At 39.7% G+C, this 71,712-nt stretch overlaps 2 protein-coding genes, 1 long non-coding RNA gene and 1 pseudogene across 8 annotated transcripts; 3 read left to right on the top strand and 1 right to left on the bottom strand.

Moving 5' to 3' along the window:
• The first annotated feature begins 7,119 nt into the window (after window positions 1–7,119).
• On the top strand, window positions 7,120–40,596 carry LOC125408263 (uncharacterized). 6 transcript variants are annotated; one of them, XR_015737748.1, is made up of 11 exons: window positions 7,120–7,391; window positions 7,646–7,723; window positions 21,624–21,759; window positions 22,733–22,824; window positions 23,401–23,494; window positions 25,662–25,747; window positions 26,289–26,415; window positions 27,464–27,547; window positions 28,082–28,161; window positions 28,981–35,821; window positions 36,895–40,596. XR_015737748.1 is itself a non-coding variant. In XM_048446386.3 (10 exons), exons 3-10 carry the CDS (start codon window positions 21,735–21,737, stop codon window positions 31,225–31,227), a joined length of 2,835 nt encoding a protein of 944 aa, XP_048302343.2. In that variant the 5' UTR covers window positions 7,120–7,391; window positions 7,646–7,765; window positions 21,624–21,734; the 3' UTR covers window positions 31,228–40,596. The 6 variants fall into 6 exon arrangements, 4 of the variants coding, with proteins under 4 accessions (XP_048302343.2, XP_048302341.2, XP_048302342.2 ...); XR_015737749.1 differs by having other exon boundaries at window positions 28,981–35,231; XM_048446386.3 differs by having other exon boundaries at window positions 7,646–7,765; window positions 28,981–40,596.
• On the top strand, window positions 8,046–10,747 carry LOC125408257 (anaphase-promoting complex subunit 10 pseudogene; annotated as a pseudogene).
• A 256-nt stretch (window positions 40,597–40,852) lies between the features above and the next one.
• LOC146894738 (uncharacterized) lies at window positions 40,853–41,867 on the bottom strand. Its single transcript, XR_015001907.2, has 2 exons — window positions 41,764–41,867; window positions 40,853–41,494 (listed from the first exon to the last, which is right to left on the bottom strand). It is a non-coding gene; the product is annotated as an uncharacterized LOC146894738 (long non-coding RNA).
• A 72-nt stretch (window positions 41,868–41,939) lies between these two features.
• On the top strand, window positions 41,940–51,839 carry LOC125408265 (uncharacterized). Its single transcript, XM_048446393.3, has 6 exons — window positions 41,940–42,123; window positions 44,435–44,520; window positions 44,956–45,045; window positions 46,112–46,238; window positions 49,191–49,288; window positions 49,505–51,839. The coding sequence occupies exons 3-6, from the start codon at window positions 44,989–44,991 to the stop codon at window positions 50,897–50,899; spliced, it is 1,677 nt and encodes a 558-aa protein (XP_048302350.3). The 5' UTR covers window positions 41,940–42,123; window positions 44,435–44,520; window positions 44,956–44,988; the 3' UTR covers window positions 50,900–51,839.
• Window positions 51,840–71,712: the final 19,873 nt, after the last annotated feature.

The raw sequence follows: 71,712 nt of genomic DNA on the forward strand, positions 1-71,712 counted from the left end.
TGAAAAATACCCCCAGAAATAGATTACATAATACTTTATTAACCTTGAATTTTCTTAACGCTAATGAGAAAGGAACAACAGCAGCAGAGAGACATTGGATAACAGAAAAATCTCCTGAATTAAATCAGCTGGTGTATTTCAAGGATGTGTTGATCTCAGAATGAAAACCATGAGATGTGTTATGTTGGGGAAGGGGTTTCACTCTTGTTTCCACAGGAGAAGAAAAGTTATGAATATCATCAAAATTAAAAAAGGTTTGATCTGAAAAAGAGAAACCTCTTGAGAAAGAGAAATGACGGCTCATTCACAGAGGTGACAACCATACAGGTGGTAAGAAAACCTCATGAGGGTTGGGGCAGGGTTCTGTTCTTGTCTTTGCAGGAAAATACTCATCTTCAAAAAGTCAAGAGTCCCTGGATATCTAGATGCCTAAAGAGGAAAAGATAATTATCTAGATAGGATCACCAACCAAACAGAATTATGACTATTGAGGACAGGTTATTTGAGGGTAAGAATCACTGAATATATATATATATATATATATATATATATATATATATATATATATATATGTGTGTGTGTGTGTGTGTGTGTGTGTGTGTATACATTCTACCTACTATAATAATTGTCATGACTCACTTAAAAATCAAAGCTGATTTTGGAGTTGGACAACGGCTCTGTCCTTCTCTAAATATAAGCATGTTATTAAAAGAAAAATTAAGAGTTTCTGTCTCATGTCAGAAGCTGTTTGGTATAGAACAGAAAAAAGAAATATTTTTTAAAATTTATTTTTTTCATACTTATTTTTGTCTCTATCTTACCTTTCATTGAATATACGTCAGTATAAATAATGTTTAAGTTTTCCACAATGAACAATAATTTTTCCTTCAGTAATATTTGAAGTTTCCAGAAAGAAGATGGGGCCCCACAACAATGCTCCCTTAGGGGGCCTGAGCAAGGCAGAGCAGAATAGAAGAACCTTGCTAGGAAGCTCCTTAAGGGGGGGCTGAGCAGGTCTGAGTAGAAAAATTAAAACCTTTTGCCAGAGCCAGAGGAGATTGCTGCATTTCTGCAGGGGCTTTCCCTTTAGCAGAGTTCTAGCAATAAAAGTAACATCTTGGAGCCAGACAAGAAGCTGATAGCTCTGCTAGGATGTTCCCTTAAGGGAACAGTGTAAAACTCAGCTGTAGTGGCTTGCCAGGAGAAGAGTAGGATTCCTAAATCCTGAGGGAAGATCATCCCCACTGCACCTCAGCTCCAGGTAGCCTGGCTTTCTGATAGTCAGGATACTTTTTCTCCTAGGCTGAGCTTGCCTATTGTGGCTCCAGTCTCCAGAGCTGTTTGATTGTGGCTCTACCCCTTCAGACCTGTCCTATTGTGGCTCTACCCCTCCAGAGCTCTCCTTTTGTGTCTGCATACCTGCAGAGCTGTCCTAATGTGGCTCTAAGTATAACCTGACTTCCCAATACATCAGGATATCTCTGCAATTCCACAGTTGTAACACACTCCCCTATACAAATACTTCAGAGAGCTACAGAATATGGCATTTAAGATGTTTTAATAACATAAGCTCTTTTTTTTAAAAATGACAATGAGACATGTTTGCTCCTGGCAGCACCACTCCACTTCAGAGAAGATAATGGGCATTGAAGATACTTCACATAGAGTTTACTTTCTTTGTAGCAAAAGTAAGTCACTGGGAAAGAAAATGCCCTTGCCTGAACTGCTGACAGTATGCTGTCCTAATTGGACAAGCAGTACACAAAGTGACTGCCAAACATTGTCAAGACAAGGAGGGGCAACCATTCAGAATATCCTGCTTCACAGAAAAGTCTGTTGGATATGCTAGGCCTGTAGGCCAAAGATGGAAGCTCCAATGTTGCAGAGAAACTCTGGGTGACTATCCAGGCAGTCAACTGTTTCTGTCAATTCTCACATTTTTTGGAAGTTGTTTACTTAAAGTTTCTCGTTACACAGTTAATATTATTTCTTTCTTGGGTCTCTGAGGGGGTTTAAGATTAGATAGTTATAGTTAAAAGAGCCAGTGGCTGACTACTTTGCTTTTCTGATCTTCAGGTTGAACCCCAATGTCTGTCTCTGGGCTTTTATTATTCATGTTATAGTGTTACATGTAGTAGGGACACCCCTTGTTTGTTCTTGGCTGCCCAGACTACCGAAATAACCACACAAAACTGTATTAATTAAATCACTGCTTGGCCCATTAGTTCTAGTTTCTTATTTTCTAACTCTTATATCTTACTTTAACCCATCTCCATTAATCTGTGCATCATCATGAGGTTGTGGCCTACCAGCCAAGTTTCAGTGTGTCTGTCTCTGGTGGTAGTTCCATGGCTTCTCTCTGACTCTGCCCTTCTTTCTCCCAGCATTCAGTTTAGTTTTCCCTTCCTAACTCTGTTCTGCCTTGCTCTGCTATGAACTCAAAGCAGTTTCTTTATTAACCAATGGTATTCACAGCATGCAGAAGGGAATCCCACATCAGTTATGCAAAGTAACATGTGAATGAAGTGAAAGTAATTTAGCAAGATGGTTTCTTTTGGCAAAACTGGTGTGCCAGAACTCATACTAGGCTAGTGTGCACACTTGGCCAAAATGGCCTGTTTTTATCTCTGACACCGGGTGACTGCATCTCATTCTATTGCTGGGAGCTGGACTTCACAACATGATAAAATTGGCTAATCGGTGCAAAGAGGAAGAGGGAGATTGAGGAAATTCGAGCTTTTGGTGTGGGACAATGGTCCGTATTCTGTCAATTATATTTTAAATAAACACTGATTGGCCAGTAGTCAGACAGGAAGTATAGGTGGGGCAACCAGACAGGAAGTAGAGGTGGGTCAATGAGAACAGGGAATTCTGGGAAGAAGGAAGTCCTAGTCTGCAGTCGTGACCCAGTCACAGAAGAAGCAAGATGTGACTGCCTCACCAAAAAATGTACTGAGCCATGTGGCTAACATAGACAAGAGTAATGGGCTAATATAAGTTGTAAGAGTTAATAAGACATCTGAGCTACTAGGCCAATCAGTTTATAACTAATATAGACCTCTGTGTGATTTCTTTGGGACTTAACAATTGTGGCAACCAGGCAGGACAGAAACCCTGACAACACTTTTGGGTTGACTAACTTTTATAAAAAAAAATGTGTCTTACAAATCCCAACTCTTTGTCATACAATGTTAAAAACTCACCCTGTCAAGAAAAAGTCATCCTAACTGCTATTATGGAGTATAGGCAAAGACTTAACTGATTTTTTTCCAGTCTGATAGATGAGGTCACCAGGCATGGCAGGGTACCCCTCCAGTAGGCCTATCTAAAAGACCCCAAAAATGCCTCCTAGTTTCATTTGTATAACAGCCAGGTGCATGAAGATAAGGAGGCTCTTGACTGATACTTGGAAAAAGATGTGAGGGAGGAATGAGGGCAAGAGGGATAGTGTATCCTAAGCAGAGAATCTGGAGATGGCACAGAGGATATTTTTTAAATGCTCCAATCAAAGTTCATGAAAATATATGAGAGGCTCACTCTTCATTCGTCTTTGGCCTCTAAGGCTGTTTTCTGGAGTGCTGGACCCAGGATCTGCTTTCAGGTCCTCTAATAACTGTGGAGTGGTGAGAAGCAGTATGAGTTCCCTCCCAGATGGCGTCTAGAGAGGGAAAGAAGAGGAGGCCATCATTTAACTTTTAGGTTAAAAAGCAGTCTTGCCTCTCTTGGCTGCAGTGACATGTATAACGTCTTGTATCCAGGCAGCATTTTTCTTATCAAGAAGAAAATCACTAGTGATAGTAATATCCCATATTAACTTAAGGCTAATGTCTAGGAGTATGAATCCTTAGACCAGGAGTTTTCAAACTGTGTGTTGTAACCCTTCTGGGGGATCAAATGGTCTTTTCATAAGGGTTGACTAAGACCATCTGAAAACAGATATTTACATTATGATTCATAATGGTAGCAAAATTACAGTTAGGAAGTAGCAATAAAAATAATTTCATGGTTGGGGTCACCACAACATCAGGAACTGTACTAAAATATTCAAACCATTCAAAAGGTTGAGAGCCACTGCCTTAGATCATAAGAAAACATAATGATAGTTTTAGTCTTTGTTTACACTTTCCTTTTGGGTTTTAAACTATGTGGGTGGCCAAAAATTAATCATGTACTTTTTACTGTCAAGGCCAGTTGAAAATCTAGTCCTTAGGGGCCACTGAGGCTTGAAAGGAACCTCTCTCTACCTTTCCTTCTATCAGTCGTGTTGTTTTGTGAGGATCCCAAAGGTCTTGCTTGACCATGGCTTTGCTTAGAGGTATGGAGAACATTTTTCTTTGTGTTGAGCTCCTTGTAGACTGATATGGTTAGAGTTCACTAGGTGGGGCCTCCATGGCTTCTATGAGCAAGAAAACAGATGAATCTCCACAGTTACTGGGCATTTGGAGAGATGCCCCATAGTTCCCTGGGGCCTAGTTGGCTTTGAAGGGCAAGGAGTGGTTAAGAATACTTGCTGCTCTTGCAGAGGAACTAGGTTTGGTTCCCAGCACCACATGGTTGTTCAGAAACATTTATAACTTTAGATCCAGGAAATATAACCCCCTCTTCTGACCTTCCAGGACACGAGGCATGCAAATCGCACACAAAATACATGCAGACATAAATACATAAAAATATCAAACTTTAAAATCTATGGCACTAGGGCTGGAGAGATGGCTCAGTGGTTAAGAGCACTAACTGCTCTTCCATGTTGGAGGAGGAGCTGCTTGTTCGTCCCAGTCCCCCAGAACCGAAATAATCACATAGAAACCATATTATTTGAATCACTGCTTGGCCCATTAGCTCTAGCTTCTTATTGGCTAACTCTTACATCTTAATTTAACCCATTTCTATTAATCTGTATATCACCACGAGGTTGTGGCCTACCAGCAAAATTTCAGCATGTCTATCTCCAGTGGAGGCTCCATAGCATCTCTCTCACTCTGCCCTCTTTCTCCCAGTGTTCAGTTTAGTTCTCCCCACCTACCTAAATTCTGCCCTATCAACAGGCCAAGGCAATTTGTTTATTCATTAATGGTAATCACAGCACACAGAGGGGACTCCCACATCACTTCCAGAGAATCCCGGTTCAATTCTTATCACCCACATGGCAACACATAACTGTCTGTAATTCTAAGATCTGACACTCTCACACAAGCATACATGTAGGCAGGACACCAAAATATAAAAATATAAATAAATAATTATAAAAAACTATGGTGTTAGAGTTGACAGAACTCAGAGAGGGAATGCATCAACCTGTTCCTTTCCCTTACCATGTTAAGCGTAACTGGAAAGAAAGCAAAAAGCAAGTACTCAAGTGGGACAGAAACAGAAGCATAGAGCAGACAAGGAGTGTTGAGAAGGGAAAGCATACTTCACTCAGAGAAAAGCAGGACTGGAAATGCCAGGCAATAAGAGCAGGCATTAAGACCCACCATAGCCCATGTCTCAAGGCTGATTTCTTTTTGCTCTGAGCCACTGTAGCTGCCCCTTGGCGGCAGCCTGTCTAGTACCTGGCAATCTATGTTTGAGTACTGTATGAGATCTGTACTTTTCCAAGTTGTCCCTGGGCAGCCGCACATTCACATGGACTTTACAAGTCGGCCGTTTCAAAGTGTCAGCTCCCTCCGATCATGTTGAGAGCACATGACTGTAAAAACTCTTTTCCCTGAAATCGGGAAGTGTATCATGTAAAATAATGTGTCAAAATCAAAACAAACCAAACCAAATCTACTATGGAGGTTTGGTGTTAACTTCTTACGGTGATATAAAAATGCATTGACCTTGTCACTCAGCAATACAGTCTGTTATGCCCAAATTCGCCCCATGTTGGAGTCTTCTGTGGGTCTCCCATTTCCTGGACCCCAGGAGGCAACAACAAAACAACAACAAAAACTGAAAGAAGAGGACTGGGACATGTGACCGAACACCGTTAGTGTAGGAGATCTAGGGGTGTTCCAGACCAGCCTGGTCACACAGAGAATTACAGGCCAACCAGGACTACATAGTGAGACCCATCTAAAAAAAAAAAAAATTAAAAAAACTTCAGAGGGGTTGGAGAGAAAAGAGGGAGGGGATGAAATACTGTATTTTAGTAAAATTTTAAAAATTAAGGAAGCTCCACAGATTGCTGATAGTGGCAGATTAGATGTGTCCCTCACAACTGACATTTGGACAGAAAGTTCTGTAGGAAAAAAGACAGTACACAATCCCCAAACACAGGTGTGGGCTTTTGCAGGGCATCTCATTTAGGTGTGTCTTCAATGTATATAGATATATCAGTGCATATATGAATTATCTGTGACTTTCTAAGTTCTATTTTGCAAAGGATGTGATTTATAATAAGGTTTAAAGATTAAACAAAGCTTAAAATTTAAATAACATTTTAAAAATTAAGTACACTATATGAACTGGTTTACTTATTCTTAATGAATTTTCATTTTCAAATGAAATTGTTCAATGGTTTTATGAGGTGCATTGTTCACATTTAGGGTTGAGAGGAGTGCTAATACGGTGAAATTCAAGATTGTAGGCATTTTGGCTCTAAGTATGCAAAATTTCTTTGTTGCAGTATTATGTAGCCCCCCCCCCCCTCCCCGACTAGCCTGGAACTTGCTATGTAGATCATGCTGACCTCAAACTCTGGGAGTGCCTGCCTCTGTCGCCGGGTGCTGTGATTGCAGGGGTGCACTGCCATTCCCGGCTCTGATATTTTGTTTTTAAATTTGTCTTTAACATATCAGTTTGAGAAGTCTTTACGAAAACACACTTTTTTCTCTGTAAGCAAAGTTTTGGCTGTATCACTTGTGTTTACATTTTAATTTTTTCATCAGGAAGTCTCAGGGAGAGGGGTTTCTTCCTTTTTCATGTCCTCTTCATTTTCTCTGTCTTTCTAGCGCCTCTCACCACCAAAGGTTAGAATTTAGCGGGGTGTCCTCAATAAAAGCCTCAAGACTGTTGTGGTTCAGTGGTGGCGAGAGGCCGCGGGTTCACAGATCTGGTTTATCAACAAGGGAAGAACAGGACCCAAGAGGAGGAAAGGTTTATGAGCCTCCTGAGACCCCGTAGTTCCCGGGCTGTGTTTTTAACTTCGCCGTGGTTTTGGTCATCCGGAAAGGCTGGCCTCGCCCAGAAATCTTGCTTTAACTTTAGTCTCCTCCTTTGGCCCGGTTTTTCAACCTCCGCTTCGCGATCAATCCGAACCCAAGTCTCAGGAACCGAAATTCCTATTCCGGAGGGATTCCGACTCGGCAAGCGGAAGTGAGCCGCAGCTCGTCTCCGTCTTTTCCGGTGTGGCTTAGCGCGGCCCGTTCTCTTTTCTCCCCGGTGGTGGGCTGGCTAGACGGGCTCTGGTGAGACGGGTGAGGGGATGGGCGGTGGCCGAGGTGGGGAGTCAGGCCTGATGGTGGCCTTCGTGGGGACCCCGCTCGTCCCGGGCCGCGCGTCTCGCCCGGTCGCCCCTCAGAGGCTCGGGCCCAACGGTCCTCCTGCTCCGGCCGGGGGCCATCTCGCTTAAAGTGTGCGTTGCTCACCCTGTGTCTTCGAATATAGTTCTTGCTGCCTCGAACGCCTTTAAGGTGATCTTATAAAAATTTTGTTTTTCCAGAAGGAAAAAGATTTCCGCCGTTGGAGCCCGGCTTGGCGCCCCATCGCCCCACGGACCTGGCCATCTTGGCACTTACTGGTGAGCAGTGGGTGGAATTTGATGGACAGGAAAAATCTCTGGGTGAGGGGCTTTTTTTTTTTTTTCCATATCCACTTTTCACTGTCTTTCTAGCCCGTGTCAATGTCAGCGATTAGATTTTTAGCATTCTTCCGTTTTGGAAACAGATACATTCCACGAGTTCGGTTTCGTTGTTGTTTTTTATCTTCTACGCACCATTTTGACAAAAAGAGAAAAATTTAAATGCTCGGGGTGTGCAGACCACAAGTCATCCCTTCCCCTTCTTTTCATCTCAACTATAAAGTGGTCACAAGTGAAAAACAGGCAGCTTGGCACTGAAAGGATGGCTTACAAAAAACTGGAATTTGGAACTCGAGAGGTGGCTTGGTTGTTAAGAGCTCACGTGGCGCTTCCAGAGGACCTGAATATGGTTCGCAGCACTCGTATTAGTGGTTTCTAACACTGTAACTCTAGCTATGAGGGGATGGGGAGACCAGGCACTTACACTCGTGGGACTCATTAGTACATACACATGATTGAATAAGTGGAATTCTAATAACGAGTGGATGAGGCTTAATTTTTCTAAAGTATTATATTTGAACTTAATTATTTTCTCTGTGGGGGAGCATGTGTCAAGAAAACTTAGAATCTTTGTGTTAAATTGCAGGAAAACAATAGGTTTCATTACGTGTTTATACATTTACACTGTGCATTTTGATTTTACAATCTCTTGCGTCTTCCCACTCTCTCTTTTGTCAAATAGACCCTCATGTAGGCTTTGCTTTAAAAACAAAGTTTATTGGGGCTGGAGAGATGGCTGTTTTAGAGCATTTGTTACTCTTGCAGATGACCAGGGTTCGGTTCCCAGCACCCACGAGGTGGCTCACAACCATTTGTAATTCCAGCTCCAGAGGATTTGGCCTGGAGGGTCACTAGTCACTCAGGTGGTACACATATCTACACGCAGGCAAAACATTAAAAAGAAATCTTTAAAAAGAGGTGTGTGTACCTTTGTATATATGTATGCCTTTCTGTAGAGGCTGAGTTATTGATCACCTGAAGCTGGACTTAGAGGTAGGTGTGAGCCACCTGTTGTTGCTGCTAGAAACACCTGTTCCTCTGAAAGAGCATCACTCAACCACTCTGCCATCTCTCTTCTACTTTATTAAATATTATTATGTTTTAAACAAACTTTCACTTTTTATATGTATAAGTATTTTGTCTGAGTGTAGATCCGTGCTCCCTGTGAGTGGACTTTCCGTGGAGGATATCAGATCACTGTAGCTGGAGTCACAGGTTGGTGCTGGGAATTGAATCCTGGCCCTTTGAAAGAGCAGCCAGTATTCTTAATTTCTGAGCCATCTCTTTAGTTCCATTATGATTTTTATTTTATTTACTCATTTTGAGACAAGGTAGTCCAGGCTAGCCTGACACTCAGTGTAACCCAGTGCAGTCCTACTTCAGCCTCTCTAGTGTTTGGATTACAGACATGCATGGACCACTGTGCCTGGCCTTTAAAAATTTTTTTTTTTATCATTTTTTTTATCTAGATTTCATTAGAGAAACATAATATTTGTTGGTATATTTGCTTTAATGCGATCTCTTTATATCCATGTACTGTTGTAAGACAACCATTTGTTAATCTATTTGAATTTTAAGGTCTACTTCCTTTGGATTTATCCTATTAAAGTTGCAGCAGTAACTTAGCTGATGAGAGTTGATGGCTTAGTCTTACCTGCTGAGATTGAGGAAGAGATTGCTTGAGCCTGTGAGATCTGGACTAACTGTGACAACAGAATGAGATGTTCCCAACAAGAAAAGTTGTCAAAGTATGATTAGTGGAAACAAGAATGTTAATGTACAGCTGAGGAAGCCTAGATTCACTGAGTCACAGTGCGAGTGGGCAGATCTGCTATAGGCCCTGAGAACCAGACTTTTGGTAGCCCAGAATAATTTAAAAATGTCCACGCTGGCCAGGCGTGGTGGTGCATGTCTTTAATCCCATCACGTTGGAGGTAGAGGCAGGCAGAAATCCGAGTTTGAGGCCAGCCTGATCTACAAAGTGAGTTCCAGAATAGGCAGAGCTACACAGAGAGAAAACAAAAACAAACTAACAATAAAAGCCTACACTGAATAAGACATTTCCTGGTCCTGGTATTGATCTAATTAGTGGAAAGGACAGTAAGGGAAATTTGCTCTTAAGCCGTTTGGTCACTGTCATTGTGCAAGCCAGGTTTGGAGTGAATTGGCAAGATGACAATCTAGAAACTTAATCCGATGGCTATCAACCTCATTTAGTGAACATCTAATTCAGGAAAATAATAGTGGAGATGTATGTCTTAATGCAGACCACAAATCTGTCGAAAGCTACACTTCAAGTAAAATCTCAAGTAGGAAATGATTTTTACAACTTTGAAGAAATTTGACAACTTCAGTGATTGGGTTCACATTCCTTTAACTGACAGTTATAATAAGCTAACTTAAACATTCATGGTACAGATTGCTGTTCTACCCAATCAACAAAAAGAAGAGACTCCCACATGAGACACAGTATATGTACCAGTGGAAGAGAGCTCCTTTGGGAAATTCCGTAGATACATAACCGTCAGTTTCATGATGTATCATTCAATGTGGTGACTTTAAAAATAGGACAAAAGTGATTGATTACATACATCAAATATCTCCAGTGAAAAAGGCATGTTATCTTGCAATTTTATATACATTTTAAAGTATTTTAATTTTGATAAATTATTTCTGGGTTAAAAAATAGCAATGTAAAAAACCAGATTTCCATGTGGCTTCATAACTCGCCTTTGGTCAGCTGACTCAAATATCCTTAACTTTATTATCATTACTAATATTACTGAGACAGAGTTTCTCTATGTAACAGTGATTGGCCTAAAACTCACTATTACACCAGATTTCCCTTGTAATCACAGTGATCCACCTGACTTTTGCTTCCTGGGCCTCCATACCCAGGCCTGTTTAGTGTGTGTGTGTGTGTGTGTGTGTGTGTGTGAGAGAGAGAGAGAGAGAGAGGGAGAGAGGGAGGTATCTATTACCATGGTCTATAGTTTCTCAAAACTTAGAGCTGCTTTTAAGTCACATTTTTTTTTAAGATAAAAATCCTGTTTCTGTGTGTGCACATGTGCATGCACTCATGTTTGTGTGTGTGCACGCGCGTGCGCATATTTATTTACTATGGTTAAGGTTATTTAATTTTTGATATTTCAAGACAGGGTTTCTCTGTGTAACAATCCTAGCTGACTTGGAACTCACTCTGTAGCCAGGCTGGCCTTGAATTACAGAGATTTGTCTGTCTCTGCCTCCTGAGTGTTGGAATTAAAGACATGTGCCATCACTGCCCAGTGTGTACTGCCACCGCCTGGTGTGGCATGTATATATATATGTATATTTTGAGACAGATCTTAACTGTGTATGCCTGACTGCCCTGGAATTCTCTGTGTAGATCAGGCTGGCCTCAAACTTAGATATCTGTCTTCTTCCTCCCAAGTTCTAGGATTAAAGGCATGCACTACTATGCCTTGCTAAAGATGAAATCTTGGTGGCGGGGTGGGGCTGTGTGTGGGTGGGGAGGATGGTAACAAAGGGCTAGTGCTTTTAGGTACTTGTTCCCTTCTGGGATAACATACATCAAAATTAAATCAATTTATTGATGCTGTTTTTAAGATATTTTAGATTTTTTTTTCATGTAAAATCTTAAGAATGACTTCAATTAATAGGTGGCTAAAGTGTCTTTTTCATTTGATTTTCTACCTGACAAGGTCCTGGTAGTCTGCATGGCCCCATAAGGGGCTAGATATTGAGCCTATTGGTAGAGCATTTGCTTAGTGTATAGAAGGTCTTGGGCTTCACCTCCAGCACTACAAAGAAAACAAGATTGATTCTTGCAAACCCAATGAATTTTGAGGACATTCAAAGACAAACATTTTGGTTTAACCCGTTGACATTATTTTGTGATAAAACTGACAACCAGAAGACATGTTATTTAGCCATTTAAAAAAGGGGGGGCACTGTAAACTAAACCTCATTTATGTTGTCTTGATAGAGAAATAAAAATGTTTATATTTTATTTTTTTAAAGATTTATTTTATGTATATAATACTCTATGTTCATGTTTGCCTGCATGCCAGAAGAGGGCACCAGATCCAACTAGAGTTGGTTGTGAGCCATAGGTGTGGTATCTTAAAGGCTATTGGCTGAAGGATTCCCCACATTAAGCTACCATGTGGTTCCTGGGAATTGAACTCAGGACCTCTGAAAGAGCTGCCAATGCTCTTAGCCACTGAGCCATCTCTCCAGCCCCAGATTTTACAAATCTTTAACCAGTTTAGTAAGTTTATTGGGTACAAACCTTGAGGTACAGAAAGTTTACATAATAGTCTTCCAGATCTTGGGATAAGAGTCATGCTGTAGCAAAAGTTTTAGGGTTAAAACCAAAAAGTGTATGAAATGAGTAGCAACAGTCACCATTGGGAATAGTCTATTCTTTTGTCGTGGTTTGCCCTCTTTTCTCTGTCATGCAGTCTGGTGGCCTGTCTAGCGGGGGACAGAGATTTTAGAGCAAACCTTTAAACACATGCTTGGGTCTGGAGGAGGGGGAGCTATCCCAACTCCAGAGTCAGCTTTTCATTGAAGTAGAACAGGCATAAAACACATTTTAATATTATCTATACCAAAAAGACACCTGAATTCCTGTAAAACTGAATCCAGTGGCCAAGGGGAGGCACAAGAGTAAGTTGAGAAGAAAGAGGGCTTAGATATAAGAACTTCTTGAGCCCTGGCTTTTGACAGAATGCTGCAGGAGGGAGGTGAGAGACACTGGGTACCAACCAGCGAGGAGTGTATGCTGAATGTGTGCATGCCACAGCTGGCCTGCTCACTCACTCTTTCCTTATCTAGAACTAGAACATACCCTTCAAGAGAGATCGAGGAAATAATATTAGGAGATAACAAATTTTAACAAACCTGACTCTTGGCTTCCACATTTGTAACAAATTACAAAAACACAGATCTGTCAAATAACTTAAAATGAACATCCCCACAGTCGGGAGTAGGGTGGGGGTGAGGGGTGGGAGGGACGGACCAGATAATGTAAATATTTGGTAGCTGTCCCACGCTATCGTCTCGCCAGCAAGAACCACGCGGGATACAGGATCCTTCTGCAGAAAAGCTTTAATGCCCCTTGGGAGAGAGAGCATTAGCTAACATGGCCGGGGACCCAGATATGAAGGAACCCATCCCTTATATAGGAAACAGTCCTTGCTTCGGACGTGTCACTCTTGGATTGGTCCTCTGCCCATAATCCCAGATGATGCCTCGGGAGTAGGCGGGGACAGCAGTGGAAAGTTACCTAGCACATGTGCGTTCACCTGGCGGTGAAACCGGATGTCAGTGCCATCTTGTAATGGGGCAAGTGGATGCGGCCCTTCACAGGTAGCTACTTTCATTCATACATCCAACAGTCGATTTTCATCTTAACTTTTCCAACAAAGGCCAGCGGTGTCCCAGTGGCCCCCATGGCTCAGGAATTAACCCTGTGTCAAGCTTTTCTACAAGTGCCAAAAATGGGTGCTACAGAACAAACAGGATCCTTACCTACACCTCCAGAGGTTTTCTGATTACACTTTTCTCACAGTCTAAACGTTGAGAACCTGCAGGTGTCTTTCTCCAAATGCTGGGCCCATCTGATTTCTTTTCTCCCAGTATGCTGGGACCCTCCAGGATCCCAAGGCTGATCAGAAAAAGGTAGACTGCCCAAATAAAAGATGAGGTCCCAAGTGGTTTGGGTCATTTAGAGGTTAATGTTTGATAATTAATACATTTTAACAAAGAAGAGGCTTTTATTCACATAACTGGTATCAGGTCTGTTGTAATTAAAAAAAACCGCACGAGAGAGAAACACCATGCTCTGGATTCACATGGAGTTTTTTTTTTTTTTTTTTTTTTTTTAATTGGGGGAAAGGGAATGGGAAAAGGTGCGGGAAGGTTGAATTTGGCCTCTGGGGACAGGAGCAGCAGGAGAGAGGCAAGGTGGGGTGACAGATAGGGAGGGAGAGAGGGGGGAGAGGGAGAGAGAGAGAGGGAGAGAGAAAGGAGAGAGAGGGAGAGAGAAAGAAGGAGAGAGAGGGAGAGAGAAAGAAGGAGAGAGAGGGAGAGAGGGAGGGAGGGAGGGAGAGATAGGCAAAGCCCACCCTTTAAAAGGGAATGTAGTGAATGTGCACAGGAGCTGCCTTTCGTGGTTGCAGCTGAGGACATAGCCTGTCAGGACCACAAGGGCAGGCCAATGTAGATGCCGAATACTAAGATTCCTCCTTTTTATTATAAAAAGGTGAGGAGTTAGAAGGAGTATCAGGTGAGGCAGGGATAAGATTGCTGTGTTCTTGCAGCTACTTTCTGCTTATGGGGAGGTGTTGTTCATCTTTGAGGAACCTGAGAAAGCTAGGGTGCTGGCCATGTCCCGGAGTCGCTGGCTGTTTCATTTCACTGTTCTGGCTCTGTGGAATTGTTAGGCACCACTTGGACCTGGCAAAATGCTGTTTTAGGTGGATCCAAGTCTACTTAAAGCACCTGATCCTTTCTCATCACCACAGCCTTACCTGGACATTCTCCTACCCAATCTACCAGGAAACACGTGGTTAATTACTGAGGGTAGTCATTGTAGAGTTAGTATCTCTAGGCGCTGCTGGTCATCACCACCTGGACCTGTTTGGTAGTCTTGTGCTCCAGTTCTGTGGTCAACCACTGGTGGTCCTGCAATAATAGCTGATTAGGGTCTCCAGAAAACATCCCAGTGAGAACAAGGAGGTATAAACGGTTCCCATGAGTGAGGCAGAGAAGTGAGACCCAAGGGTTTGCAATTTCCTAGCGTCCCAGGAATCAGAGAGGGTTGATTTTGCTGCTCAGTGATTCATTAAATGCAGAACAGGGACCAAGAGCTCTGAGTCCGAAAGCGACACAGTCGCTTGGTACCAGGACTTTGAGAAAAGCCAGAGGCAAGAAAAGGATTGTGCTCGAGAAAGTAAGCCTCACATCCAGGGGGTCAGAGGTGGATAACCCCCCCCCCCCCGAGACCCAGTTGTTGGTATTGAATAGAAGGAAAATCTGTCAGCAGATGAGAAATCAGATTTGTTGCAGATGGAAGAGAGTGGATCTGATAAGGGTGGGCAGGTGGGTAACTCTGCCATCGAGCAAACATGCCACACCCAACAAAGTTAATGTAAGAGGTTTATTGGTGGAGGGGGAAAGAGAAAGGGGTAAAAATAAAACACTGCAGGTCACCGAGTGGCAGCAGTGGGCAGCGGGCCATGAGGAGCAGCAAGTCCAAGGCAGGGTCTCTCACATGGCAGGTGAGAGACCGAGAGGGATAGGCATGCTGTGTATAGAGTGAGGTTGGATATTTATTTAGTGGGTTATGGAGGGGAAAGGGAAAGGGGGTAAGAGGAGAAGGGAGAAGAGCAGAGACAGAGAAAAAAACAGGAGGACGGGGAGAAGTGGGGAGAAGGGAGAGTGGCAGAAGCTGCCTCTTCTGGAGAGAGATGGAAAGGGAAAAGCTCAGGCTTGAAGCAGAAGGAAGATCTGCTTGCCTTGGAGGGGGAGTGGGTGGGGTTTGTTTCTTAAAGGGACAGAACAGATTGTTTCATTGGTTGCTTGGTACTAGGGGTTGATGAGGTCAAAAGGTGAGAAACCATGCACGAGAGATGAGTTCCCACTTGTGGAAAATGACCAGAGGTAGAGAAGAGGGTGCTCCCTAATTGTGCCTGTGTTAGATGGGTTGCAGGGTCCTGGCATGCCTCAAACTGCCAGTGGGCAGGAGGAAGCCCCAGGAGTGCCTGTCCTGGTTAGGGAACCAGTGTTATAATTTAAAGAATGGTGCAAGTTCATGCGACAGGACTCATATGGAGGGGGAAAGGGAATGGGGGAAAAGGGGAAAGAGAGTGTCCTTTGTGGGGATATTAGCAGCAGGAAAGAAGAGAGCGGCAGGTAGAGAAGCAGAAAGAGACAGAGATGGGAGATGGGCAAGGCCCACTCTTTAAAGAGACAGGAGGTTGCCCCTGAGGACCCCAAGGGCATACAGACGCCTGAATATCAGCAAGGTCTGCACCAGGGACTCCCCGAGCACCTAGCCCTTTCAGTCGTGCTCCTTTCAGTCGGATTTATAAAGGCAACGAATACAAAGTTACAGTTTTTCTTCTTCTTCCCCCCCAAACAAGCTTGTTTACAGAAGCATAAAAACAGTAAAAAAATTAACCCTTAACAGACCTTAAATTTTCTTAATAGTTCTCTTAATCACAGAGATTTTAAAGTTTTTTCTTTCATTTTGAGACAGGGTTTTTTTGTGAGCCCTGGCTGTTGAGGAACTTATGCTGTAGACTAGGGTGGGTCTCAAAGTCAGAGATCCACCTGCCTCTGCCTCCCAAGTGCTGGTATTAAAGGCTTGCACTGCTACCTCCCTGTGAGATTTTAAACTTTTAAACATAAAGTTAGCTATCACATTGATTAGGTGTGTTTCATGGAGACAACAAATAGTTTCTTACCCAGTCATGATACACTTTTTGGTGAGTTGAAACCGTTTATATTTTCTTGAGGCTGATACTGAGAGGGTTAAGTATTGTTGATTGTTGTTCTGGCAGTCCCCCACTCCCACCCTATTTGTCTTAGGAGTTTACTGTTTTGGATATGATGAATTTCTTCCTGGTCCTCCTTTGTTCATTTATGTGCTTATCCAGGCACTGTCTCCTTTCTTGTGCTCTTGTGGAAGACCCTGTCTGTCTTTTGCTGTGTAGTCCTTATTTTCTGCATTGTAGGCTTGGTTTTGATGATTTGTCTTCATTTGCGCTTGTTTCAAAATGTGGATTGGGGTGAAAGGCTGAGGAATTTCTTGGCAGACAGAAAATAAAGTCAGAATAAGGTGGTGGCACCTTAGTCATTTCATAGTCAAGGATACTAGTGGTCTTTATTCATAGTGTTCTGGGTCTGGCTTTGGTAGCATAGTGATGAATTTGAAAATATTTCTTTTCTAATTTTTGGAAGGACACAAGGTTTCTTGAGTTATTTAGGTACTTTGTACATTGCAGTTGTGAAGACACTTTCCCAGATGTTTCCTAGATAGGAGAATTTTTAAGTGACTGAGTCTTCAGTAGTGTTACTGAAAGGGTCCTTGAAGTTTGCACAAGGCATTGAGGCCAAATTCTCAGCACAAAGGAGACTTCTTTTTTTTTTTCTTTTCTTTCTTTCTTATTTTTTTTTTTTTTTTTGTGCCTCAGCTGGACAAAGGTCACGGAATAAGAGACCTCTGGAGATTGAGGACAGGAAGGGGGAAAGGGACAAAGGAACTGCCTCTAGATAGAGGAGACAGAAGTGGCTCAAAGGCGGATGGCATTTTATAAAGGGAAAAGGAAACTGTGTTTGCATGGGGTGTTTAATTTTTACCTCAAAAGGGGGTTTTTGATTGTTGGACTTAAGTACTTTGTTAGTTGAACCTTGATGGTTAACCTTTGGGAAGAAGTGGCCAAATAAGGGAATGAACCTTTGTGACTAACTCTAGGAATGTGATCTAATGGTTTTTTAGCAAGGAAGGAAAAGGGCAAGGCCTGCCAGAGCCATGTTTGCTATGCTTGGGTCTGCAAGAGCCCAAGTTAGATTGTGTGTACGTGCATGTGTGTGTGTGTGTGTGTGTGTGTGTGTGTGTGTGTGTGTTTCTTTTTCTTTTTTCTTTTTTTGGTTTGTTTTGGTTTTTCGAGACAGGGTTTCTCTGGGTAGCCTCAGTTGTCCTGGAAGTTCCTCTGTAGACCAGGCTGGCCTCGAACTCATAGAGATCCTCCTGCTTTTGCCTCCTGAGTGCTGGGATTAAAGGCATGTGCCACCACTGTCTAGAAGTGATTCTTTTTTTTTTTTTAAAGATTATTATTATTATTTTATCATAAGGGCAATTATGAACATAAGGGCAATTAGAACAAGATGCAAAAATACGCAATATCAGCATCTTGTTAGAAAAATGATTTCAGAAGCAAATTTTCTCTCCATTTGTACTTTATTTTTCTTTTTTTAAAAAATATTTTACTTTATTTTTTTAAACTTCTATTTTATGAACATTGGTGTTTTGTCTGAATGTATGTCCTTATGAGGGTGTCAGGTCCCCTGAAGGTGTGAGCTGCCATGTGGTGCTGGGAATTGAATCCAGGTTGTGGAAGAGCAGCCAGTGCTCTCAACCGCTGAGCCCTCCAGCCCCTGTTTGTACTTTCTTTGACTAGGAAGTTGCTGTGTTAGCAGCTTCACTAACCAGGTAGGGAAATATCAAGTATAATTACGAATACAGTCAGTACATATCATTACAAGATGAAATTGTGAAACTGCTAAAGAAAAATCCAATGTGAAATGAAACAGCTGTTTAACAAGAAAGGAGAAAAAACCAGAAAGATTTATAGACATGTCCTCCCATGATATGAGGGTTCTCATGCATCTAGCAATAAATTGATTTCTGCCATTCAAAAAGAGGAAACATCTTAGAGATCTTTTAGTTATCAGGAGAGGTGCTTGTTAGAGGCCTGGAGAAGTCCCAGAAAAGACCGCCATCATTTATTATCTTGAGATTAGAAGTACCAGCATGCTGGGGTCATACATCCAACACAAAGGCAAAGGTGGCGAATGGTGACCTCCAAGAAGAGTTTGCAGTCTTTTTTATACATCTAAAGGAATTCTAAAAGTAGTGTGATCATTCTGTCTAGGATTGACTTATGCAAGTGACAGTCATCAATACGTTTCTAATTGGTTAGGGCTAATAGGTTCGCTAAGGCTATACCTTTTAAATTCTTGGACAAGTCTGGATGAGTCCCAGGCTATGTCTTTATTTTGTTATGCCTTAAGGTAATGGTGGGTGTTAGCCCAGGTTTAGTACCTGCAGTTCTTCAAGTTCTCACTGTCAGGAGCCTTGGCAATTGGTTGCCCTTTGTTTGTGTCTCCCTCAGAAATTGTGTTTAGTTTCAAGAGGCAGGAACTGAGTTAACTTAACTAGTTAAGGGGGCCTGTCTTGATATTTGTCTGGCCCTCTCAGAACTGAAAAACTGTTGAACGAAGTTAGCGGAGGATAACAGTTACATGTTGGGTCCCCTGGAGCTGAATTTGGAGGTGTGAGCTGTCTTGTGTGGGTGCTGGGAACTGAGCTCAGGTCTGCTGTAGCAGCAGGGCTTGCTCTCAACATCTGAGCTGTCTCTCCAGTCCTTTGTTTTTTGTTTTTTTGGAAATGCTTATTCCCATAAAATTTCCAAGTAAGATCTGGGTTTCTTTTTAAAATTCAAAGTGCATTGTTCAAGTTGTATTGTTAATTCTTATATATGTGTGAACTTTCTAATTTTTTTTTTTGCTATAGATTTTTAGTTTGAACCAGTTAAGTGTGAAAAGATACTTGAATACTGTTATGCCCAGGTCATGGATTCCTCCAAAACCAACCAGGAGACTGAGCCCTGTATGGAAAATCAAAGATCCTTTATTCTTACACAAGTTTGCAAACTTCTCTGTGTGTTCAATGTATTGGAGTGATCAGAGAGCCCCAGCTCATTTGGGGGTGGGGTTTTATAGTAGCAAAGGTTAGGGTGAGGGATTTCTAAGGTTAAGGACCCCTGATTGACTGACATTTGTCTAGGGGTGTGCTGGTGAAAAGCGGTGGGTGTGTGCTGGCAGGTGATCCTATCTATAATGGTTGGAACATTAGGAATTTCCTTTGGATGGTCTGTTCCTGGGTGGTGCCTGGTCTGTGGTCTTTCTTAGAATCAGGTATTGCCTCAGGGTAAACTACTGAGACTCAGGCCTCTTGTCATGGCTGGGTCCTACAGATACTTTTCAGTCTTTTTACATTTGTTAGACTGTTTGTTAAGACTTATCTTGGAGAGTATGTCCTATCCATTGTGAAAAATGTATTTTTTTGTTGTTGGATGTCCTATCTTTAGGTTCTTTTGGTATAACATGTCTTCCTCATCCAGTGTTTCCATGGCTTTGTGTTTGTTTAGTCAGGATCTGTTATCACGTTACTTTTTTGATATACAATATTGTATAGCAGGCAGGAAATATGTTCATACTTACTTGTTTCAGGTACTTAGACATGCAAGTATATGGTGTGATTTGTCTGCAGTTCTAGCTGATGAATGGATCCCCGAATCTTTATAATGGTGTTTTGTGTGCTCCTTTTTTTCTACCTGAGTAGCAGGCAGGAATCGAATACCTAATCTTCCTACGGTCAGTCTTGAGTGAGGCTAAATTGTAGTTGATGCTAGCTCTTGTGTGTCTGTAAGACAAGGAGATTCTGGTCACAATGCCTTAGAGTCAAGTAGAATGTAGGAAATAGATTTGTTTTATGTATATGAATGTGTCCTGGTATTTATTTATTTGTTTGCTTGCTTGTTGTTGTTAGCTTGACACAAGCTAGGTTTATCTGGGAAGAGTCATTTACTCTAGAAAATAATCTCCATGAGGTTGACCTATAGGCAAACCTGTGGGCATATTATTGATTGATGATTGATATGAAGTGGTCTGGCCTACTGTGGATGGTTCTGTCCCTGGGCAGATGGTCTTGGGGTATATAAAAAAGTAGGTTGACAGCCTGAGAGACGGCTCATGGGGTAGAGTGCCTGACCGCTCCACCCAAGGACCCCAGTTCGATTCCTGACCCAGCACAAGTAGTTCCGTACTGTAAGTCCCTCCCCCCACCTGCAGAATGACCCACACACACGCTTCCACTGTCCACCGTAGATCTGCGTAGAGTAGTAGGCAAAAAAAAAAAAAAAAAGTAGGTTGAGCAAGTGAGGAAAAGGAAGCCAGATGTTAATAATTAACAGCATTCTTCCATGACCTCTGTCTTAGTTACTGCTTCTAGGTTCCTGCCTTGACTTTTCTCAGTGATAGACTATTAATTGGAAGTGTAATATGAATAAACCATTTCCTCAGCAAGTTGCTTTTGATCATGGTGTTTCATCACTATAGTAGTAACTAAGTTAGTGCTTTGTCTACATATCATGTATTTGCCAATGCCCAAGGATGCCCACAAAGGGTGTTAGATCCACTGGGACTGGAGTTATACATGGTTTTGAGGGTGATCTTAACCTCTGAGCCACTGCTCCAGCACAGAATGTTGTATTTTAATTAACTTAATGTGTTTACTTTCCTGAGCCCTTTATATGTGCTTATTGTGGGGTCTGATAATCATGCAAAATGATATTTTAGGGACATACCCAGATTAATGGCCCTGTTCTCCCTTTCTCACTACTTTGGACTTGAATAGTCATTTATTTTCAGAGTATAGATTGCTTTGTTATATAGTGATTATGATACCTGCTGTCAAGGAGTGTTCAAATAATTCATTAAGTGGAATTATTATTTTTGGTTAGCATTTTTTATATATGCATACACACATAAATACATTTAGGTTTTAGTGTATCTTAGAATATTGTATTAGTTACTTTCATGTTCCTGTGATAAGAAACTGAAACCACTTAAGAAAGAAAGGATTTATTTTAGCCTGTGGTTTCAGAGGGAGAGGTGGGGAAGGTGTGACATGGTTGCCTGAAGTATGATCACATTTTTATCTGCACACAGATGGGAGACTAGAAATAGGATGATGAGTCTTATAGAGCCTTGAGGCCACCTTGAGCGAGGTATAGTCTTAAGCAAGGATCCACCTCCTACGGGTTCCATAATCTTTCTAAACAGGACTGCCAGCTGAGGACCAGTGTTCAAATACATGAGCCCATGGACCATCTTTCTTATTATACAACAAATATAGACAATTCCTCAGTCAGTGCAGGTGCTGTTAATGAATCCATATTATAAGGTGTAATTTTTAGTGGTTTTCATTATCTCACCTGTAGAGAGCTTGATGTCTCTAAGTGTTGCTTTTTGATTGATGCAGATTAAAGAGAAATGAATGTCATCATTTTCCACTTTGATACTTGAGTTTCCCTGGCGTGTCCTTGGAGTCACAGAAGAGTTTGATTACACATTTTACCATTAGACTCAGAGGATGGACATTACCAGTTTGTCCTGTGGTGAGTCCTGTTGTTATTTTTGAGAGAATCTGTTGTAGGTCCTTCCCTCCTACATAGTGTAGAGCCAGAGGTCTACCAGTAAGTTGTGGAGTGCTGAAGTAGGCCCTCTAGTATGTGCTTGGGAACAGACACTACATGATCCATAACTGATTTTTGTCATTATAGGCAAACTCAATTATATTTCTTAGAACTTTCATTTCTTTGGCTTTAAAGTAAAACTAATGTATTTTTGTTGGTGGGCAAGACAGTTCACCATTGCATCTTGCTTTAGTAATTGCTGCTGTGGCATTGTGGGTTACTAGAGTTATATTTGCAAATTATGAATGAACTGAGTTATGTATTAATTGCAAACAGATGAACTCCCATCCTCACAGTGAATGTGGGCTTTTTTTCTTCTTTTTTTCAACTTTACTGAAGCATGGTAAACAAAAATTATATGTCTCCAAGGAATGCACAATGATATGTTAATGTGTGCTGTGAAATGACTCCCACTGGCAGACTACTGATGTAGTATTTATCCTCATAGTTACATTTGCAGTGGGAGAGAAGATCTATTATTTCATGGAGTAAAACTATTTTTAAAATTACAACAGAAAATGTGATTAAAATAAAAATTTTTCTTTATCCACACTGCTCAAAGTAAACATCATTCACATTTTGGTAGCTTTTGTACAGTTACATACAGAGGCACAAATGCTTTTTTCAGAATTGATAGATGCTATCTATACAGATTTATGGCTTTTTGGTCATCAGTTTATACACTGAGAAATTTTGATGTCCTTGAAAAGTCACCTATGAAATAAGAAATAGTGGTAGGAAAGATTTTCTAGAGTTATTATCCAGAAATGAAAGAATGGGAAGTGAATTATTTTGCATATGCTTCCAGGCTTCTCTCTCTAATTCTTTTTCCCTCTTCTCACTCTCTCTGAATGTGGGCTTTTTGGCAGATTTGAATTGTTATATCTTTTTCCAGGAAGTCTTCTTTCTGGGGACCAAGTCTGCAGTCAAGGAGAAGAAACAGAGGGAGAAAGCACACTGGTTGATGACCTGAAAAACTGTAATAAGGTATGAAGACTAACCTCGTTACATATAGAGTATACATCTTTCCATGCAGACCAGTTTGTCTCCAGGAATTACCAAAGGGAATACAGCCCCTGACAAGGACTATTACCATAGGAGAGGAACTTTTTCACACTGCTGTAGTTGTATTATTATAGTGTTGATCCTGTGGTGCCAAATGCCAGGTGTTTTTTATTTTATTTTTTTAATAGTGTTCTGAAAAATAATAAGAAAGCGAAAGTTTCATTTTCTCAAAGACTTTTTTTTTTTATATTTACCCCATTTATACAGTATGTCCAGGAGTATTATTAAGAAAGAAGTAAGATGAGAAGGCCAGTGTGAGGTTATTCATGTTTGGAATATGTCATTAAGGTTCCATGGTTAGAGTGAATGGACAGAGTGAGATGTGAGTACAGAGGAGCCTGCCTAGGACCCTTGAGCCCCATGGTAGGCAGCGGGAGAACTTGCAGCGCTCTCTGGTCATTGGGTTCCTTATCCTTAGTCTCCTGAGAGGATTGGCAGGGATATTAACTTGGTTGAAGTAGGCATTTATGGGTGGTTAAGGATCTGGTGACCTTTCAGGGTGAGGCTGTGGAGCGGACTACAAATCATCCAACTCAGAAGAGCATACCTAGTGATGTGACCGTGGAGGACTGTACAAAGCTGGCCTCTGTAGGTAAGTTGGTGGTTATTCTCGTATGACAGATGCTTCCTTTATGTGGAGCTCTCATGTACTTAGTGTGCTTAGGATCTTTGTCAAATCTATTAAGATAACAGTGATAACAGTTTCTCTTCTAAGATATTTAAACATATGATATTAGTTTTATGGGGATGCATAGCAAACTTCAGTGCCTTGTAAATGCTGTCTGTGTGCTTCATTACTGTGCTGCATGCCTAGCATACTAGGTTTTTTTTTTTTCTTTAAGATTTAGGGTGGTGATGGATGTGTACCTTTAATCCCAGCACCTAGGAGGTAGAGTCAGGTGAATCTCTGTGAGTTTGAGGCCAGCCTGGTCTACAGAGTGACTTTCAGGACAACCCAGGGCTACTCAGAGGAACTCTGTTAGAAAAACAAAACCAAAAGATTTATTTTTATTTATTGTTTTGTGTGTGTGAGTGCAGGTGCACACGTGCCAACAGCACCCATGTGGAAGTCAGAGGACTGCTCACAGGGAGTGAGTTCTCGGCTCTGCCTTGTGAAAGGAAGGTTCATTCTCATTTCTGCCACTGCACTTCTGGCCGGTTCTCCTGTTTCTGTCTCTCATCTCATTGTAGGAGTGCTGGGACTGGGATGACAGCTGTGTACTATTGCTCCTAACTTCTTAGTATTTGGTGTACTAGTCCTGTCGCTGTAATAAAAGAGAGTAAATAAAGCAACTTGGGGAGGAAAGGGATTTTTTGGCTTAAGATTATAGTCCATTATCAAGGGATGTCAAGGCAGGAACCTATAGCAGACCCTGAAACAAAAACCACGGAGGAACACTGCCTTACTTTCTTTGGCTTGCTCGTCTACTTTTCTTATACAGTCCTGGCTCTTTTGTATAAATTAGCAATCAAATAAAGGTTCTGCAAACATGCTCACAGGCTAATCTGATGGAGATAATTCTTCAGTTGAAGTTCCCTCTTCCCAGGTGTGATGTTGTTAGTCAAGATGTGGGTTCTGCATATTGAACTAAGGTTGTCATCGTTATGTGGGAAACTTTACCTGATGAACTATCTCAGTGGCCCACGGTGGCATTTCTTAAAATGTGGGTCACTTAGTTCTATTGAAATGTATGTCCATATTTCCACCTTTGATACATTGAATAATAATTTCTAGTTAGTATTCTATTTGTCTTATGACTTTGTCCAAATTAGATGAACTATAATATTTATAAGTTAATTGCTTATTGCCTAGGAAATATTGCTGCGATTTAGTCTTTCTGAAATAATTAACTACTTTTATTAGAATTGTAGACCAAAAGCTACATTTGATTGTGCCTGCCTGTAATCCCAGTAGATTTACATGACACCTTGTATTGGAAAAAAAAATGTATTATAGACCCGAATCATAGAAAAGTTTGCCATCTCTTCCATTAATGCAACTTTGTCTATGTATAGGACGTCAGACACTTACCAAATTCACTGCTTTGACTTGCTTGAAAAAAGAATTGGTAACCACACAGAGTTCTTCAAGGTGAATGTTTGTGAAGAATAATATTGATCAGTGGCATACATCATTATCAACTCTCCTTTTTGTCCCTCTCAAAATTCTGTGATCTCATGAAATAGCATATTATGATTCAAGTTAATTGCTTTTTGCTTTTGCTTGTTTCATTTTTTTGAGTTACTGTGTGTCCCAGGCTGATCTGGAACTTACTTTGTACACTAGGCTGGTCTTGAACTCAGAGATTCACTGTCTGCCTCCTGGAGTGCCAAGCTCATTGTTTTATTTCCTTTTCTGTTTTTCATCTGTCTGTCTCTCTGTGTTGTGTGTGCTGTGGTAGAACAGTTTCAATTATGTATCCTGGGATTTGCCTCAAATGCTTCTCTCTCTGTTTTTCATTATAGTATAGTTTTAAATAGTTGATTCTCCAACCTTAGATTTGTGTGTGCTGGGATTGCAGGTGTGCATCACCATACCATGCTGTACTTTGATGATATTTCTTCCTTTTTCTCTCTGGTGACATGTTTTTGTTTTATTACCACATATTAATTTTGACAGAATTAATATTTAGCAAATTTTCCTCTAAATCTCCAGTTTGCTTACCAGGTTTATTTAAAAAGCACAGAGACATTTTTAACTTCTTTGCTATACTGTTCTATTATTTAAATCTAATCTTATTTTGTGGCTTTAATTCCAGAATTGGAAAAACATCTACAAACCAAAGATTTAACACTGGAACAAGGTTTTTTGACAAGACATACCTTCATGGAGGCACAGCAGGTGGTAAGTTCAATAAGAAGTGTATTTCCTATTTTATGCACTTAGCCAAGATTGGCAGTTTTTTTATTTAAATCTAAAGTTAATATGAAACTGGCCTAGAAGACATTTTCTCATAGGTAGACTTGCCCTTATAGCAAACCAGAAACCTATGCCATGACTAAATCCCTGGTTGAATTTTCCCCAAAGGCACGTTTCTTATTTAGATGACTGATTACCTCGAAAATTATCTTCGTATTTTAGTAATCATGTGTCTTGAGTTCTGTTAGTGGTGAGATATTTATTATTTTATGTGTTGTGACAAATGATAAAGATGAAAATCTCCCTTTTAAAGCAGTAAATTCACTTGTAATCACATAACAATTTGAAATGTCTTGAGAGTGTGTCCCAACATCCATGAGTATTGAATGTGTACAGAGTGAGTGTGGATAGAGAGATGTTCTAGAAATACTGAGACTTGAGACAGGTTATAGGGACCTTAGACTTTTATCTCTCTCTCTCTCTCTCTCTCTCTCTCTCTCTCTCTATCTATTACTTCCTCTTTCAGGATGCAGTGACCTTTGAAGATGTGACTGTGGACTTTACCCAGGAAGAGTGGACTTCACTGGATCCAATTCAGAGAAGCCTCTACAGAGACGTGATGCTGGAGAACTACCAGAACCTGGCCACAGTAGGTGAGACTGCCAACATCATAAACTAACAGAAATAGTGTTCTAGAATGTGATGTCAGCTCAGAGAATAGTGAGAAATAACAGATTAAATCCTTTCCTTAATTATTCCATCATGGTAGTTCTCAACCAAATGGTGGTTAGTAGCTTAACTGTTACTATACTAACAGTGTTATTTTGAGATTCTTTCTCCTTTTGACTTGTTTTTGTATTATGACAGGGTCTTACTCTATAGCTCAGACTAGCTTTAAGCTCTCAGTATTCTATCTCAGTCTTCTGAGAGCTGGGATTACAGATGTGTGCTATCAAACCTGGTTGTTGTTTTGATTTAGCAATCTTTATGAATCTGTTTTTAAAGATAAGATTAAGATTATTTTTTCCATGTGAGAATAAAGAGTAATAGGTGGGTATGTTTCTTTGTGGTAGAGTGCTTATTTAGATATATGTGGCTCTGGGTTTGATCTGTATCCCTGAGGAGTATTGGTGGTAGTGACTTTATTACACTTCCATTACTTTTACTAGATCTTATTAGAAGAAATAGTTCAGTGCATTTTATTTTACATTATTTTAAAGCATAGACTTTTCATTAATAATGAAGTCATAGGAATATTACACGTCATTAAATAGTATTTATTTATTTATTTATTGGCAGTAGTAGGGATTGAATTTAGGACCTTGTACAGTCTAGGCAAGTGCTCTACTACTGAACTATGTCCTCAGCCATTTTTTGGTTTCTTGAGACAGATCTCACTAGTTAGCCCTGTAGACACGACTGGCCTGAAAGTCATGATCTTCTTGCCTCAGCCTTGTGAATGCTGAGATTACATGTAGAGATTGTGTGTATCCATCAACAGACTTGGTCCTCACTGGTGTTTCTTAAATGTGCATTTAGTTAGGAATGTGGATTTGGTGGGTCACAGAAAACTTCTAGTCATCAATAGCATAAACATTTGTATTCTGAGCTGTTAATAATTTTAAGTATTTCTTGAGAAATGTAGCTTTCTGTCATTGCGGAGTATTGTGAGACTTCAGTGATGTATCTGTTTCTGTTTAGGAGGTCAGTTGTTCAAACCCAGCCTGATTTCTTGGTTGGAGCAGAAAGTAGAGTTGACAATAATGGAACAAGGAATTCTCCAAGGTTAGTATCTGTTGAAAACATTTCTTGTTATTGTCAAGTTCTGTATGTTTGGAAGTGTGTCAAAGGAACTGTTAGAAGATCACCTTGAATCTGAAGGCTGAGGTCCTTGGAACACAATTTAATTTTAATAGGAAAAGCTAATGTATAGCGTCTGTGATGTACTGTTTTTTCCTCCTTTTCTCTAATTATTCTATTTACCATCCTATTTAATTTTAATAGAAAAATTTGTTTATTACTATTTCTCTGACACCATATCCTATGCTGGTCAAATTTTAGACTTAGATGCTTTAATCTTTCTTTGCTTTATTGTTTAATGTGTTTTAATATGAAAGAAAACATAAATGAAGTTCTGGCCTGGAACTCAGCTTTATAGACCAGACTGGCCTTGAACTCACATATCTACTTGCCTCTGCCTCCTAATGGTGTGTGCACCACCATACCTGGCCACATAATGTGGGTTTTTGCCTGTTTTTAAAAATGTAACCTTTCATTTGTTGTGAAAATTCTTATATATATTTTCTGGTTTCACTTTAGAATGGGAAATGCACCTTAAGACAAAAGGGACAGCACTTGAGGATATATTTTGGTCAGATATGTCAAATGGAAAGCAACTGGTAAGACTTACAAATGAAATTTACTTTTATGTTTATGGGTGCTTTGCCTGCAAATACGTCTGTTTATCATGTGCATTTCTGGTGGCCTTGAGAACAGACTAGGGCATCTGATTCCCTGGAACTGAAGTTATAGACAGTTGTGACCATGTGGGTGCTGGCAAACTAACCTGGGTCCTTTGGAAGAGCAGCAAGTGCTTTTTTACCTGAGGCAGCCCCAAAATATTTCTTTTCTTTCTCTCTCTTTTTTTAAATTATTTGAGAATATCTCATATAATGTATTTTGATAATATTCACCTCCCACTTCTAAATCCTCCAAGACCCAGTAACCTCCACTTCTGTACGCCAACTTTACATTTTTTTTTTTTAAAGTAAGTAATCTACCAATTTGAATTTGTACTAACCAAACCACTCCTTGGTGTGTGTAGGGCCACACACTGGAGCATGGTTGACCTACTAGGAGCCATACTCCTTGGGGGAACTGTATACTTTTTATTGTCCCAGTTCAGGGTAGATTAGAAATTCACTAATAAAAATAGATACAAATGAAAGATACTTGATAGAAATAGCTATCACAGGCAAGGGACTCTTATCTCGTTCTCTCATTTTCTTCCTTTTTTTTTTCTCATTTTTTTTTCCTTTTATCAGACGGGCTCACTATCACTCACTGTAGACGAAGCCTTCAGAGTGTTGGGACTGCAGGAGTAAACCAACATACTCAGCATAAATTAGTTTAGTGTGTCTGAATTCTCACAAGTTCACATTCCTTTGCAAGTCTGAACAATCCTTTAATCTTTTTTTTTTTTTGCCCTTTGTCAATAGGGAAGAAAGCACAATGCAGGGGTGCTTGGCAGCTCTATGCAAGTTGGAAGAGTTTTCAGTGAAAATTCATGCCCTCAGACTCACGTTAGTAGGCTAAATACAGAGAAGACTTCAGAGAGTAATTTGTGTGGAAAAGACTTGCTGCCACCACTTAAAGAAACTTCTACTGAAAAGAACATTTTTCAGTTGGACCAGTGTGTAAAATCTTTCACTTTGACTCCAGATGTTTCCCAGAAAATGTGCAGTCTGGGAAAATCCACTGAATGCAGTGACTGTGGGAAAACTTTGATCAGTCACTTAGACCTCGAGGTGCATAGTTCTTCCCCTAGTGGACAAGCTTCTACTCATCCTGTAAGTCATAATGAGCGTGTTATAATTCCCACTGAAAAAAAATACTATGAATGTAAGAAATGTGAAAAAATCTTCACACATCCTATCTACCTTAATATCCATATGCAAAGCCACACTGTGGAGAAACCCTATGACTGTAAGGAATGTGGGAAAGCCTTCACTGAGCGCTCAAGTTTAATTGTACATCTACGACAGCACACTCGGGAGAAGTCTTACGAGTGTAAGGAATGTGGGAAGACCTTCATTCAACCCTCACGCCTTACAGAACATATGAGAAGTCACACAGGAGAGAAACCGTATCAGTGTGACCAGTGTGGGAATGCCTTTGCATCATCTTCTTACCTTACTACGCATTTGAGAACTCATACTGGAGAGAAGCCCTTTGAGTGTAACATATGTGGGAAGGCATTCACACGTTCCTCTTACCTGCTGGGTCACATACGAACTCATACCGGAGAAAAGCCCTATGAGTGTAAAGTGTGTGGGAAAGCCTTCAGTGGTCGCTCTTGGCTTACGATACACTTACGAAAGCACACTGGAGAGAGGCCCTATCCGTGCACAGAATGTGAGAAAGCCTTCACCAGCTTTGCTCAGCTAACTGAACATATAAAAACTCACACTGGTGAAAAACCCTTTCGTTGTAAGGTATGTGCAAGGACCTTTAGAAATTCCTCATGCCTTAAGACCCACTTCCGAATTCACACTGGAATAAAACCATACAAATGTAATTACTGTGGGAAAGACTTCACTGCACGTTCAGGCCTTACTAAGCATGTACTAATTCACAATGGTGAGAAGCCCTATGAGTGTAAAGAATGTGGGAAAGCCTTCAGTACATCCTCTGGCCTTGTTGAACATATAAGAATTCATACAGGAGAGAAGCCCTTTGAATGCTATCAGTGTGGGAAAGCTTTGGCTCATTCCTCATCTCTTGTTGGACATTTAAGAACTCACACTGGAGAGAAACCCTTTGAGTGTAATCAGTGTGACAAAACATTTACACGGTCTTCTTATCTTCGTATTCATATGAGAACTCACACTGGAGAGAAACCATATGAATGTAAGGAGTGTGGGAAAACCTTCCCTGAGCGCTCATGCCTTACTAAACACATAAGAACACATACTGGTGAAAGGCCCTATGAGTGTAAGGAATGTGGAAAAGGCTTTATTAGTTTTGCTCAACTTACTGTACACATAAAAACTCACAGTTCTGAGAGACCTTTTCAGTGTAAGGTGTGCACAAAATCCTTTAGAAACTCCTCCTCCCTTGAGACCCACTTTCGGATTCACACTGGAGTAAAACCCTATAAATGCACTTACTGTGGGAAAGACTTCACTGCTCGTTCAGGCCTTACTATACACTTAAGAAATCACACTGGGGAGAAGTCCTATGCATGCCAAGAATGTGGAAAAGCCTTTAGCACTTCCTCAGGCCTTATTGCACATATAAGAAGTCACAAAGGAGAGAAACCCTTTGAATGTGACCACTGTGGGAAAGCCTTTGCTTCTTCCTCTTATCTTAATGTGCATTTGAAAATTCACACTGGAGAAAAGCCCTTTCAGTGTACAGTGTGTGGGAAAACATTTACATGTTCTTCCTACCTTCCTGTTCACATGCGAACTCACACTGGAGAGAAGCCTTTTCAGTGTATAATATGTGGAAAGTCATTTTTATGGTCTTCGTACCTTCGAGTTCACATGCGAATTCACACTGGAGAGAAACCCTATGTATGTCAGTACTGTGGAAAAGCCTTTACAGAGCACTCAGGCCTTAATAAGCATTTACGGAAACACACAGGAGAGAAACCGTATGAATATAAGGAATGCAGGGAATCCTTCACTGCTTCTGCTGATGCTAATGAGCATGAAAATCCCCATTGGGGGGAAAGCCTTTGAATGTAAGGTATTCAGAACATTGTTCTGGAAGCCCTTGATCCATCCTTTGCAATCAGAATTCAGTCTATAAAAGTCTTATAATAATCAATGTATGAAAGCATTCAGTTGTCACTATTTGCTGTAAGAGCAACTCAATCTGAGGAAGCTCTGAGTTTAAGGATATGGGAGAGATCAAAATCTCAAGATCGGTGAACTCTGTCAAGGTTTGTAGTATAGGAAATGGAAACCTTTAGTGTTTCTATGTGTGTTGATGCAAGACATGTAGAAATATCATTGTTTGCTTAGTTCACTTGTAATCTCACAGTTGAGAAAAATCTTACTGAAATTTGGGAAATAACTTTACCTTTGACTTATGTGGTGGTTACAGACTGAACACAAACCACGTATGTATAATAGGGGATTTACTTCAATGCCTTGAAGATTTAGATGGCAACACATGGATTTCCTGGGTGCTTCTAGATGAACTTTGAATATTTCTATATTTGTGTATTTTTATGACTTCAATTATAAATTTCTAAATTCCATAATAGGTTTTCCTTTTTAAAATATTTCTGTTTGATGTGATTGAAAACTATTGTTTATACCTAGTGTCTAGTATATGTCCCATGCTGGCATTATGAACCAATGAACACATTCACTACTTTGTTTGTTGTCACATGTGCCCCTCTTCCCCTTTGTCTTTTTTCGAGTTACTTTCACGTTTTGACCTAGACGAGTATGAAAATCATGTAGTCTAGACTGATCTCGAGCTCATGGCAGTCCTGGCTCAATCTCCTTAGTGTCGAGATGACTCAACTGTCTTAAAGTATATATTTTACTAGCACTGAAATCGTAGTATGTCACATAGTGTTTGCATACTTACATAAGAAGATTTGGGTCTGACCAAGACAACCCCTTTCTTTGAGTTCCCAGTCTCTGGTAGCCGTTACCCTTTCTCTGGTTGGAGTTAAGCTTTTCTTTAGTCTCTACTTGTTAAGTCATTTAGTATCTGTATTAACTATGCCTAGGTTTTTTATCTTTTGTCTGTTTTGTGACAGGGTCGTACTCTGTAGCTCAAACTGAATCCCAAACTCCCAGTCTTTCTGCTTTAGGCTGTGCCATCACACCTAGCTGTTTACCTGATGTCCTCAAGGTAGAGCTGTGCTATGGTCAGTTACTTTGTTTCAGGACATTTAATTATGCTTTGGTATGTCTATGGATACTTAGTTTCCATACCTCGACTGTTGGGAGTATTGCTTCATTGAATGTTAGTGTCGCTGTCTCTTTTTAATTAATGATCTTATGTCCTCAGATGCAATCCCCAAAGTGGGTTTGTTATAGTAACGATAGGTATACTTTTAATTCATTATGTCTGTACTGTTTTGTAATAGCTATCAGTTTATATTCCCAATGATATACCTAGTCATTTTATTGCTTACCTTTTTACTTTTTTCTTTCTATGTGTCATTTTAAAATGTGAGATAGTTTTATAAGTTTTGAGTTGCATTTTTCTAATCTATAAGCCATTTGTATGTCTTTGCTAAAATATTAATTTCAGTTATCAGTTTTAAAATCAATGTATATGTATTTTGCTGTGAAGAAGTTACCTGAGTTGCTCTGTTTTAGACATAGACCCACTGTAGTATATATGATTTGCAGATATTTTTCCATCTGTATACCTGCCATTTCAGGTTTGTTTTCTCCTCTGCTTTGTAAATCTTCAGTTTCATGTTGCCCTAATTTTTTATATTTGCTTTTTATTCCTGTGCTTTTCATGTTAGCTCCAAAATTCTTTGCTGGTGTGTCAAGAAGCATTCTTTTTGGAGTTTTATTGTGTCAGCAGTCTAAGATTTGATTTTCAGCGTTTTGTTTGTTGGAGGTGATCTCATTATGTAATCTATGATAGCATAGAACTCACTGTGTGGACGAGGTTGATCTTAAACTTGCAGCAGTTTCTCCTCAGGCCTTTGAGTGCAGAGATTTTCAGTATGAACCAGCCTACCCAGTTTAACTGTATTTCTTTTACTGTTATTTAATTTTATTTCCTTTTTTCCTTGACCTCTGAGTTTATGTTACTACACATACACATATACACACCATAGTTAGTGGTATAGTTTTGCTTGTGTGTCCACTTTTGTCAGTTCCTTTTATTTGTTTAACAATTCTTTTTATGGTTTGATAGTTTTGTTGAAAATTTGGTTATAAGCATTTATGTTTTGGTGCTTGAAATTGAATTTGTGGCCTCATGAATGCTAGGCACATACTCTACCCTCAAGCTATAGTTCTAAACCCATTTTTGAAAGTATTTTGACCGTATAAGGGTTTTGTTTTGGCTTCCTTCCTTCCTTCCTTCCTTCCTTCCTTATTTTTTTGAGGTTGTTTCTCTTTGTTGCTTTGGCTGTCCTGGAACTCACTTTGTAGTCCAGACTGGCTTCGAACTTACAGAGATCTGCCTGCCTCTCCCTCCTAAGTACTAGGATTAAAGACATACACCATTCTCACCTGGTTTGTATAAGGTTTTGAGATAGTCTCTCTGTGTAACTCTGTTTGGTCTGAAATCGACCAGGTTAGCCTCAAGCTCACAGAGATCCACCTGTCTCTCTACCTTCCAGAGTGCTGGGATTACAGTTATGTGCCGCTATGCCTAGCAATGATAAGTTTATAGCTAAACTATTTTTGTTATGTTGTCTGTATCAATATTGTACTGTTTGGTTACTGCCTATGTAATGTATTTTTCTTTTTTAATGATTCCTTGAGAAAAGGTTTCCTGGAGCCTAGATTGCTCTGAAATAACTGAACGGTCAAGAATGATCTTGGCCTTTTGATCTCTTGCCCCTGCCTTCAGTGGTAGGATTCCAGGCATGCACCACTACACTCATCATTTTTGTTTGCTTTTTATTTTGTTTTGATTTGGGTGCAATGCTTGGGTATCAAATGCATGCTCTACCAATTGAGCTTCATCTCTAGCCCTGTAATACATTGTTAAACCTAAAACTTTTGTTTTTATTTTAGTTTTTGGGCTAATTTGAAAGGTTTTGGTTTTTTATGACTTGGGATTTTTTTCCTAAGCCTGTGAAAAATGCCATTTGATTTGTTAATGTCATGGCAATAAATCTATAAAGCACTTTGGGTAGGATGGACATTTTAACAGTGGTGATTCTCTCAATGTGCATGGGATACCTTGCCATTTGTTATAGGCTTGTTCATAGTGGTTTAGATTTTTCCCTGTTTAATTTTATTCTCTCTCATTTTATGCAGTTCAATAGGGTATATAATATTTTTGCTTTTTAAATTTGTAGTATGTAAAGACACTTTGTTTTTTTTTTGTAAAGACACTTTGTGTTGGTTTGAAAATCATTGAACTTTTATGAGTTTCTTAAAAATTTTTTCACAGAGTAATTTTCTGTGTTGACACCCTGTCACCTGGAACAAATTTGTTTCCTTGGGTGAATTTTTTTTTTCTTTTTTCTTACCCTAATTGCTCCACCTAGGCTTTCCCCAGTGTTTGCTGAAGAGATGGAAGGGTGTGCCTGTCCTTGACGAGTCTAAGCTTTGTCACACTGAATGATAATGGTATTTGTTTTTCTTGTGCTGCCATTATAATTCCTGTCTAATTTACTGACTGTTGTCACCATCAGTTGATATCCTATGTTGTTACACGATTCTCTATATTTTCTGCAATACAGTTTTCCTTTCATTTTGTTCATTCAGTATATCAGATTTATTTTCCATAAACCATCTTTGCATCCCACTGATAAACTCATTCTTGATCACAATTTGTGTGGTCCTTTTAAAAGTTACTTTGTGAAGTGACCAGGATATTGAAATTGTCTTAATAAATAATAATTTTTCATTATTTGTTTTTGAGACAGGGTCTTGCTGTGTAATTCAGGTTTGGATTAGAATTCACTGTGTATTGCAACTGACCTCAAATTAATGATCCTCCTGCATTAGCCCCTCAAGTGGCTTCAGTAATGGCCCACTGTACCTGACTGATGATGTTTAGAAAATCATCTGTGCTTCCAGTAAGTGACTTGTTTTATTTGTTAGGGCATAAATAGACTGAAAAAGAGGTAAGAGTTGTAAAGGTATGATCCCAGAAACAGAACACCTAAGTATGGAAAGCAAGTGTTAGTGTACATGTAGAGAGAGATAAATAGTGTTATGATGAGAGGGTAAGATAACTTTAGTACTCTTTTCAGTGCCGAATTGATAATAACATTGAGTCTTAAAATCACTAAGGAAGTAGACTTGAGACCAAGTGGATCGAATAAATCTATGCATTACATTCTAAGAGCCAGAGAATACTTTGTGTTTAATTTCACAGGGAATTTTAATGAGAGATTTCACATTAGACCACAAGCTTTACTTTTAAAATAATTCTTAGGCAGGATTGAGTTTCTTTAGTTTTTATATAGTCCAGCCACCTCCAGCTTGCAATTCCAGCTCAAAGATAAAATACTGCATTATATTAATATAGTTAGAACTGGCACTAATTTTATTTATTGACTGTAGATGCAACTAATGAATATATCTTCACCTGACATAGTTCTTTTCTATTACACAGAGTTCCATAGGCCCTGGAAATAGATGCTTACCTGTATCTCAGAGCATGGTAATTGATGTGGCAGGGACTTCTCTCTTGGAGTGTAACCCAGAAAGTCCATTTTAGGCTTCACAGAGTTCATTTGTCAGGAACTAAAACAGCCCACTTTACCAACACCTAATGTGTTACAGTACATTATTGTTCCCTGTTGTCACAGAGGAGAATGTGCTGTCTTGACACTACTAACAGAAAGTGTGCTCTCTTAAATGGCCATCTCTTTATTTTTCCTAAATCTTAGCCACTGTTATCATTTACTTCTGTGACTTCAATTTATTTTTTAGATTCCAAGTGTGAGATAATGTAGTTTTTTTTTTTTTTTTTTTTTTTTTTTTTTTTTTTTTTTTTTTTTTTTTTTTTTTTGAGACAGAGTATATCTGACTAGCCCTGGCAGTCTTGGAACTCACTTTTTAGACCAGACTCAGAGATTCACCTGCCTCTGCCTCCCAAGTACTGGTATTAAAGGCATGCATTATCACTGCCTGGTTGTTTTGTTTTTGTGTGTATGTTTTGCCTTCATATGTTTTTATGCATCAGGTATGTACCTGCTGCCCAAAAGGTCAGAAGAAGGCATCAGGTCGTCTGGAACTGGAGTTACAGATGGTTATAAGCCTCCATGTGGCTGCTGGGAATTGAACTTAGGTCCTCTGGAAGAGTAGCCAGTATAGTATAATTGAAGCCAGAGAGTATAATTTTGAATTTTGTTTGAAGCTAGTATGCTTTGAAAATGAAATGTTCCCTACAAGCCTATGTGTTTGTATGTGTAGTCTCTTCAGCTGGTGCCACCGTTTTAGAAGGCTGTGGGTAGGGATGGGTCTTTGAAGGTTTTACCTGCCAACCATTTTGGTCCACCTCTCTACTTGTGATCTGCCAAGATGTGAACAGTTCTCCCACAAGCTCCTGCTGCCACATCCACCTACCATCCCTTTCTTGTCATGATCGATTTTGCCCTCTGAATCCATGACTTCAAATCTTTCTTTCCTTAAATACTGCCAGGAATTTTGATAAGTGATACAGAATGATAGCTTAGCGTGTATACGCGCACATAAACACGTGTATTTGAAATAGGATCTTATGTATTACAGACTGTCCTCAAATCTGACCTGTGGTCAAGGATGACCTTGAACTTTCAATCCTATCTCTACCCCCAATGTACTGTGGTTCCTAAGGATTGACTGAACCTGAACCTATCAGCATGCTAGGCAAGATCACTGTTTTTAGAGCTATCTTGAAATACTCAGGTGTGTATAAAGTGCACTTTGCTCATATTCACATGCACCCCAAAGCCTCCATCTTCTCTTTCATACTTTTAAAGGAATCTTTTTCTTTGATTCTCTGCATGAGAGAAAATGCAATATTGGTCACTCTGGATCTGGCTTATTTTGCTTACTATGCATTTTAGTTCCATCACTTCCCTAAAAATTACCTAATTTTTTTTCTTTATGACTAAAGAAAGCTCCATTCTGTGTATCACATCCCCCCCTTTTCCCACTGTATGTACATGTGTCTTCCCCATGCGTTTGGGTGCCCAAGGGGGACAGCAGAGGGTATTGGATCTCCTGGAACTGTAGTTATATGTTCTGAGCCACCTAGTAATGGTGTTGGGGACCAATTTGGTCCCCTGGAAGAGCAATCTTAGCCGCTGATCCATCTCTCAGTCTATTTCTCTCTCTCCTCCCCGCCCCCCCTCCGACAGGGTTTCTCTGTGTAACAGCTCTAGCTGTCCTGGAACTCGCTCTTGTAGACCAGGGTGGCCTCACGGAGATCTGCCTGCTGCCTCCCAAGTAAGGTGATTAAAGGAATGCGCCACCACTGCCCGGCTCAGTCTACTTATTAATGAACACCTAAGCTGACTTTTTAAGTTGGCTACTCTGAGTAGTGTTATTGTTAACATGGGTATGCAGACTTGCCTCCTTTGGTGTATATCCAGGAGTGAAATGGTACAACTGAATCAACCATAGTTCTGCTTCCAGTTGTTTGGGTAGCCCCCATACTGATTTCCATTCTCATCAACAGTGTATAAGGGTTCTGGCTTACCTCACCCACACCAGGTCTTGTTTTTTTTTGTTTTGCTGGACAAACCATTCTGAAAGGGAGCAGTTGGAATCTTAGTGAAGTCTTTTTTTCTCCCTGATAGCCAAGGATTTTGAACATTTTTTCATGTATTTATTGACCATGTTTTATTTTGAGAAGTGATTGTTCAATTATTTTTGCTAATAATTCATTTAAAAAGATTTATTGTTCTATGTCATATATGTGTGTGTACCTGCATAAATTTATGGGTGTCACATACATGCAGGTCCACAAAGAGGCCAGAAGAGCACATAAGATACTCTAGAGCTGGTATTACAGGTAGCTGTGAGCTGCCTGATGTGGGTGCTAGGGATGGAACCAAGGTCTTCTGCAAGAGCAGTAAGCATTCTAATCTATATTGGCTAATATTTAATATAATACAGTGGTTTGGTGAAGGCCAGAGCCTGAGACAATACAGGGTATGTGGACTCTTGACTATTTTTTCTAGTCCTGCCATGAGGTCTGTAGTAGAGAAATCCACTCCTCAGCTTTGATAAAGGACAATTCCATTGAGTTCAGGAAAGCACAACTGGAGTGGGATTCCTCATTTAGATCGTCTGCTTGAACAACATAACAGTTTGAGTTCTGGAGCTTAGCTAGACAGGACCAGTCTCGCAGCATAGCTCCTGTATACGGTGACTGAGTCCTGGCTGCCAATGTAGTCTGTTAATAAGACAAACATTTGTAGGAGCCAATAATGGAGTCAAATGAATAAAAACCCTCTAAGGAACTACTGGCAGTTAGTGGTTGCGAGGAAATGTTATTTTCCTCAGTAGATACCCACCTGTAATTTGCCCATACTTCAGTAATTGACCCCCTTCTATGCTCATGAAAGCTACTCCATTTTAGTAGTTTTGGGGGCATTCACATGCATATATACATAAATAAAACACTTAACATCCAGTGGGTCACTAAAACAAAATAGAAGGAGGACTTGTTGGAAAGAAGTTGAGTGAGACTGGGAGAGAGATGAGAGAAAGTAATGAGTGTGTGAAAATGATCAAAATACATTATACATGTACAATAGTGTCAGAGGGTGGAGCTGGAGAGAGTGCTCAGTGGTTAAGAGCAACTGTTAATCATGCAGAGGACCTGGATCCAGTTCCCAGCACCCACCTGGTAGTCCACAGTCACATGTAACTTTCAGTTTCAGGTGATCCAGTGCCCTCCACCCCTCACCCCTTTTAACCTTCATAGTCACCAAGTACGTATCTGGTGCACATACATACCTACAGGCATGTGATTGTTTGAATGAGAATGACCTTTATAGACTCATATATTTGAATGTTTGGTTCCTAGTTGCTCTTGGGAAGAATTAAGAGGTCTTGCAGAGCCCTCTGCTTCCTCCTTGTGGATCAGATGCAAACTCTCGCTTGTGCTCCAGTACCATGCCATGCTTGCCATTATGATGGTCATAGACTCACCCTCTGAAACTGTAAGCAAACTCCCTGTTAAATGATTTTGGTTGTGTTGATCATGATGTCTTTTTACAGCAATAGAACAGTAACTAAGACAGTTTTTGTGATCACTCTTATGCAGATCTACAATGAAAAAGCGCAAGTGGAGCAAAAAGAAATACAAAATAGGAAGAAAAAGAGCACCAGGAAATTTTATGTTGGAGTCAAATCTTGTGCTCAAAGAGAAAGGCCCAATGTGAAATCCAAAGGGAGTGATGCCCTTGAGGCAAACCTCCATCCAACCAGACTTCCAGCTTGTAAACAGAAAATACCTAAGGAATCTTCTGTATAGCAAAAGAAAGCTTATTCAACAAAATAAAGTATCAACAAATCAAAGCTTTTGTAAATGTAATCCAAGGAAGGGGTCAGGTTCCCCAGCCCAGTCAAACAGAATTTGGCAGCACCAACCATGTGGTCCTGGCTTTAGAGTCAAGAGGATGCGGGAGTTAAAGGGTTGTGTAACTTTCCTTTGTGGTTAAAGAAAGCCATCGAGGCCATTGTGTGAAGCTGTGTGAATCCTGGGTTATGTTAGAGACCCCCAAGGTTTTGGAGATTCCAGAGCCATAGAATATCTGTCGAGGAGACCTGCACCAAGTGGAACCAGCTCAAGAGAGGTGTGTTGTAGTCAAAAAAGGTCCAAGGAGTGGAGATCTATCACACTCTTTGTCACAGGACATAAAGCTATGGCATTTGAGTTTGCCCTGCCAGGTTTCAGTCTTGTTTTGACTAATATTTCTCCACTATGCCCCCTTTTCACCCCTTTTGGATTGGTAATGTATTGTCTATGTTGTATAGTGGAAGTGATTAACGTGCTTTGTAATTTTGCAGGGGGTTGCAGTTTAGAGATAGCCTTGAGACTGTAATTTCAAAAATGGGGATTTTTGAAAGTAGATTTTGCATTATGAGATGGCTACAAGTTTTTGGGGGCTAGGGAATAGAATGTGGTGGTTTGAATGAAAATGGCCACCATAGGCTCATACATTTGAGTACTTGGTTCCTTGGTTGGTGGAACTGTTTGGGGGAAAGATCAGGAGGTGTGGCCTTGGAGGAGGTGTCTCACTTGGAGGTGGGCTTTGAGGCTTCAAAATCTCATGCCAGGCTCAGTCTTCCTGCCTCGTAGTAGTCTGAATATGTAAGCTTTCAGCTACTATTACAGTGTCATACCTCCTGCCTACCACCATGCTCCCTGCCATGATGGTTATATATTCACCCTCGGAAACTGTAAGCAAAACCAGAATTAAATGCTTTTCTTTAAAAGTTGCCTTTGTCATGGTGTTTCTTTACAGCAACAGAAAAGTAACTTAAGATAAAACAGTCATCGACTTATTTATTTTTGAAACAGGGTCTGGCCTGGAACTCATGATGTAGACCAGACCAGGCTGGTCTTAAACTCAGAGATCTGACTCTGCTTCTGGTGTGCTGGGATTAAAATTGTCACTATCACACCCAACTAAATCTTTTAAAAATCTCTCAATAAACAAACAAACAAACAAAGAAATAAATAACAAAGCCGGACAGTAGTAGCACATGCCTTTAATCCTAGAACTTGGAAGGCAGAGGCAGGCGGATCTTTGTGAGTTTGAAGCCAAGCTTGGTCTACACAGAGAAACCCTGTCTCAAACAACAAAACAAAAATCTTCAAAAACAACGTCAAAGAATAAGCTAAAAGGAAAATGTGAAGGGCTGGAGAGATGGCTCAGTGGTTAAGAACATTGCCCGATCTTCCAAAGGTCCTGAGTTCAATTCCTGGCAACCACATAGTGGCTCACAACCATCTGTAATGCAATCCTGGTCTATATATATGTATATCTACATAGCAAATTTCAGACAAACCAGAATTAAGTATTAGAGAGAGAGGGAGGGAGGGAGGGAGGGAATAAATTGGGGAGAAGAGGGGGAAGGAAAGAGAGGAGAGCGAGTGCGGAGATCTGGAGATGGAATTACAGGTAGTTTTAAGTTGGCCAGTGAAGATGCTGTTAACCAAACTCGGCTTGTCTAAAGACCGGAAAGAATTCATGTCTCCAGCGACTTCCGGTGTCTTCATAACAATTCTGTTATGGACTTCTGTGCATCCGATAGGACAGAAAACCCCAAGTCTCAACTGTCGGAACAGAGACGGTGTCCAGATAAAGAGGAGATATCACGATCTAAAAGGCTGAATAATTAAATAGGATTTAGTTCATTTTGTGGAGTCCTACGCTCAAACTGGACCTAATCACCTCAAAGCTGTGTGTAGAAACGACCTGCGAGCACACACACCGTCTTCTAACCTCCCTGCCTTCTGGCACCGGACCTGCCTCTGAAGTCCCGCTAGTGGGTGATCCCCACCCGCAGCCCGGACCACCCTCGTAACTGTGACCTCAACCCTGTGGGTCTGTTTCTGCCTCTCTTCCCTGCATCCGGTTCATCGAGAGCCAACTGCACCTTCGTGGGAGGGAATTCTAATTTCTTTGACCGGCTTCTAAATCACGAGAGGCAGAACCAGAGCTGGAGCCGGAACCGGTCCAGCAGCCCTAGGCCGGAAACGGAAGCACTGTCGGTTGTTTCCTTCGGTTTCTTCCGGTACGGACTCTGGGATTTGTAGTTCCTCTGCTTCGAGCCTGTGTCCAGCAGGCCGCCTGGGTGACAGCCCTCCGCTGAGCTATCTGGCGTTCTTGGGCTGTTCGTGGGCGAGCGCGATCCCCGTTCCGTTTTCTTCCAAAAGGAAAAGGATTTACGCCCGTTGGGTTTTGTCCTTAAGTCTTCTTCAGGAGTTGGAGGATCGGAAGTGTTCACTTGGTTGAGGTGAGCGTCTTTTTGGTTTAAGGCGGCTGCGAAATCTGGAAACCAAACCGAACCCGGGTCCTCTGCAAGAGCAGTGTGCACACTCTGCTGAGCCAACTACAGCCCCAGCAGCATAGGTCTTAAAGTAAAAGAACTGCGTTGTTGCTGGATGTGGTGGAGCACACGTGTGCACTGAAAAGGCGGGGTTGGGAAGATGGTCAGGCGTTTGAGGCTAGTCTGGGAGGTCGTCACAAAATCTTGGCTCAACAACAATGTTACTATTAAGTAGCCTGAGTAAAGCTAAATGTCTCCACATTCCTTCGAAAGTACATCTAAATTTATTTTATTTTATTATGAGCATAGGTGTTTTTTTCTGCATGCCCATCTTTCCATCACATACATGCTTGGTCCCTGTGGAGACCAGAAGAGGGCATCCGTTTCCCTGGAACTGGAGTTATAGTTGGCTGCGAGCATTCCTGTGGGTGCTGGGAAGTGAATTCAGGTCCTCTGTGAATGAAGAAAAAAAAAAAAAAATGAAAGGGAAAGGAGCACACCTGCTCCTAGGTATGGTGGAGGAGAAAATTATAGATATGTGGGAGAGCATAGCCAGAAGCAGGGACGTCTGGGAGAGTCCAGAGTGGACATGGGAACCAGGTACAGCCCAGGAGGTCGAGGGTATAAAAGGGGCAGGTAGCCACAATGTTTGGATTATTTATGGAAGAGCTTCTGGGGAAGGGTTCAGGGTAGAGGAGAGGGTATGCCATCCATATTCTGTAACAGGTAGGCTCTGAGGGATGCTGGGAGAACTTTGTGAGTTGCCATATGGGTGCTGGGAGTCTAACCTGGGTCCCATGGAAGAGTAGCCAGTACTCTTAACCAATGAGCCATCATTCTGGCCCTCCAGTGCTCTTAACTATTGAGTCATTTCTCCACTACCAACGTAGAACCATTCTTAGTTCAGAAGAGGGCATTAAAATGAAATTAAAAATGACCGTGAGTATAATTACAGGCAACTGTGGCCCATCTGAAGAACTGAAGCTGGATCCTTTATAAGAGCAGTAAGTGCTCTTAACCACTGAGCATCTATCCCTACTCCCTGAAGAATATATGTTTGTTTTTGTTTTGTATAATTTTATTATTTCAAGATAAGATCTCACTGTGTAGCTCTGACTGGACTAGAACTCACTATATAGGTCAGCTTAGCTTCAAACTCAGTGATTTGCTTACCCCTTTCTCTCAAATGTTGGGATTATAGACATATGACACCTCGCAGGGCTTGAAGGAGCAAATTTTAACGTCATTGTCCAGTAACTCATAAATCCAAAGATGAGACAATCTGTGACAGAACATTAAGTACTACGATGATGGCTTGACCTTCCATCAAATGTTTCGTGTTTTGGGTCCTGCCCTTCATTATGGATGTCCTTGCTACTGAATGGGAAGAACAGAGCTCCATTAAGCTCCATTACATATGACTGTCAACAGTGTCATTTGTATAGTCTACACATTCCCATTAGTCACTCAATTAATATTAAGGGACAAAGGACATTCTGGATAGTCAGATGTTCTAGGGTAGGAGTGGTCCTCTTCAGTGACCCTCACAATGTCAAGGGACTGAGGGTAGGCAAACCCCTGCCTAACTGGAGGTGGACTATATTTAGAGGATCCAAGTTTGGGTTCCATTCTCTCACTTTCTTGCCACGTTTTGGTATCGTTTTTATATAGTAGGTAATAGGCTCAGGGCCTGTGAGATCCTCTGTTTCCTTAAGAGCCTCCTTAACTTGCTATTCATTCTTTGTTTAAATGGTGAGTAGCATGTCAGCATTGACATAATTAGAAGGTTAGTGGGGTGGTCAGTGATTAAGGGTATTTGCTGCTTATCCAAATGACCTGAATTCCATTCCCATTACTAAATGTAATAATACTAATAAAAAAAAACCAATAGGAAGAACAGAATGAGAGGACAGAACTGGTCATTGATAAGTTCAGTGTAGTTGGAAATACAATGTGTGTGTGTGTGTGTGTGTGTGTGTGTGTGTGTGTGTGGTGGGTACTTGCAAGTCACAGTATAGATAGGTTAGAGGACAACTTCCAGAAATCTGATCTTCTATGATGTGGGTCTTGGGTTCCAAACTGTGGGCATTAGGTTTTACAGCAAACACCTTTACCTGCTGAGCTGTTTCATGTAGCTGTACATGTTTATGTACTCTGTTTATCTTTATTTTGAAAACAACTTCCAATAGGACTATAAGTTTTACCACCAACTAATTTTTAATTTCTTTGCCTTTTCTGTCTTCAAGCTGAAGTTTGTTTTTTGTTTGCAAAATTCCAGAACAGGAAAATGCTTTAAACAAACTCAGACGTTTAATGTATCAACAGGATGTGCTGCGAGGGCATATTTTCCGAGACATACAAATGGTAAGTTTAACAAAGGATCTTTTCTTTCTCTGTGGTGTCATTGAGCTATACTGTCAGCTCCCAGTATTCTTTTTAAATTTTCTTTCCTTTTGCTCATTCTAAGGTTTCACTGTGTGGGTAGTATGGAACTCGCTATGTAGACAAGATTGACTTTGAACTCAGGGATAGTCTTTGCCTCCCAAGTACTGTAAAGATGTGAACCCCTAGGATCTGTCTGCCTGCCTGCCAGCTGTCTGTCTATCTATCTATCTATCTATCTATCTATCTATCTATCTATCTATCTATCTATCATCTATCATCCATGCTAGAACTCAGTCTGTAGACCAGGCTGGCTTTGAACTCAGAGATACTCGGAGATCTCCCTGCCTTTGCTTTCTGAGTGCTGGGATTAAAGACGTGGACTACTAGAATACTTTTTATTTTGTATATTCACAGAAGACTAAGGATTCCAGTGTAGAAAATTGAGACATGGAAAGTTATTTGAGAAATGAAATTCATACAAGATGGAGTGATGTTTCTGAAGAGGTACTGTAATAATGAAAAATATAGAGGTTATCTAATAATAGCATGGATTTTATTGGTGTCTTTCCAAAAGATGTGATAATTGGATCAACAGAGAAAACATTTCCTTGTAAGTAGAAACTGTACCTACAGCTCACCAGAGCAACAGTGACAGCAAAGAACATGTCAAAACTACATTCTTAGTTGGATTTTCCTGGGAAGGTGTGTCTCACATGTGAGAAATTACTGTGAAAATTACCTTAGTGTTTTAGTAATCATGCTATTCTTAATTTCCTGGTACTGACAACCTAATTTCTTTTTCTAAGTGTAATAGCAGATGAGAAGGAAGTTGCAGAAATCTTTCTCCAAGAATGCACTCATACATCATTAACAAATTATCTTTTTTTTCTTTTGTTTTTTTTGAGACAGGGTTTCTCTGTACCTTTGGAGCCTGTCTTGAAACTAGCTCTTGTAGACTAGGCTGGCCTCGAACTCACAGAGATCCACCTGCCTCTGCCTCTCGAGTGCTGGGATTAAAGGTATGCGCTACCACCACCTGGCTTTAACAAATTGTCTTTCTAAAATTTAGTTTTTTTGGTGTATGAGTGTTTGGCATGTATGTTTGTATGTATGTATACCATGTATATGCCTGCTGCCCATGGAAGTCAGAAGAGAAAAGTGGATCCTCTGGAACTACAATTACAGATGGTTGTGAACCACAGTGTGTATGCTAGGAACCAAATCCAGGTCTTCTGTAAGAACAAGTACTCTTACCTGGTATGTCATCTCTTATCCCATATTTAGCAAGGCTTTATATTGTGCTTATGAGTATCTACAAGGTAGATTAACAGGCTGAGAAGAGCTCTCTGTGTGAGTTGTAAAAGTGTAACTTTATGAGTAAGTGGTTCTGAAAGTCAGATGATTGATTATATGAGGTCCTCAGAATGAGTGTGGATAGAGATATCTTATCTAAGCTCTGGGATAGAATACGAGAGTAGACCCCTTTACAGGCATGGGGATCACTTTTGCATTCTCCAGTGAACATAGGTGATGTCACTTTGCTCAAACTGCCATGTATGTGATGGTTTAGGACTCAGTGACCTTTGAGGATGTGGCTGTGTACTTTACCAAAGAAGAGTGGAATTTATTGGATGGATTTCAGAGAAGCCTCTACAGAGATGTGATGCTGGAGAACTACCAGAACCTGGCCACAGTAGGTAAGACTGTCATTGTCTCCTGTAGCATCTTAAGGAGGAAAATTATGTATTTTTCAGGATTGACCATGTAACTGTGAATGTAGTGGGAAATAATAGAGACATTGTCATTGCCCTAGCACATTTTAATCTGTTTTTGGCAGCTGTCAACAAGTGTGGTTTTAGGATTAGTTAGTAACATCTCTCTCATTTCCTTAGAAATGTACAGCTTTGTCTTTGATACACTGAATCAGAAAACTCTTCATTTGTGTTCCTATCACCTGCTATCACCATTTTTCCGTGTGACTATTTCACACGGTAACTACTAGCTGAGCATGATGGTACACACTTATAATCCCGGCCTGCAGGAGGTCGAGGCAGAAGAATTGCCACAAAGTCAAGGCTAATTTGAGCTATGTAACAAGCACAAGGCCAACCATGGCTGCATATCAAGACAATGTTTCAACACAATCAAAACAAACAAAAAACCTAACCAATATTGGTGTAGTCATTTCCTATGAGATTTAAGATCTTTCTCCATTTCTGTTACATCCAATGATGAAGAAAAATCTTAGTAATGTTTGCATTTATTTATTTTTTTTTTCAAGACAGAATTTCTCTGTGTAGCCTTGGATGTCCTGGAACTTGTTCTGTAGACCAGGCTGGCTTCGAACTCACCTCTGAGTCCTGGGATTAAAGGTGTTTACCACCCCTGCTTTATTCTATGTTTATGCCCGAATGTAATATCAAGAATCAAATATAGCCCAAGTATTGAATATTTGTATTTTGAATATTTAAAACTAATTCTAAGAGTTGGAGAGATGACTAGCTGATTACGAGCATTTGCTATTCTTATAGAGGAGCCAGGTTCAGTTCCTAGTATCCACATGGCAACTCATAACTATCTGTGACTCCAACCTCAGAGGATCTGACATCTTGTTCTGGCCTCCTTGGCCGCCTGCACACATATGGCATACATACATACATGTAGGCAAATATTTATATACACAAAGTAAAAGTAAATCTAGGGTCTAAGGACTAGGTATGTCGCAGTATTTGTAAAGTGATTGTCTAACATACAGAAAGGGTTTAGTTCCCAGTACTGCATAAAACTAAGCATGGTGTTGCATGCCTATAATTTCAGTACTTAGGAGATGTTCAAACTCGGCCTTGGTTACATCATGAGTTCAAGGCCTGCCTGGGCTACCTGAGACCCTATTTCAAAAAAGATAATAATTCTCATGTTTCATTAGAAATATAACTTCTCTTTCATGGGAAAGTTTGTCATCCCTTTTGTGAGCTTCTGTCATTGATATATAATTTTCTATATATCAGAGTACAGCTTGTCAAACCCAGCCTGATCTCTTTGTTGGAGGAAGTAAACTTGTTGACTATAGTGGAACAAGACAGTCTCCAGTGTGATCATGGGTTAAAATAATTTCTTATTGACAAGGTCAGTATATTTTGAAGTATGAGGAACCTTTTTTTGGAAAAAAATTTTTCCTTTATTTGTCTACCTGAGTGTTTTGCCTACATGGATATTTGTGCACCATGTGTGCAGTACCTGTGAAGCCCTGGGACTGGAGTTACAGACAGTTTTGAGCTTCCATGTGCATGCTGGGAATTGACCCTAGGTTTCGTGCTGTTACTGCTAAGCCATCTCTCTAGTCATAGGAATTTATATATATATATATGAATACATTTTATTTTGAGCAATTCATTCTCAATGCCACTGATGGGAAAGACTCTTTGAAAAACCAAGTTGGGAGTTGATGAGCTGCCTCAACAGGTAAGGAAGCTTGCGGCCAAGCCTAACTGCCTGAGTTTGGTTCCCTGAACCCACATGCTGCAAACCTAAATTCGTGTGTATACGTGCACAAACTCAGATGCACACACAGTAAGTAAGTGTGAAAACAGAAAGGCCGTCTTGAGCCTGAGCACTGAGCCTTGGACTGCAGGTTCTGAGAGATTTTCAGCGTCTTTTACTGTATTATTTGTTTTATTCACACTTACTTTTTTTAAAATTAAAAAGAGTTATTTAAAAAAATTTTATTTTATGTGTATGGGGTGTTCTGCCTGCATAACAATATCAGTCTGTACACCATTTATGTTCTTGGTACCTACAGAAGCCAGAAGAGGGGCATCAGACCTCCTGGAACTGAAGTTACAGATAGTTGTGAGCCATTGTGTGGATGCTGGGAATTGAAACCTTGTCTTCTGAAAAAGTGGAAAGGTCTCCAAACCACTGACCCATATCTCCAGCCCCATATCCAGGCTAAAATTTCAACACTTTTACACTTTGAGTTCATGTCTGTATTTTTGCAGTTGTATACTGCTTTCTTCCCCAAATCATATTACTCTTGTTTACCATTATGTGTTACCCCAAATAATTGTTTTGGGGCCACTGAGATTGCTTAGTAGGTAGAGGTGCTTTCTTCCAAGCCTGTTTGTGTTTGATCCCTAGAACTCACCTTATGGTAGAAGGAGAGAATCATTTCGAGTATTTTTTTCTAACCTCCAACTTTGTGCCATGCCATGCACTAAATAAATAAATAAATGTAGGGGGCTGGAGAGATGGCTCAGTGGTTAAGAGCATTGCCTGCTCTTCCAAAGGTTCTGAGTTCAATTCCCAGCAACCACATGGTGGCTCACAACCATCTGTAATGAGGTCTGGTGCCCTCTTCTGGCCTCCAGGCATATGCATAGGCAGAATATTGTATAAATAAATAAACAAACAAACAAATAAATATTTTAAAAAATAAATAAATGTAAAAAGAAAAAAATTATTTTATTTTGACCCTAGATCCTTATGACTGCCAAATCACAGAGTTATATAGTTGGATTCAATTATATTATCTGTTTAATTTTATGTTTACTTTATTAACTTAGCATGTTTAATATCAGAATAAATACTCAACATCATATTTTGTTGTATAAATGGCTGTATGTACATTTTTTGTTAATGTTTTATTTCAGAAAGGAAAATGAACCTTGAGACAAAAGAGACAGAACTTCAGCTGGAGAGTTTTTGGCCGGATATATCAAATGAGACACAACTGGCAAAATTAACAAAGGTATTTCTTTGTTTCCAAGGTCAGAGAATATTTGGAATTCTGTGATATTTCTATGCATGAATAAAATATGTTTGAGAGATTTAGTCTTTGCCTACAGGAACCTGTTTCCTAGCATGAAACTTTGAGTTACCTAGCATGGTGCTTTAGAGTTATCCCTAGAACATCCTGTATAAGTCTGAAAAATTTTTTAGTACTCATTCATCTCTCTATCAACAGGCAGGAAGCCACAGTGAAGGGGAGCTCCATGACTCTAAGAAGGTTGGAAAATTCTTCAGTGAACACCCATGCCTTCAGACACATATGAATATTTGCAATACAGAAAAGATTTCTGAATATAATTGGTCTAGAAAAGACTTACTTCCTTCAGTCAAGAAAGTCTCTATTGAAGAGAAACTTTCTGTGTCGATTCAATGTGAAGAAGCCTTTGCTCTGACACCAAGCATTGTTTACAAGAGGACATGCATTCCAGGCAATTCCATTGCGTGCAGTGATTTTGGGAAAGCCTTTGTTAATCAGTTGCAACTTAAGGCAGATAGCGAAGCTCACAGTAAAGAAGATTTCTATGAATGGGAAGAAAGTAAGAAAGTTTTTACTCAATCCACAAATTGTTCTGCTTTAGAGAAATACTCTGAAGATAGGGGATGTGGAAAAGCCTTTAGTGCACACTCAGGCCTTACTACACATGTACAAAGTCATAAAAGGCAGAAGTCTTATGAGTGCACAGAGTGTGGGAAAGTGTTTGGGAAATGCTCAGGACTTACTGAGCATTCAAGAAGTCACACAGGAGAGAAACCTTTTAAATGTAACCAGTGTGAAAAGGCTTTTTCTTCTTCATCCTATCTTACTGCACACTTGAGAACTCACACTGGAGAGAAGCCCTTTGAGTGTGCAGTGTGTGGGAAAGCGTTTACACGTTCCTCCTACCTTCGGATTCACATGCGAACTCACACTGGAGAGAAACCCTATGGATGTAAGGAGTGTGGGAGAACCTTTGCTGTGCGCTCATGCCTTAATAAACATTTACGAACACACACTGGGGAGAAGCCTTACGATTGTAAGGAATGTGAGAAGGCATTTACTAGCTTTTATCAACTAACTGAACATATGAAAATTCATACTGGTGAGAAACCCTTTGAATGTCAGGTGTGCACAAAATCATTTAGGAATTCCTCATGTCTTAAGAAACACTTCCAAATTCACACTGGAATAAAACCATTTCAATGTAAGGAATGCGGGAAAGCCTTCACTGGACGGACTACCTTTACCAAACATGTATTGACTCACACTGGGGAGAAGCCATATGAGTGTAACGAATGTGAGAAAGCCTTCAGTACCTCCTCAGGCCTTATTGAACACTTAAGAAGTCACACAGGAGAGAAGCCCTTTGAATGCTATCAATGTGGAAAGGCCTTTGCATCTTCTTCATATCTCACTGTGCATCTGAGAATTCACACCGGAGAGAAGCCATTTGAGTGTACAGTGTGTGGGAAAGCATTTACACGGTCTACCTACCTTTGCAGACACATGAAAACTCATAGGGAGAGAAACCCTATGCATGTAAGGATTGTGGGAAAGCCTTCAGCGACTGCCCATGCTTTGACAGACACATAAGGACACACACTGGGGAGGAGCCCTGTCTGTGTTAGCAGTGTGCGAGAGCGTCAGGTTTTCTTAGCTTACTCAACATATTAAAACTCACACTTGTCAGAAGCTTTTGAATATCAGATATGAACAAAACTTTAGAAATTTGCATGCCTTAAGATGCACTTCCGAATTCACACTGAACTAAAATCCTGTCAGGATAAGGACTGTGGAAAAGTCTTTGGTGGCCACCCTGGCTTTGCTACAGCTGTACGCACTCACAATGGGAGAAAGTCATATGAATGCAGAGAATGCCAGAATGCCTTCACTCCTTCCTCACAGTTTTAACATCTAAGAAATCACACATGAGAGAAACCCTTTGGCTGAACAGTGTGGGAAGGCCTTGTTTCCTCCTCGCCTCTTAATGTAGATCTGAGAACTCACACTGGAGAGACACCCTTTGAGTGTACAGTGTGTGGTATAGCATTTAGGTAGTCCAACTTTTGTAGCCACATAAGCATGCGCACAGGAGAGTCACCCTATCTATGTAAACAATTGCAGTAGAGAAAAAGCACTACTGATTTGTGATCTGTCTAGCAGTTACATGCCTGCTCACTAGTTTAATTAATGCTCACCTGTGATCTCACAGTAGAGAATAGCTTCAAGGAAAGGACTAGTAGAGCTAGAAGAAACGTATTCTACCACCGCTGCTAAGTGTGACTCACACTGAAGACAAACTACGTATATGAATTATGGCAAATGCTTCCATATATTTTCAAATCTCCTGTGTGCACAGAGCTATGGATTTTAGGTTTCTCTGTAGGTGTACTTCTAGTGTTTTAAATACTTCAATGTATGTGTACTAATGATTTGTGTTGTGTTAGATTTTGGGGGGGGGCAATTGGAATAACAACTATTCACCTCAGGTAGGACACTGGACAGATCAAAGAAATTATTCCATCCAAATAGAGTTTGGTGAGCCACTGAACTTATTGGGGGGTTACTTATAGGAACAAGGGTTAGGGGCTTCTGGTACTTTGAATAAGAATGGCCCCATAGGTGCATATATTTGAATGCTTAGTCGCCAGGGAGTGGTGCTTTTTGAGATGATTAGAAGGTGTGGCCTCATTGGGGAATGTGTTGCTGTAGGTTTTGATATTTCAAAAGCCTGTGCCAGACCCAGTCTGACTCTGCCTATGGATCAGGATAAAGACCTCTCAGCTACCTGTTGAGTGTCACATCTGCCCGCATACTACCATATGCTTCCTGCTATGATGATACCAGGAACTGTAAGCCAGTTAAATGCTTTTATAATACTTGACTTGGTTATGGTGTCTCTTCACAGCAATAGACAAAATAGTGACTTAGGTTTCCTTTCAGGAGTATGGGTGATTCATACTTGAAAAGCCCACCCTGGGCAACATTTCATTTCGTGAAAGCTGCATTTTTGAACCTCTCTGCCCATTCTGCAGGCATCATCCGCAGGAGAGTCTCTACCTAGTAGTTGTTTATTGTTTTATAATCCTTGTGAAGTGCCCTTGGGAATCTTGTAGCTTTCTGAACTTCTGAATCTTGTTTCATTAGCTTGTTGAGTTTTGCACATCTATCCTCTCTCTAGGAGGGAGGGGATGTTTCTATTCAGAGAAAATAGCTGCACAGTGCTCCAACCTTTCATTTAGCTCTTATATTCTTCACATCTGATCCTATACAGTGTTGTCTGAACTTTGAATGGGGGTGATATATAGATTCTGGATTATTTTCATCTGTTTACAGTTGATTACAGAGGACAGGTCCACCAAGCCTCTCTAACAGTCACTTTCAGCAGCTAACTTGACTAGTTTGGAATTTCCGTAGTAACCATTGTCATCTTCATAAAAGAAGCTTCCCTCATCAATGTGCAGTAGCCTTAAATCCAACTCTGAAGCAGTTGATAGTGCTCACAATAGCCATGCCATTATTAATTCACCAGTGGACAACCCAGTATGTTAGTGGTAAGATACTCAGGGTTCATATCTGTAGGACTGTTGTGACAGTTTCCCAGCAGCCTACACTATCTCTGATATTATGAAAGCCAGACACCAGGAAAAGATATTCCTGATTTCACCATGTTCTGCACTCAGCCCATGCCTTGTCTTCAGCAGTAGAAAATTATCAGTTTTGACAAGCAATCAACAACTGTCAAGGCTTATGGGAATTCCAGTGCTTCACTGGCCAACGACTGGTAAAGTAGCTCCTCCTTGGCACTGGGATTATTCTCTCAGCACTCTTGTGCTTTATTGGAGTGGCTCTTTTCATTTGCACATGGTGTTTGTTGGAAGTCTTAACTTATTTTACCATACTTTCTCATGCTTTTCCAAAGGGTTTGGCAATGTGTAAGGAAACTTTGTTTTTTCTTTTAAGAGATTTATTTGGGAAGGAGGAGTCCAGGAGAGTGGTTGCCTCTGCCAGGATGGTGAAGGACAACCAGCAACTAACTGTACAGGCAGAGGGGCTTATATAGGGTTTATATAGGGCTTCTTAGGGGTGGAGTTTCCCAGCAAGCAGATTTTATACTCAGGGATTGGTTAGATTTCCTGCTCAGGGATTAGTTTAGTTAGTCAGAGGCAGAGTTGGCTCTGGTTTCTGGGCCAAACTGTTCCTTTCACATTATTTTTTGGCTCTGCCTCAGTTGCATGTTCTGTTGTCCACTGCAAATATCATGCAACTGCGCCTACATCCTGCTTACAGTTCTGTCCCATATGTCTTACATTCAGATATGTTGTTATAGATCAGCCATTTGGAGAGGGGCGATCCAGTACTCTTTTCAAGAGAGTATGCTATCCTATGCCATATGGATGAAAGTGGTTATCCAAGGATTCACCCTAAGAATACTTGAATCTCAGATGGCTTAACCTTGGTTGCATGTTTTATCACCCATCTCAGGGAGCATACAACCACTTATAGCATATTCTACAGCAAGGCAAATGGGGGAATAGAGTCACTATCAGTATTGACCTCATGGAAACTCCACCTTTACATGCACCAGCCTCAGTTGTATGTCTTACCACCCATGACAGCCATACAACTAACCCTCTCTAAGTTATATTAGGTTTTATAGGTACATGTTTGCATGTTAATTATGTTTAACTTTTTCTGGGTAGATAGAAATAAATGTCTATTCATTTCAGGCTGGACATGAATGAAACACTAAAAAAATAATTCTACCTAAGTCTAACTTGGTAGAATTGAGGCAGTGAGTTTTTTGAAAGTTATTTTCTTAGGGTTACTATTGCTGTGACAAAAGTAAACTTGGGGAAGAAACGGTTTATTTGGCTTATACCTCCATATCATTGTTCACCTTCTAAAGAACAAAGAAAGAATATTAAAAGCTTCAAGGGGAAAAGACCAAGTAACATAGATGCAGACATATTAGAATTACATATGACCTCTCAATGGAGACTCTGTAAGTCAGAAGGGCCTGGACATATGTGCTGCATTCTCTAAGACCACAGACGCCAACCCAGACCGCTATACCCAGCAAAACTTTCAGTCAACATAGATGAAGATAATCCTGCACCAGCCAAAAAAGAAGAACCACACTCACACCCACAAACCACCACTCACCACCACCAACTACAAAATAACAGGAATCAACAACCATTGATCATTGAAATCTCTTAATATCAAACTTAATTTCCCGACATAAAGAGACACAGACTAACAGAATGGGTAGAAACTAGGATCCACCCTTCTGCTGTATCTAACAAACACACCTGAACATCAGGATAAACATTACTTCAGTGGTACAGGTTAGAAAAAGATATTCCATGCAAATGGACCTAAGAAGTAAGTTGGCATTGCTACTTTAATATGTAACGGAATAGACTTCAAGCCAAAACTAACCAAAAGAGATTAGGAAGGACACTTCATACTCATCAAAGGAAAAATCCATCAACTTGACATCTCAATTCTTAACACCCAAACTCAACCATACCCACTTTTGTAAAAAGAAACAGACTACTGCTTAAATCATAAATTGACTATCCTAACACAGTGGGAGAATTCAGTACTCCACTCTCACCAATGGATAGGTCATTCAGAGAAAAACTAGTTATTGGAGTTAACACATTATAACTAAGTGGATCTAACATATTTACAGAATATTTTACCCTTTACCCACATACAAAATAATATACCTTCTTCTCAGCAACTAATGGAACTCCAAAACCAACCACATACTTGGTCAAAAGAAAGTCTTAACATAACTGGGCGGTGGTGGTGCACACCTTTAAATTCCAGCACTCAGGAGGCAGAGGCAAGTGGATCTCTGTGAGTTCAAGACCAGCCTGCTCTACAAGAGCTAGTTCGAGGACAGGCTCCAAAACTACTGAGAAACCCTGCCTTGAAAAATCAAACCAAACCAAACCAAATCAAAACAAACCAAACCAAACCAAAACAAAACAACAGATACTATAAAACTAAAATAACTCCCCGAATCTTATCATATCACCGCAAATTAAAGCCGGATACCATCAACAACAGAAACAACAGCTTAAAAACTCATGAAAACCAATCAACTCTCTACTTACTGGGAAATGTGTCAAGACAGAAATAAATAAAAACTTCCTGTCATTGAATGAAAATAAATAGTACACAGCTTGCCCAAACTCACATGACACAATAGGAGTGGTGCTAAGAGGCATGTACATAACACTAATTGCCTACACAAAAAATTGGAGAGATCTCATACTAGTAACTTATCACACCTGAAAGTTCTAGAACAAGAAGTAAGCACACCGAAGAGTAGATGGCAGTAAATGAACAAACTGAGGGCTGATATCAATAAAACAGAAACAGAGAAAAATACAAAGAATCAATGAAACAAAGAGTTCTTTGAGAAAACAAGATCCAAGATCCTTATCCAAGCCAACTAAGAGAAAATATTCAAATTAACAAAATCAAAAATGAAAAAGGGACATAACAGCAAACACTGAGGAAATCCAGAGAATCATAAGAACATACTTTAAAAACCTATACTCCAAAAAATTGGAAAACATAAAAGAAATAATTTTCTCAATAGATATCTTAGGGTTTCTCTTGCTGTGAAGAGACACCATGACCATGGCAGCTCTTATAAAGGAAAACATTTAATTTGGGCTAGTTTACAGTTTCAGAGGTTTAGTTCACTATCATCACAGCAATAGAAACCCAAAGAAGGCAATAGTTATTATATACCAAAGAGAAATCATGATCAGATAACCAATTTAATTAGACCCATAACCCCAAATGATATAGAAACTGTCATTAAAAGTCTCAAAAACAACAGCAACAAAAAGCCCAGGGCAAGATGGTTTTAGCACAGAATTCTAACAGACTTACAAAGAAGAGTTAAGCGCCAATACTACTCAAATTACTCCACAAAATAGAAACAGAAGAAACAATGCCCAATTCTTTTTATGAGGTCACAGTTATCCTCATTCCCAAGCCACATAAATACTCAACAAAGAAAATTATCAATTTCCCTATGAACATCGGTCCAAAAAATTCAATAAAATGCTACAAACCAAATTCATGAACACATCAAAAAGATCACCTACCATGATCAGGAAGGCTTCATCCTAGTTGTAAGGATGAATCAATATACAAAAATCAATAAATTTAATCCACCATATAAAAAAAAACTGAAAGAAAAAAACATCATTTTATTAGGTGCAGAATATGTCTTTGATAGAATCCAACACTCCTTCATGATAAAAATGTTCTGGAGAGAGTTGGGTGATGGTAGCATACCCCTTTAATCCCAGCACTCAGGAGGCAGAGGCAGGTAGATCTCTGTGAGTTGGAGGCCAGCCTGGTCTACAGAGTGAGTTCTAGGGTAGGCTACAAAGCTACACATAAAAACCCTGTCTTGAAAAGCAAACAAACAATAAAAAAAGTTCTGGAGAGATTAGGGATACAAGGGACTGATCTAATAAAGGTAATTTACAGCAACCCATCAAATTAAATGGAGAGAAACTCAAAGAAATTCCACTAAAACCAGGAAAAAGATTATTGAGGAATATTTAAATATGCAAATTAATGTGTTGCATTTGTTTAACTATGTGAAGATGTGTGACTGTTTTACCTGCCTAAGGCATCTGATTCATCTAATCAAAAGCTGAACAGCTGATAGTGAGGTAGGAGGTTTAGGCAGGACTTTTGGACAGAGAGAGTAAGTAAGAGGAAGAATTTAGACCCAGGGAAGAAAGAAAAAGAGACACCACAAAGACACCAGGGTCCAGAGAGCCAGACATGGAGGAAACAGAAAAGTAGGACATACAGAACGAAAGAAAGGTAAAAAGTCCTGACACAAAATGTACATGAATAGAAACAGTTTAAGTTAAAAGAGCTAGTGGTCAAGCATTCATAATTAATAATAAGTCTCTATATCTGTATTTGGGAGCTGATTGGTGGCCCAAAGAAAATTCCAACTACACAATACAAGGTTGTCCATTCTCTCCATATCTATTAAATATAATACGCAAAGTTTTAGGTAGAGAAATGTGAAAACGGAAGGGGGTTAAGGGGATGAAAATTGTAAAGGAATAAGTCCAAGTGTCTTTATTTGTAGATGATATGATAGTATACATAAGTGGCCTAAAAAGTCCACAGGGGAAATCTCCTAAGCTGATAGACACTTACAATGAGGAGACCGAATACAAGATTAACCCAAGAAAAATTAGTAAAAAATGGACTGAGAAATCCATTTTTCAGATGGATTTCTGAAATCAGGAAACAGGAAAATCAAGAAATCAGGGAAACAGGAAACAATCCCTTTCATAATAGCTTTAAATATATAAAATATGGGATAAGTCTAAACAAGCTAATAAAAGGTTTTATGACAAAATCTTCAAGTTTTTGAAGAAAGAAACTGAAGAAGATATAAGATGGAAAGATCCCCAAGTACATTTAACAGTAGAATTAACATAGTAAGAATGGCCATCCTACAAAAAGTCATCTGCAGAGTCAATGAAGTCCCCATCAAAATAACAACACAGTTCTTTACAGACCTTGAAAAGTCAATTTCTCAACCCAGGATAGCTAAAATGATCCTGAACAATAAAAGAATTCATGCTGGAGGAGTTACCATCCCTGTTTTCAAGTTATACTATAGAGCAACAGCAATAAAGAGAACATGGTGTTGTCATGAAACCAGACATCAATGCAATCTAATTGATGACCCAGACATAAATTCACACACCCACGGACTCCTGATTTTTGATAAGGAAGTCAGAAATGCACACTGGAAAAAAGAAAACATCTTCAACAAATGGTGCAGGTCAAACTGGGTATCTGATTGCAGAAGAAGGCAAATAGATTCAGATTTATCACCCTGCACAAAATTCAAGTACAAGTGGATCAAAAACCTTAACATAAGACCAGATGCAATCAACCTGATATAATAGCAATTTGGAAATAGCCTTAAACACATTGGCACAGGAGATGCCACAGAGATGACATTCTGAATAGAACACTGATAGTACAGTCCCTAAGATCAGCAATTAATAAATTTAATAAATGGAATCTCACCAAGCAGTAATGGTGTACATGTGGAGAGGATGCCTGAACTGGCCTTGTCCTGTAGTCAGATGAAGGACTATCTTAAATGTCATCATAGAACCTTCATCAGCAACTGATGGAAGCAGATGCAGAGCTCCCAAAGTCCAGTCGAAAAGAGGAAAGTTTGGGCCTATGCTCTTTCCCTCGCTGTCCTGCCAGAGTCGGTGAGCTCACATTAGATCAGGTAAGCTGTTTCAGTGGGTATCCCCATCATGGTCTTGACCTCTGCTCATATGATTCTTCCCTTTCTTTCTTTCTTTCTTTCTTTCTTTCTTTCTTTCTTTCTTTCTTTCTTTCTTTCTTTCTTTCTTCATCCTCCCTCCTTCCCTCCCTCCCTCTCTCTCTTTCTTTTTTCATTCTTTCTTTTCTTTCTTTCTCTCTTTCTTTCTTTCCTTCTTTCTTTCTAATTGACTATTTTTTTTTAAAAAAACCTATCTTTTCTCATTTTACATTCCAATCCCATTAGCTCAGTGAGCTCCCATTAGCTCAGGTAAGCTGTTTCAATGGGTATCCCCATCATGGTCTTAATAACTTTGCTCATATGAACGCTCTTCCCCCTCTTCAACTAGACTTTGGGAGCTCAGCCAAGTGTTCTGCTGTGGATCTCTGCATCTTCTTCCATCAGTCACTGGATGAAGGTTCTATGATGACATTTAAGATAGCCATCAATCTGACTATAAGGCAAGACCAGTTCATGCACCCTCTCCACAATTGCTTAGGGTCTTAGCTGGGGACATCCTTCTGGATTCCTGGGAATTTCTCTAGTGCCACATCTCTTAGTAGCCCCATAATGGCTCCTTCAATCAAGATATCTCTTTCCTTGTTCTCCCTCTCTGTCCTTTCCCCACCTTGAGCATTCCACTCTCTCAAGTTCTCCTACCCCCACCCCTCCTTTCTCCTCCCCTTCTGCCCTTCCTCCCCCCCATCCCTATGCTTCCAATTTTCTCAGAAAATTGTCTATTTCCCCTTCCCAGGGAGATCCATGTATGTTTCTCTTAGGGTTCTGCTTGTTACCTAGCTTCTCTGGGGTCATGGACTATAGGCTCTTTATCCTTTGCTTTACATATAATATTCACTTATAAATGAAAACTTACCATACTCGTCTTTCTGGGTCTGAAATACTTCCCTCAGGATGATTTTATCTAGTTCTATCCATTTACATGCAAATTTCAAGATGTCATTGTTTTTTACTGCTATGAACATAGTTGAACAAATGCCCTTATACTGTAATTGAGCATCCTTTGGGTATATGCCCAAGAGTGATATTTCTGGGTCTTGAGGTAGGTTGGTTCCTACTTTTCTGAGAAACTGCTATACTGGTTCCCAAAGTGGCTATACAAGTTTGCAGTCCCACCACCAATGAAGGGATATTCCCCTTACTCAGCATCCTCTCCAACATAAGCTGGTGTTTTTAATCTTAGCCATTCTGACTGGTGTAAGATGGTATCTAAGAGTCCTTTTGATTTGCATTTCCGTGATGCTTAAGAATGTTGAACATTTCCTTAAGTGTATTTTGGTCATTTGAGATTCTTTGGTTGAGAATTCTGTGTTTAGATCTGTACCCCGTTTTTAAATTTTATTATTTGGTATTTTGATGTCTAGTTTCTTGAGTTCTTTATATATTTTGGAGATCAGTCCTCTCTCTGATGTGAGGTTGGTGAAGATCTTTTCCCATTCAGTGGGCTACTTTTTTTGTCTTATTGATTGAGTTCTTTGCTCTATAGAAACTTCTCAGTTTCAGAAGGTCTCATTTATTTATTGCTACTCTCAGTGTCTGGTGCTATATTTAGGAAGTGGTTTCCTGTGCCCATGCATTCAAAGGTACATGAATGAGATTGGTCTGCGATTCTCTCTCTTTTTTTTTAATCTTTGTGCGGTTTCAGTGTCAGGGTAACTGTAGCCTCATAAAAAATTTGGCAGTGTTCCTTCTCTTTTTAATATGTGCAACACTTTGAGGAGTATAGGTATTAGCTCTTCTTTGAAGTTCTCATAGAATTCCGCACTGAACCCATCCAGCCATGGACTTTTTTTGGTTAGGAGGCTTTTGATGACTGCTTTTATTTCCATGTGGGTCCGTTTAAATCACCTGGTCTTGATTTAATTTTTGTATGTGGTTCCTATCCAGAAAATTGTCCATTTCTTTCATATTTTTTCAATTTTGTGGAATACAGAATTTTTTAGTATGACCTAATGATTCTCTGGATTTCCTTAGCGTATGTTGTTATGTCTCCCTTTTCATTTCTGATTTTGTTAATTTGGATGTTCTCTCTCTGATTTTTGATTAGTTTGGATAAGGATTTGTCTCTCATTGATTTTCTCAAAGAACCAGCTCTTTGTTTTGTTGATTTTTTGTATTGTTTTTTTTTGTTTCTATTTTATGATTTCAGTCCTCAATTTGATTATTTCCTGTCTTCTACTCCTCATGGGGAGTTTACTTCTTTTTGTTCTGGAAGTTTCAGGTGTGCTGTTAAGTTGCTAGTGTGAGATTTCTCCACTTTCTTTATGTAGTTACTCAGTTCTATGAACTTTCCTCTTAGCACTGCTTTCATAGTGTCCTATAGGTTTGGGTATGTTGTGCCTTCATTTTCGTTGAATTCTAGGAAGTCTTTAATTTTTTTATTTCTAACGAACACTGTTCAATGTTCATGAGGTTGTAGGTTTTCTGCTGTAACATGAAGGGGCCTGCTGCTTGTTGGAGTTTCTGTTCTGCCCAGTCCCCCAGCAGTTTAGTCCCAGAGAAAATCACACAGAGATCTCTATAAGTTATAAAGCTGATTAGCCCATTAGCTCAGGCTTCTTGTTAGATCGTATGACTTATATTAACCCATTATTCTGATCTATGTTAGCCATGTGGCTCAGTACCTTTTTTAGCAGGGCAGATCACATCCTGCTACTTCAGTGATCTGGGAAGGAGTGGGAGGAAATCAGCTTCCTCCTTCCTAGAATTCTCCTGTTCTCATTATTTCATTTCTACTTCCTGTCTTGTTTTCCCGCCTATAATTCCTGCCTGGCCAATCAGCGTTTATTTGAAACATGATTGACAGAATACAGACAATTCTCCCACACCATTCTGCAATTAGTGTTGTTGTTAAATTCTAAATTTAAACTGTGGTGTTCAGATAAGATACAGAAGGTTATTCCTATTTTTTTAAAATTTGTTGAGGTTTGCTTTGTTACTGAGTATGAGATCAATTTTAGAGAAAGCTCCAGAGATGCTGAGAAGAAGACACATTATTCTGTGTTTGGTGGAATGTTCTATAGATTCCTGTTAAGTTTAGTTGAGTCATGACATCTGTCAGTTCTGTTATTTCTCTGTTAAGTTTCTGTTTGGTTGACCTGTCCATTGTGGAGAGGTGGGCATTGAAACTCCTACTTTTAGTGTGTGGGGTTTGATGTGCAATATAAGCTTTAGTAATGTTTTTTTTATATATATGTGGGTGCTCTTGTATTTGGGGCATAGATGTTCAGGATTGAGACTTTATCTTGTTGGATTGTTCCTGTGATGAGTATAAAGTGTCCTTCTCCATCTCTTCTGATTGATTTTAGTTTGAAGTCTATGTTGTTAGATATTAAGATAGCTACACCTGTTTGTTTGTTAGATCTACTTGATTGGAAAATCTTTTCCCAATCCTTTACTCTGAGGTAATGTCTGTCTTTGAGGTTGAGATGTGTTTCTTGTATACAGCAGAAGGATGTTGTTAGCATGTGTCTTTTTATAGGTGAATTGAGTCCACTGATATTAAGAGATATTAATGGTCAGTGATTGTTAATTCCTGTTATTTTTAAGTGGCAGTGTTTATGTGTTTCCCTTCTTTGGGGTTTACTGATGTGAGTTTATCTATTACCTGTATTTTTCGGGGTACAATAAGCTTACTTGGGTTGGAGTTTTCATTCTAGTACTTTCTGTAGGGCTGGGTTTGTGGATAGGTATTGTTTAAATCTGGTTTTGTCATGGAATATCTCATTTTATCCATTGCTGGTGACTGAAAACTTTACTGGATATGGTGGTCTGGGCTTGCCTCCAGGGTCTTAGTGTCTGCAGCACATCTGTCTAGGATCATCTGGCTTTCATAGTTTCCATTGAGAAGTTGGGTGTAATTCTGATAGGTATGTGTTTATATGTTATTTGATTTTTTCCTTTGCAGCTTTTAATATTCTTTCTTTATTCTGTATGTTTTGCATTTTGGTTAATATATGGTGAGGGTACATTTTTATTTGGTCCAGTTTATTTGGTGTTCTATAAGTTTCTTATACCTTCACAGGGATATCCTTCTTTAGGTTGGTAAAGCTTTCTTCTATGATTTTGTTGAATATATTTTCTGTGCCTTAGAGCTGGAGTTCTTCTCCATCTTCTATCCCTATTGTTATTATAAGTTTTGGTCTTTTCATAGTATCCTAGATTCCCTGGATGTCTTGTGTTAAGAATTTGTTGTATTTAATGTTTTCTTTGAATGATGAATCTATTTTTCTATAGTATTTTCAACACCTGAGATTCTCTCTTCCATCTCTTGTATTCTGTTGGTTATGCTTGCCTCTGTAGTTCCCATTCATTTACCTAGATTTTCCCTTTCCAGAATTCCCTCAGTTTGTGTTTTCTTTATTGCCTCTATTTCAGTCTTCAAGCCTTGTACTGTTCAGACTGTTTGTTTCATCTGTTTAATTTTTTAAAATTTATTTATTTATTTATTATGTATACAATATTCTGTCTGTGTGTATGCCTGCAGGCCAGAAGAGGGTACCAGACCCCATTACAGATGGTTGTGAGCCACCATGTGGTTGCTGGGAATTGAACTCAAGACCTTTGGAAGAGCAGGAAATGCTCTTAACCTCTGAACCATCTCTCTAGCCCCATCTGTTTAATTTTTAATTGATTTATCGATTCTTTCCAATTTTTGTTTATCTTTTCTTTAAGGAAAATTTTCATTTTCTCTTTAAAAGTCTCCATCATAAAGTTACATTTAAAATAGTTTGCTTCTGCTTCTTCTGGGTTAAGATGATCAAATCTTCCTGTTGTGTGACCACTGGGTTCTGGTGTTACCATGCTGCTTTTTTGGGTTATTGAATGAACTCTTGTATTGGCACCTACCCATTTCTACATCCAATTGTTGCTGGCAGTGTGTCTGCCTCTTAGTCTAATCCTTGCAGTGGCTGTCTGTGTCTTTGGGAATTGTTCTTGGTCTGCTCTGTACTGTCACTGACTTTGTCTCAGGGAGCCACTGAGGTCTATCTTGGGCAGTTCTCTTTGTTTGCTCTCTTGGTCCTCTCTGTTCAGTCACAGCCTGTGATTCAGAGTTCTTTTCTTGGTCCTCTCTGTGTAGTCACAGGCTGTGCTTCAGAATTCCTCTCTTGGTCTTTTTTGTGTAGTTGCAGCTTGTGTTTCAGAGTTCCTCTGAGGTTATAAGGGATAGGAGGTTTTGGGAGCTGAGTGAGATTTTAGCTTTCAGGGTTGGATGAATGGGGTGGGAAATCTTGGAGGAACCTAACTGCAGGAAACTTGCCTGCTATCTAGCTAGAGAAGTTGATGCGGGTGGGGGAGGAACCTGGGTTTTTGCCCCAGGTTGGAAGGTCTAGAAAGTGGGGTGTCCCTTAGAATGGGTGGTCACTCACCTCTTGGTCCTCTCTGTGAATAAGTAGCCTGTGTTTCAGAGTTCTACCGAGACTGCAGAGGGCACAGAGTATGGGGGTGGAGTAGGATTTGTAGCTGGCAGGGTCTGATGGATGGGGTGGGAGTGTTGGAGCAGCCTCCCTGCAGGAGACTTGCCTACTGTCTGGCTAAAGAGGCTGAGGCAGGTGGGGAAGGGGCCTGGGTTTTGTCCTGGATTGGAGGGCCCAGACAGTGGGGTGTCCCACTGAGTTGGTGGTCACTCATCTCTTGGTCCTTTCTTTGAATTTGCAGTCTGTGTTTCAGAGATCCTCTGATGTTGTGGGGATAGGAGGGTTTGGGGGCAGAGTGGTTCCCATTGAACCAATTGATGGGATGGGGGTATTGGAGAAGCCTACCTGCAGGAAACTTGCCTGTTGTTTGACTAGAGAAGCTGCCTGTTTCATTTTCTTAGAGATAAATGCTTGATGATTGTCTATCTTTATTTGTATAGGTATATCAATGATGACCATAACTTCTAGTAAATGTATGATTACTGAATCAGTCTTTGTTGAACTCAAAGCAGTTTTCCATTGAAAATCTGAATAGGTATCAATGGTATAGAATACATAGTTTAATTTTCCAAATTCTACAAAGTGGAACACATCCATTTGCCAAATTTTATTTCTTTGAGTACTCTTTGAGGTACTAGCAGGTAGTAGAATTTGACTTTATAAATAATAAGCATGTTATCTCCTCATAATTTCCTTAGCTTTTTGCCACGTAATGGAAAAGTTTTTTTTAAACCTTTGTTATTGACATGATTTTTTTTTTTGTAAAATTCTGAGTCCTTCAGCACATTTTCCAATCAATGATAGGTCAATTTCTGCATTACCTTGTGCTAGACAACCTGGAAAACCCTTATGGGATCAGACGTGTTTTGTGTATTCGGGACAATGTCTATTTCTGATTATTTCTTGACCCTGAATAAATAATGAAGTTGATTCTGTATTATCTGGTATAAATTCAGCAGTTTCAATATGCAAAACAACCTTTCTTCATATTGTGAATCAGTAACTAAATTGAGAGGTTCTTTAAAATCCCTTAGTACCATGAGAATAGTATATAGTTCTGACTTTTGGACAGAATTATAAGGGCTTTGTTCCAATTTACCAGTTTAGTTAAATCTTCTGATTTGTAACATGCCTTTTCTGATTTATTTGCATCAGTATAGAATGTATGGGCTTGATTGTCTGTGAGGTCCTTGGCCCAGGAACAGTTCTAACGGCGAATCAATCCCACACCAGTTATGCTTTAAGGGGTTATTTATTTTTTGGGGTAAAACTTACATACACCATAAACCGTCAGGAAGGGAGCCTAGTCGCTGGAGCAGGAGCCGGGACCAAGCGCCGGAACCAAGAGGCCCGAGCCGAGATCTGTGGCTCTTTTTAAAAGAGAAATATACCACGCCCCAGTGGGCTGGTATTTCAGCAGCTATTGGCTGACAGAGCGGAAGGCCCTCCTGCAGCATCGAACCCAGTGGGCTCGTGATTCAGCGACTATTGGCTGACAGAGTGGAAGGCCCTCCCGCAGCACCGTGGGCTCGTGCTTCAGCGACTATTGGTTGAAGCAGTGGAAGATACTCCCGCAGCACCTCCCCCTTTTGTTTAAGTAAGAGAGTTCTAAGCCTACTACGAAATTGTATACAGTAAGTACAAACCTACACAATTATATACAATAACTACAAATATCCTATTCTAACTAGCTAAAGTCTTGTATAATAAATAACTTGGCCAAGTCATGAGAGGAAAGTAGCTACATTTATCTAGTCTTCAACCCCATAGAAGATCCGAGAAGGGAAATAATGTTACCTGAGTAATTAGGAAGTGCAATCAAAGAAGTTCCAAAACATGCAACAAATCACAAAGACAACTGGCTACCTGGGCAATCACCAAAGACCTGTTTGCAGCGTTGAAGCAACCAACTTTGACTAAGGCCTAGAATAACTGACAGATTATTTTTAACAGACAAGAGATTTTTCAAAACCATCTTACCCTGTCTTGGCAAGATTTAACAGTTCTGTTTATCCATTTCCGGATTTTATCCATTTCCAGATTTTAACAGGCAAGAGATTTTTCAAAACCGTCTTACCCTGTCTTGGCAAGATTTGACAGTTCTGTTTATCCATTTCTGGATACCGTGTATTTGTCAGTAGTTGAGGTATGGGCAGTTCCTTACCCAGAGGCCAGTTTTGTCAAGAAGACAGGCTCCAAGTGGAGTTTCTTTGGTGCTCAACAATCTCTCGGGAATAGGTCGTTATTGCCAGGAGTGATTGTGTCTCACTACAGAGAACATTAAGATTAAATTAAATGCCATTTTCTACAGCTCTTCGAAGAGGTTGAAGACTATTTATATATAATCTCTATGTATCTAAAGAACCTGATTAGTCTAACCATAAATATGATAGACATAGATGACTATTGATCTACAATTCTTAACATGTATCTAACTTAAAGACTAAGAGAATAAACAACTGTGCAATAAATGAGGACAATGACCTCCAAATGTAAACAATAACTATCAATACATAAACAATATATAAGTATATTAATCAGAGGTAGAAATGTACACTGCAATATGGTATACATATATCAATACATAAAAATGTTTTAAACAGGTAGAAGCATGCATACATACAATATTCAATATATGCCGATGTAATTATCTATAAACAATAACTCACAAATACCATTATTATCTATCCAATTATCCCCCCTTTTTTTCAAAAGATCCCTGAGCTTATAAAATTCCTTTCCCAACTCTCAACCATATACTAATTATAATCAATCCCTAAATATTGTTCCTAAACCTGAGGACAAACTTTGCTGAGAGAGGGGACATCGTCCTCTAGAATTACTTCCAGCTGTCATGGGGGTATGGTTCTTTCTGGAGGATCCTGTGAAACTAAAATGATGGTTAAATTTCAAGGTCAATGTCTTTTAAAATTGCAAACAGTCTCTGAGTATTTGGTGGAGGTCTGGCCAGAATGTTGTAGAAGATGTGCACCATTTCAGCTAACCAAGTTGGAATCATCTGTGCAACTGATACCCAAAACAGGACTTGTAGTAGCACTATCAGTATCATGACGTCATATCAACCGAGTGGAGTTGTTGTTATGTTGTTATGGGGGTCCCATCTTCTTCCTGGAAACTTCAAATGTCAGTGCAGAAAGAACTCATTGTTCATTGTGGAAAACTTCAACATTAATTATATAGACCTATACAAACATATATCCAATGAAAGGTATGATAGACATATTCAATGAAAAGTATGATAGATATGAAGAAAAGTAAAGATGTTTTCTAAACTCATATTTCTTTCTGTCTCATATCATGGCTCTTGACATAAGACAGAAACTCCAGAAACTCTGGGTTTTTCTCCTAACAACAGGCTTGGAATTAGAGAGGGACCGAGCCAAGAGTCCAACTCCAAAACCAGCTCTATAAATTCAGAAATATGATTTAGTATATTCCAGAGCTTCAAACTCACAGAACCTATTTAGTTTTCTTTTTTTTTGTATTTGAGAACATGATTGCATTTTAATAAATAATTTATGTACAAACTAGTATCAAAACAAAGAAAATACAAAACACACAGTATTTCATTTGACATACATGATACAGACTCACTTACATGAGGTTATAAGAAAGACACTCATTATTGAAACTAAAATGAAACAGCATGATGATTTAAAAATATTTAATATTTAATAAATAGTACTTAATATTATAAGTACTATTTATGTTATGACAAATACATGTATCACTGTTAAATAAAATATTTATGATTTTAGTAAATTATCAAATACACTTACTCAAATTTAGATTTTATATACTTTGCCATGGTACATCAAAAAGAATAAATTATTTGGAAATAGCTATTTTCATAAGGAACAGTGCTACGTAGAATTTACAGCTACTCAACAGATGAGAGATGCATTGATGAGTAAAAGAATGCTCCCCAAAGTAACATAACTCACAGTATGTTAAAATCTTGATGAATTTTAAAGATAATAAAAAGGTTCATAAATGGCCCTCAAATGAAGAATGGATAAGAAAAATGTGGTACATTTACACAATGGAGTACTAAACAGCAGAAAAAATGACATCTTGAAATATGAAGGCAAATGGATGGAGCTAGAAAACATCATTTTGAGTGAGGTAACCCAGACCCAGAAAGACAATTATTACATGTCTCATAAGTGATATTTAAACATAAAGCAATGCAAACCAACCTACAAATCACAATCCCAAGAAAGACATACATGGATCTAATCTACATGAGAAGTAGAAAAAGACAAAATATCCAGAGTAAAATGGAACATGGGGACCATGGGAGAGGGAGGGGAACAGAGAAAAATGTAGAGCACAATAAAATCAATAAAATAACTAAAAATGCTTCATATAATACTGTTTTAGCTCAGTACAACTCAGGCTATGCTATGTAGTCAAACCATTTCAAAAAGCATAACAAGGTAAAAGTTCTTTATAAATTTATAATCAGTTGAAATGAACTTTAAAGTCAGCTTCAAAATTACCCCGCAGTCATTATGAGAAGCACTGAGAAAACACTGAAGTCAGTGTCATCACGCTTTTCTTGACTTAGTACAACAGAAACAGTAAAAGTCTTTAAATATATATAAAATAGTCTTCAAAGACATTTTCCAGTCTCCATCCAAATAGCGAGTTCAATTTTAATTATTGGTTCATTCACGCCACACCTTCTAGACCTTTGGTGACTATCAAGGCCAGCTGGACTGGGACTAAAAAAGCATGGGATCAAACCGGACTCGGACTCTCTGAACATGACGGACGATGAGGGCTGACTGAGAAGCCAAAGACAATGGCACTGGGTTTAGATCCTACTGCATGTACTGGCTTTGTGGGAGTAGTTTTCTTGATAATCCATATTGGGTAGTTATTTGTCCATCTGTCAGTATTCAAACATTCAGGGTCCTTTGAATGTTTCAAAGACGAGCGTTTTCCTGTGGAGACAAGAACAGAACCCTGCCCCCATTTTATGTTTTTCTTATCACCTGTATGGTCATCATCATTGTAGATGCTGTCATTTCTCCATTCCAAGAGCTATCTTCTCTTCAGATCTAACCTTTATTAATTTTGATGGTATCCACAATTTTTCTTCTCCTGTGGAAACAAGAGCAAAACCCCTTTCCCAACGTAGCACATCTCCTGGCTTCCACTGTGAGGTCAGCACATCCTTGAAATAAACTGGTTGATTTAATTCAGCAGACTTTTCCAATATCCAATGTCTTTCTGCAGCCGTTGTCCCCTTCTCATTAGCATTGAGAAAATTCAAGGTTAATAAAGCATTATGTAACCTATTCCTGGGGGTATTTTCCACCCCTTTCTGTTTGTTCAACATATCTTTTATAGTTTGATTTGATCTTTCTATAACTGCTTGACCTGTGGTATTGTATGGTATACCTGTAACATGCTTAATATTATAATAAGCAAAAAATCATGTCATTTTCCTAGAAACATAAGCTGGACCATTATCCGTCTTTATCTGTGTAGGTATACCCATGATGGCCATAACTTCTAATAAATGAGTGATTACTGAATCAGCTTTTTCTGAGCTTAAAGCAGTTGCCCATTGGAAACCTGAGTACGTGTCAATGGTGTGATGTACATATTTTAATTTGCCAAATTCTGGAAAGTGAAACACATCTATCTGTCAAATTTCATTCCTTTTAATATCCTTTGGATTAAATACCCTGCAGGCAATGGTGTTTGGTTATAAAAAGAGCAAGTAGGGCATTTCTTTACAATCTCCTTAGCTTGTTGCCATGTAATAGAAAACTCTTTTCTCAAGCCTTTGCTATTGACATGCTGTTTTTTATGAAATTCAGATGCCTGCAGCACACTACCAATCAATAATTGATCAATATCTGCATTACCTTGTGCTAGAGGACCTGGCAGACACGTATGGGATCGGATATGTGTTATATACATAGGGCAGAGCCTGTTTCTGATTATGTCTTGTACCTGGATAAACAATGAGGTCAGTTCTGTATCATCAGGTGTAAATTCAGCAGTTTCAATGTGCAAAATAACTCTTTCTGCATATTGTGAGTCAGTAATTATATTAAGAGGTTCTTTAAAATCCCTAAACACCATAAGGATGGCATATAATTCTGCCTTCTGGACAGAATCATAAGGACTTTGTTCCATTTTACTCAATTCTTCTGATTTGTAACCTGCTTTCCCTGATTTATTAGCATCGGTATAAAATGTATGGGCTCCAGTTATTGGAGCATCATGGACAATTCGAGGGAGGATCCAAGAAGTTCTCTTTATAAAGTTAAGTCTCTTGCTTTTTGGGTAATTGTTATTGATTTCTCCCCAAAAAAATTAGCACAAGCTCTTTGCCATGGTTCATTGTCTTCCCACAACTTTTTTATCTCATCAGCAGTGAAAGGCACTATAATCTCTGCTGGGTCTATACCTGCTAATTGACGAAGTCTCAATTTTCCTTTTATAACCAATTCAGAGACTTTTTCCACATAAGTTTTTAATTTTTTACTTGGTTTGTGTGGTAAAAAGATCCACTCTAAAATAGTATCTTCCCTCTGCATTAAAATTCCCGTAGGAGAAATTCTGGAAGGCAATATGACTAGAATGCAAATAAGATTTGGATCCACCCTATCTACATGTGCCTCCTGTAATTTTTCCTCAACCATCATCAGTTCCTTTTCTGCTTCAGCTGTTAACTCTCTGGGACTATTCAAATCTTTGTCACCATCTAAGGTTTTGTTTAAATGAATTATTAGATCAGGTGTTATCCCAACAGCTGGTCGTAGACCGGAAATGTCTCCTAATAATCTTTGAAAGTCATTAAGAGTTCGTAACTGGTCTCTCCTGATTTGTGCCTTTTGAGTCTTAATTCTTTGTAAGCCTATTTTATAACCTAAATAATTAACAGAATCTCCTCTCTGAATTTTTTCAGGAGCAATTTGCAATCCCCATTTAGGTAATACTATTTTTACTTCTTCAAACAGCCTTTCTAATGTGTCTTTGTTTTGATCAGATATCAGGATATCATCCATATAGTGGTATATTATGGACTTAGGAAATTGTTTGCGTATAATTTTCAATGGTTGGCTTACAAAATATTGGCACAGGGTGGGAGAGTTCAACATTCCCTGTGGGAGGACGGTCCACTGGTACCTCCTTGCAGGCTGAGAGTTATTATAGGCAGGCACTGTGAAGGCAAACTTTTCTCTACCTTTTTCTTGTAATGGTATAGTGAAGAAACAATCTTTCAGATCGATAACTATAAGAGGCCATCCCTTTGGTAACAGGGAGGGCAGAGGAATTCCAGATTGCAGAGGGCCCATAGGTTGAATAACCTTGTTGATAGCTCTAAGATCTGTCACCATTCTCCATTTACCAGATTTTTTCTTAACAACAAATACAGTAGAGTTCCAAGGGCTGGTAGATACTTCTATATGTCCAGCATCTAATTGCTCTTGTACCAGCTGTTCTAAAGCCTGTAACTTTTCCTCAGCTAAAGGCCACTGTTTAGTCCATATTGGTTTCTCAGTCAACCATTGTAGAGGCATGGCTGTTGGTACCTCTGAAGGGCCATCAATTGTGTTGTGTTC

The sequence above is a fragment of the Myodes glareolus genome, chromosome 4, assembly GCF_982192425.1.
Source record: "Myodes glareolus chromosome 4, mMyoGla1.1, whole genome shotgun sequence".
Lineage (NCBI taxonomy): Eukaryota > Metazoa > Chordata > Mammalia > Rodentia > Cricetidae > Myodes > Myodes glareolus.

What these genes read in the sequence shown, in the direction of transcription:
- LOC125408265 (XM_048446393.3), top strand. Translation starts at nt 44,989, where the DNA reads ATGGAAAGTTATTTGAGAAATGAAATTCATACAAGATGGAGTGATGTT. An exon ending in GGAGTGATGTTTCTGAAGAG is followed by an intron (nt 45,046 to 46,111) that starts GTACTGTAATAA and finishes GTGATGGTTTAG; the next exon opens with GACTCAGTGACCTTTGAGGA. An exon ending in AACTGGCAAAATTAACAAAG is followed by an intron (nt 49,289 to 49,504) that starts GTATTTCTTTGT and finishes CTCTATCAACAG; the next exon opens with GCAGGAAGCCACAGTGAAGG.
- LOC125408263 (XM_048446386.3), top strand. Translation starts at nt 21,735, where the DNA reads ATGGACATTACCAGTTTGTCCTGTG. An exon ending in TCATGGAGGCACAGCAGGTG is followed by an intron (nt 25,748 to 26,288) that starts GTAAGTTCAATA and finishes TTCCTCTTTCAG; the next exon opens with GATGCAGTGACCTTTGAAGA. An exon ending in TGTCAAATGGAAAGCAACTG is followed by an intron (nt 28,162 to 28,980) that starts GTAAGACTTACA and finishes CTTTGTCAATAG; the next exon opens with GGAAGAAAGCACAATGCAGG.